We start from the raw sequence: 69,475 nt of genomic DNA, 5'->3' as shown, positions 1-69,475 counted from the left end.
TACTTGTCAGAGCCTGGCCCTGGCTGGCAGAGTTTTGGGGAGGCTCCAGGGACACTGTAACACCATCAGGAGCACAGGGCATTAAAGAGAGATCATTGCACACAGGCCCTGTCCTAGAGGACTTCTCCTCTGGTGGCCAAGATGGGGAAGTGCCACTTGAAGAGGTCTTGTCCTCTGATTGCTCATCTGTATTAGGCAACATTCCAAAGAGAACCATTAAGAAGGCAGTATTCCATCCTTGTTTTGTGCCCACACATATACAAGGAGCCTTTGAGCCTTTCCTGAAACTTGACAGCTGCTGAGTGTGTGTGTGTGTGTGTGTGTGTGTGTGTGTGTGTTTTAAGGTGTGTTTTGGGGCCTTGGCACCCTCCCTAGCTTGTCAGCTGCCCTTCTAGTAAGCTGGTCAGGGGTATTCTTCAGAAGCCTTTCATAATTGACCCTGTCTATATTCAACAATGCCCCTTTACCTGTACCACTTAACAGCCACTGAGTTAGATACTGCCTCAATTATGTTGAAACACTTCATGTACAAAGTCCAGGTCATGTCCAGGTGACATTTACTCGCTGCCTAGGAGAAATATGGTCCTGGCTTAGAGATGGGCCAGATGCCAGCATCAAGGTGCTCAGTCTTAACTAGGGGCAGAAGGATTCATATCCAAACTATCAAGAAGAGAATGCCAAGGCTAGATGGAACCTTAAGGAATGCTTGTGTTTAAAGAGTGGAGGGAGCTAAAGGAGCATTAGAGGAGACTTAAGAAATCAATGAAGCCAGAAGAGAACCAGGAGAGTATGTCATTATAAAAGCCAAGGACTTTCCAAAAGGATGCACAGTCACCAGCCAGGGTCCTCAGGGTGGGGGAGAAATAAGGCCAGGAAACAAACAAACAAAAAAGTCTTTGGGTTTGGCCATAGGGAACCATGGGGATTTTGACAATTCAGGGCTGTTGGATTAGAGTGTGAAGACCAAAAGGTGATTGGGGTTCAGAATTGGGAACTGATGAATAAGAGATGGTGAGTAGAGGCTACACTTTGTGGAAATGTGGCTGTGAATAGAACAGCAAGAAGTAAAATGGCAGTACAATTGTTTTCTTCTAAGGTAGGAGTCACTGAGTGTACTTGTAAGCTGAAGGGGAGAAGGCATCCGTAGAGATGGGGAGAGGATGTATGAGCATCAGAAACCAGAGAGGGTAAACAAAGAGGGCATGGGATTCAAAGGGTGACCGCTCCCCCTGAAGAGCAATGAGAGCATGTGGGGGAGGCCATTGAGACACAGAGCAAGACACTTGACAGGTTTGATGTTGGCTGGTGTCAGTGTCAGGAAAGGAGGCAGCAGGTCAGCCAAGAAAGGAGGATGGGCAGAAGACATGCTGTCAGATGTATAGATGTCCCTTGGGCTTTTGTCTTTGCTCTGCTTTGTTAGGTTTGGGGGGAGATCATTGGGAAATAGCAGCAATTTGTGAAGCATCAGTTAAACTGAATTAAAGAAGAGAGACTGAGAACAGCCTCTGGGAATGGGAGCAAATCCACAAGCAAGGTTTAAAAAGAGGTTGTAGCCACAAGGGCACAACGTGAGCCTCCAGGCAGCTCAGTCTTGGGATTGGAGGAGGGCCACGTGCCTGCTTCTCTCATACACTCATCAGGATCAGTTAAGGGCATTGGTTGGATTGAACTGAAATGCCAGCTGCTTGTATTTGTTTTAAAATCAATCAGAGATCTGACCTGTTCTCTCTGGATCTAGTCATACACCTCTAATTCACTAAATGGTAAACGGTTCCCAGTTATGAGGCTTTCTCCTTAGACGCAGATAAATGTTACAGTGCCCATCAGTAGGCTTTCCATTGATCAGTCTGCTCTTTGCCCAGGTGTCCTGATGGTTATAACTTTTGAAGAAGTAATTTTTAAACCCTTATCTTCTGTCTTGGAATCAATACTAAGTATTGATTCCTAGACAGAATAGTGGTAACGGCCAGGCAATGGGGATTAAGTGACTTGCCCAGGAAGTGGGCTTGCTAGAAAGTGTCTAAGACCAGATTTGAACCCAGGACCTCCCATCTCTGGGCCTGGCTCTCAATCCATTGAACTACCTAGCTGCCCCCAAAGAAGTATTTTTTGAAAGCCTACTAATCTGCCTAATTTTTGTTGGGGAGCAAGGAGGGAAAATTTAAGACAAGATGAAGTTTTGAATGTAAAAATCAGAAACTCGGAGCTTGAGCCTTTTGAGTTTGAGGGCAAAATGACTAAAGGGATGGAGAAAGCTAGTGGTATTGTGCCCAATAGATGGAACTGGGGATAAGACCTGGAAGTGGTGTTTTTGTAGCCATACAGTAATAAAGTAATAGGAGCCAGGGCTTGTAGTGCTGTGTGAAGGGAAAGCACGAACCTAAGAAACACTTTGAAGATAGAATTGACAGTATTTTTTTTAATGGTTGTATGTAGGAAATGAAAAGTTTTCCTGACTCTTCATAAAGTTGTTTTCTATGATTTCATCTGATGAGGAAAATAGTAATTGTTAGAATTGGGTGAGAAGTGAATCTGATGAATATTTCACCAATTGAATAATCTTCCTTTTCCCATTTATAGGTACGCTATCCAGAGCGGATCACAATCTTAAGAGGAAACCACGAGAGCCGACAAATTACCCAGGTGTATGGCTTTTACGATGAGTGTCTGAGGAAGTATGGCAATGCCAACGTGTGGAAATACTTCACTGATCTGTTTGATTATCTCCCACTCACAGCTTTAGTAGATGGACAGGTAAGTATTTACAGTGATTAAGGTGGAGTTTGTGTGTTAAGAGAAAACCACACTTTTGTCAGAGATCTATTTGTAGCATTCTGGAAAAGTCAGTGCCTGTAACAGTGAGGAAGGCACTGAGCATTTCCAGAGAGCTACTGTGTACCAAGGCCCTGACAAATGTCATCTCCTTTGATCCTCACAATGACCCAAGGAGGTATATGCTTTTATCCCCATTTTACAGATGAAGAAACTCAGGCCCAGAGGGGTTAAGTGACTTGCCTAGAGTTTTTCAGTTAGTAAATGTCTGAGACTGGATTTGAACTCAGATGTTCCTGACTCCAGGCCCAAGGTTCTATCCACTGCACCATTTAGTTGCCTGTAGGAACTAAAAAGCAAATATTATCCATCATCCTGAGGGTGAGTGATGGGATCTGAGACTTCATTAGTCCAGGACCACTCAGGCAAGGCAGGTTGGCCCTTCTCTGAAGGTTAGGATCTTAGAGAGCTGCCTGGAGGCCTCATTGGTAAAAGTGATCTGCCAGGGGGGTCACTGGCTCTGAGGTGGGACTTTAACCCTAGTCTGTCCTGGTCCAAGGTCTGCTCTCTACTGCTTCCTGCCACCTCTCTCCTTGGCACATTTTAACATCTGAACATTGATTGGTAAGATGCTCTGTGTGTATCATTGGCTTTCTGCCTTGGAACACTCTGTGAAGTAGGAAGCAGCACCCAATTTTACAGCTTAGGAAACTTCAGCTTAACTTGCCTAGGGCCATGCAGAGAGTAGGTATTAGAGAAGACTTAAACCTAAGTCATTCTGGGGCAGCTAGGTTGGCTCAGTGTATAGAGAGCCAGGCTTGGAGAATGGGGGATCCAGAGTTCAAATCTGGCTTCATATTCCCTAGCTATGTGACCCTGGACAAGCCACTTAACCCCCATTGCCTAGTCCTTACCGCTCTTCTGCCTTGGGACTAAAACAGCATTGATTCTAAGATGGAAGGTAAGGGTTTAAAAAAGTCATCATGAAGGCAGCTCATGTTGTGTTGTATGGCATTAGGAAAGAGTATTGATTAGCAGGACACATATATCCAACATGAGCACATCTGTTCCCTGGAAGGTCCTTCACTCCTCTGGAGACCCTGACTCCTGAGATTCCGGAGGGTGGGATGGGGGGCTAAAGGAAGAGGACATTTGGCAGAAAGGCAGCATGAGAGGAGGAGAGAACTGAGCCCACTCTCTAGTCCTTAATTGTCTCTAGTAGACACAGGTCCATTAATAGAAAGGGAAGCCTCAAGGCAGTACTGACTGGCCATTTCTTTTCTGGCATGTCTTTGGATTATTGAGAATGTGGGTGGAGCTATGCCTACCCTTTACTGCCATGTATGAACTCTCATCTGTGGAGCCCCATGCATACTAGCTAGGCAGCTTATACAAAGGATTCTGGGAAAGAGGTTCTTCTAGTAATAGTAATAACAGCTAGCATTTATATAGTAGTACTTAAAGGGCAGCCAGGTGGCACAGTAGATAAAATGTCAGACCTGGAATCAGGAAGACTCTAATTCATATCTGACCTCAGACACTTAATGGGCTGTGTGACCCTAGGCATTTCACTTCACCCTGTTTGTCTCAGTTTCCTCATCTGTAAAACAAGCAAACAAGCTGGAGAAGGAAATGGCAATGCCATGAAAACCCCAAATGGAGTCACAAAGAATCAGACATGACATCAGCAACAAGTTAAGTGTTTGCATAGCACTGTACATATATTGACTCATTTGATTCTCACAACCACCCTAGGAGGTAGATGCTCATATTAATCCCTTTTTTGTAGGTAAAGAATTAAGGCACAGAGATATGAGTTCACTGAAGCAAATCTTGAACAAATTTATCCATGGAATTAAGTAGTTAAATTGACTTATAATTATAAGTAAGCTCATTTTCTTGTAGATAAGATTAGTGGGAATCATACATTTTTGAATTGATTTAAACTTAAAAGGTAAAAAATGATGGTAAGAAGTGCATCGTTCAAATAATTTTGGTACTTTTCATCAGATTTTTTGGTGAAAAAAAAAGACTTAAAATAGATTGAATCCTCTACTTTTTTTAGATATTTTGCCTCCATGGTGGCCTTTCTCCATCCATTGATACACTGGATCATATTAGAGCCCTGGATCGTCTGCAAGAAGTTCCACATGAGGTACTGTTTGAGTTTTAAGGGGATGAGCAATGATCTAGATGGCTGGGTGTTCCATTCATGTCAAATTCTGTGCCATTAAATGAGGCTTGAATTTCCCTTTCACCAGACATTACACCCAGAGTATTTCATTAGTCCTGAGAACTCAGGTCATGGTGCTACTAGAGAGGCTCCGATATAAGATGAGAGTCATTCAGGCCCCACTTGTTAAGGTCAGCCTCAAAAAACTGATGGCAATTCTCTCTTCCTCTTCATTGGTGTCTTAGGCTTTGGCCTAGGCCAGATCTCTAAAGGGAGATCTTAGGAGGCAGGAGGATTGGCTTGATAACATTGTCTTGGAGGTGGTGAAGCTGTGTTAGGAGAGGAGTCCTATTGAGCTTCCCTGTGTCCATAAAGGATTGAATAAGAGGAACAAAGTGAAATTAAAGTAGAAAATTTCTAGTTATTTTTAGAGTAGTAACACATTTAAATGGATCACCAAAGGTTAGTAATACCTCTGCATTTCAAAGACCCTGAAGAAGATGGTGTTGTGAAGATCTGAAGGCAGGTGACCTCAGTCAGTCTCAGAAGACCCTTTCTTCTTCCACCATCATCTGTCATTAATAGCTGCTGGAGAGATCAGAATTAGTCACTTTTGGCTGCACTGTTTGGTTTGTAAAGGGGGGTTCATTTTGTGAGAGAGGGGAGTCCTTCAGGAAGTGACTAGGATGTTAAAAAAGGAACAGAAAAGTTGACACTTAAAACAGGTTAGAATTAATGAAGGGGCTTTGTTTTGGGAAAGAGGGGCTGTAGGAGAGTTCTGTAGCTCCACAGAAAGGGCTAAGTGCCCCCTACCAGCTCCCATTCAGACCCCTGTAGTCCTCAAGGATAATTCTACAGGGATTTGGAATACTTAGTAAGTATTTCTGATGACTAAATGAAGGTTTGAGTAGATTTTGTTAATTTATGACATTGTCAACAGAAAGAATTGAATGGTGTTCTGGGGAAATGTTTTCATTGAGAGAACTCTTGGCACTCTCCCTCACTTTAGTACTATACTCCTCCTTCCTTCCTGGTGCCTGGGTAACACATGACTGACCATCTCAGCTATGCCAATGAGATTATGGCCACTTATACTCTGTGGCATCATTGTTCTTCCTTGACAGGGTCCAATGTGTGACCTGTTATGGTCAGATCCCGATGATCGTGGTGGATGGGGCATTTCTCCACGAGGTGCTGGTTACACATTTGGACAGGACATTTCTGAAACATTTAACCATGCCAATGGCCTCACACTGGTTTCCCGTGCTCACCAACTTGTGATGGAGGTATGCAGATTTGTACCAGAATGCTTTCTTCCACTTTAGATGGATCATAGACACCATTGTGTTCTCTGGCACTAGGACAGTCCTCTGTGTTAGCCACAAGGGGAAATGATTATTCCTCATTTGAGAGAGTGGAGAAGGGACTTGCTAATATGCCCTAGTAAGATTGATTATGTAGAAGGATGTGTTGCTTTGAAATGTTGTATTTCAATATGTTTGCACTAGATAGAGTTAATACACTATTTTACATCTATTCTAAGTCAGAAATAAATATCAGCACATAAAACCACGTATCTGATTCAGCTCTTCCTTGGGTGAAGGGAGAACTCACCTTACTGGTTCTGGAAGGTAAGTGTGTTGAAGTCCATGAACTATCTACTTCATCATAAATCACATCTTTTTAAAAATATCATTTGGTTTGTTTTTTTTTTGACACAGTGGATGCTTCCCAACAAATTCCAGAGAGAACTAACTTGGCACTCTCTGGGCCTCACAGTCTTGAACTCATTTAGGCTGTGGTGTTCCCTGGGTGCCCTGTTCTTTTGGCTCCTGCATCTTCAGCCTTTTAGGGCTCCTCTATCTTTACCTCTTCTTTTCCCATGATCCTGCCAGTCATTGAACCTGTCCCAGCCTCAGTTTCCCCATCTGTAAAATGGAAATAATTGCAGCCTTCACATAGCCTTTGTAAGGTTCCATTCAGATGACGTCAGTGAAGCCCTTTGCAGACCTACAAAGGTCATTGACATCATTTTTTGTTGTGTCCTCTGCCTAGTAGAATGTCAACTCCTTGAGATTAGAGTAGCCAGTGTCAGCAGCAGGATTTGATCTCAGGCCTTGCTGACTCCAGGCCTCTCCTCTCTGACCCTCTGGCCATTTAGTACCCTCAGATAAGCCTTGTGAGATTTCCCCTCCATGATTGTATGCTGTGGGCAGTTCTCCTCCATATCTTTCCTTTCATTGCTGAGAGTAGCACCATATTGTGTGAGGATGGTCAAGGATGTTGAGACCTCCCTCTGGGTATCTTTTTGTCATCTCTGCCCTGACCATCTCATTGGTTCCTCTTCTCACACCCAGTCTATCTAGGTATGTTTTGTTCTACTCCTCCTTCCTTAGAAGTTCCTCATTGGTTGTCCCATGCACTGTGACCCTTTCCCTTGTACTCATTGTCTAGAGCAATCCCATTGCAAGTTGGAAAGACAAAGATGGGCTTTCTACAGAAGGGTGGAATTCCTGAAGGTAATCTAGCTAAGGCTGCTGTCCTAGAGTGGGCTCCTGTTTGTTTTCCCTCTATCCTGTGCTCATAGACACAGGGGTGGATGACTTGAAGGGAGATCCAGGTCCATAGATTTTATAATGAAGGTAATGGATGGCCAGCAGCCACTCAGTCTCTCTTTGGTATTGGAATTTGGAAGGTTGGGTTTCTTTAATTGTGAGCTCGGTGCTGCCCTCTAGGCCTGGCCATGGGCCATTGTTATTTCTCTATGAAAGCTAGATCCTACCAAGAATTCCCTAGGTTCACAGCTTTGACTCTCCTAAAATTTTAGTGCAGTCAGTAAAATAGGTATGTGGTTAGTTTTTGATGTTTTCTCTGCCACTTTTTGCATGAGAAAACCAGGAATTTTTTAATACCTTCTCCTCCTTCAGGTACTTGGTCTGCCAGTCCTCCATTGGCCATATGATTGTTTTCTGGCATGACTTTCCTCCAAATGGACGGGGTCCAGTCCAGTTGCTTCTCCCATTGCAGATTTTTTCCATTTTCTCTTGTTTGTTGTCTTGCCATTTCAATTCTTAAATGAATTTGCTTTGTTGGGTCTTTATCAGGCTTTCTTTGGGTTCATTTTACACAACACTCCTTTTGGCCTTAGGAGACAGCCCCTCCTTATCCTTCACAACAGTTTACAAGTGACTTCAGAGTCTGTTGCCTTTGGTCACCGTTTCTGTCTTCCTTAAAAATAAAGCATTTGCTAACTGGCAGTGGACTTACCTAAGTTATCTGATGCCACTTCTCATTTTACATTATTAATTACCTGATTAAATAGTTCAGCATTCAGTTGTTTTGGTTGTATGCCTTATTTCTCATACTTCCTTCTAGCTTTTTACTCATTCTCATCTTTGCTCTTACAAGTCAGGGTCATGTCCTATATAAAGTGAGTCTTTTCTTGATTGTTAAAAATTGAACTATCTTTCATTTGGCATGGAGAAGTTAAATATGTTCTTCCCAAGAAATTGCCTGGTATGTTGATAGAACACCTTTATCTTTAGGAATTAAAAATAGAACTCTTATTCAGGATTTAAGGTAAATTGGTTTGCTGTAAGATTTAAAGGAATTGTAGATCTTCCACTTTGAAATACTATTGTCTCATTTAGAACTTTTTATGTGAACCTTCTTTTCTTAATTGTGGGTTCTGGGTTAGCATCTTGAGGCTCCCTAGGCTATATTTCTAAATGCCAGGAGTGGGAGTCAAACCTAGAGCTTCATGGCTCCTGCACTACCTCTTATTACTCTGCTTCTTCTCTATTTTCTCTTGCTTGTGTCATTATGTTTATTAGCCTTTTAAAAAAATAACAGTAACTCAGATGCTTTTTTGAAAATGTTTCAGGGTTACAACTGGTGTCATGATCGGAACGTGGTTACCATTTTCAGTGCCCCCAATTACTGCTACCGTTGTGGGAACCAGGCTGCTATCATGGAACTCGATGACACTTTAAAATATTCCTTGTAAGTATCACACAATTTAGAAAGAAAATAAAAGTGGAGATGGCAGAATTAAGTCACATATTAAAACAGAAGTTAATATTTCCACATTTCTTTCATATGTGAAAGGAAAATTTTAAAAAATTACAATTATGTTTTAATCCAGTTCACTAAACATTTATTGAATCAATATAATTGAATATGAGTTTTTGGCCAATGTGATTGTTTTGGAAGATACTAGGGAACAGAATTAGTGATTGACAATTAGAAGAGGGGAAGTGTTATCTTGATTTTCAGCAGAAGGAAAAGAACAGAATCTGCAAACTCTAGGGTAGCATAACTAATGTGCATACTGGGAAATGCCAGATTCCATTTTTTTTCTTTAGTCAATTTCAAACATTATTCCTTGGTTACAAAAATCATTTTCTATTCCTCCCTCTCCTCCCTCCTGCCCCTCCCAAAGCCAACGCGCAATTCCACTGGGTATTGCATGTGTCCTTTTTCAGAACCCATTTCCATGTTGTTGGTATTTGCACTAGGATGTTCATTTAGAGTCTATATCTCCAATCATATCCCCTTGACCCATGTCATCAAGCAGTTGTTTTTCTTCTGTGTTTCTACTCTCACAGTTTTTCCTCTGAATGTAGATAGTGTTTTTTCTCCTGTATCCCTCCGGGTTGTTCAGGGACACTGCATTACCACTAATGGAGGAGTCCATTACGTTCGATTATACCACAGTGTATTAGTCTCTGTGTACAATGTTCTCCTGGTTCTGCTCCTCTCGCTCTGCATCACTTCCTGGAGGTTGTTCCAATCTCCATGGAATTCCTCCACTTTATTATTCCTTTGAGCACAATAGTATTCCATCACCAACATATACCACAATTTGTTCAGCCATTCCCCAATGGAAGGGCATCCTCTCATTTTCCAATTTTTGGCCACCACAAAGAGTGCAGCTATGAATATTCTTATACATGTCTTTTTCCTTATTATCTCTTTGGGGTACAAGCCCAGCAGTGCTATGGCTGGATCAAAGGGCAGACAGTCTTTTAGTGCCCTTTGGGCATAGTTCCAAATTGCCCTTCAGAATGGTTGGATTAGTTCACAACTCCACCAGCAATGAATTAATGTCCCAATTTTACCACATCCCCTCCAGCATTCATTACTTTCTACAACTGTGATGTTAGCCACAGATTCCATCTTTAAAGAAATGATCTGCGGCAGTTAGGTAGTTCCAAGAGAACCAGGCCTAGAGATTGGGTTCAGATATGACTTCAGACACTTCCTAGCTGTGTGACCCTGGGCAAGTCACTTAATCCCAATTGCCTGGTCTTTTCCTTTCTTCTGCCTTGGAACCAATACCCAGTATGGATTCTAAGGCAGTAGAAGTGATGGTTAGTGAATATCCAGTAGAATGGAACAGTCTTGATTTCATCAGCTTAAGGTTCACCAGACTGGGAACTAAGGAATTAAGGGAATGCTCTTAGAGAAAGATGACAGACGGGCTTGCAGAGGAAAAGACTCAGACTTGGCAAGTGGGAGGTTCTTGCCGTCTACATCTGATTGGTGATCTGATTCCCTTGGTTCTGTTTGGCCCCAGAGAGTAGAGGAAGGAGCAATGGGGGGAAGTTCCGAGGTCAATTAAGGCCAGCTTCCTAACTATTGGAGGTGTTCAGTGAAGCTGAAAATACAAAGAAGGTTCCCATTGGGTCTTGGAGATTCAATGGTTAAAATGGCCAAACACAGTGTAGCTCTTCTTCATTAGTCAACACCGAATGGGCAGATCTGGTGAGACTCATAACATCCAAGTAGACCCTAATGGAATTGCCCATCGATGAAAGAATTGTTTTGGGCTCTGTACTGTTTGGACCAAAGGGAAGCAGGGGCCCATTATTAGTGATGTATCTTAGCTCTCTTTTCTCTTGCCTCTTTTGTATTCAAGTGATTGTAAGGTTGTAAAAACATGAGCATCTTGCCTGGGCCCTAAGGAATGCATGCACCCAAGTACCTGACTGTGAACCTTGTTTCAGGTCGAGGCTTAGAGACCGGCCTGCTGGCTACTAGGTTGTCTCCTCTATCATCTTGTCTTTTCCATCTGTTCATTAGCCCATTGTTTTCTTTAGATTGGGTTTCTGCTAGTGATAGTGAAAGGGGAAAGGACCCCAGAAAGGAACATCCCTGGGTAACTTTTTGGGTTTCTCTTTGTACAGCCTGCAATTTGACCCTGCACCCCGTCGTGGAGAGCCCCATGTAACTCGGCGCACCCCAGACTACTTCCTATAAACAGCTTTGGGGAAAATCTATGAGAAATATCTGGAAGTATATCCGGCATCTTTTTTACTAAACGACAAGAATCGACATGTTTGTGTAACAAATTGGGGTCTGTGTCTGCATCAGTGCCCATCATGGACCAAACTGTGCCGCAGCTTGCTCAGCACTGAGCAAGCCCACCGAGGCTGAAAGCCACCCCCACCCCTGTCTTAGGTCGGTTGGTCAGTCAGTCAGTCAGTCTGCCTGCTGTATTTGGAGTCCCTGTTTTCTTCTGGACTGTTCAAACAGAAAAGGTAACTAATACCTCCATCTCCTTTTGCGCTTATTAATATGTAAATTTTAGTTTTAGTGTTTAACTGGCATGGATTAGAGAATTTGGAGTTTATTTTTAAAGAAAATGCACAAAGTAACTTTGACATAACTCATCACTCTTTATTTTATTAAAATGTATGATTAACTTAACTGGAGAAAGGCGAAGGAGATTCCCCTTGGGAGTACGTTGTCATAACATTAGAGAGATTTCCTTCATTTAAGCTAAATGACTGTTTGGTGTTGATCTCCCTCTTTTTCTGTATACCTGTCAGAAGTGCTTGCATCTTCTTGGCTGTATTGGAACCAATAAACTTGAGTTGTAAACCCGAGTGTCCTGGATTGCTATGGTATGCGTCGCTAGGAAATGTTTGTTGGGGAATAGTTAGCCCAGACCGAAACCAGAAGTGCTCTCATCTAAGATGCTAACTTCAGGGCAGTTTGGTGGTTAAGTGGCTAGAGTGCCAGGCCCAGAGATGGGAGGTCTTGGGTTCAAATGTGACCTATGACACTGTGTGACACTGGGCAAGTCACATAAGCCCCATTGCTTACCCTTTACTATTCTTCTGCCTTGGAACCAATACTCACTATTTATTACAAGAGAGAAGGAAAGAGTTTTAACAAATAAAATAAGGACTTCTTTTACTTGATCTATTATGTGGCAAATATAAAAAGGGACATACTCTCCAGCAGTTACCAGATCAAGACAAGAACAAGCCATTTCTGGGTTGGCTTTCCAGCTTAGGTGACCTATTTTTGGAGTGCTTACATTTAATGTGCAGCTGTCAGAGGTAGGTTGTGTAAGGATGAATAAATTAATTCTCCAGGACCACAGCCATGTGCAACAGTCAAGATGCAGCTTTCATTTTTAAACAAGTAAGGATCTCTGCTTTCTTAAGAAATCAGAGCCTGAGACTGGGGTCATTTGATTTCTCCTCTCTCATATTTACATAGCATTTGGTAGTGAATGGTAACTTGGGACAATTGAGGTGGAAAACCCAGGGTAGCATTTAGGTATGGATTTGAGTTGTTAGTTGAATATAAATGGATTTAAAATCAGCTTGAGCCCCATACCACCTCAGGCTTCTGCCTCCCCTGACTCTTCCACCGTCTGCTAGGAGAAATCCCATGGGAGTTGGGTCTCATCCTTCCACCTCTTGCAGTCCCTCCCTCTACCCATGTCCATGTTCCTAAGGTCTGCAATCTCTCCCTGTTCCTCCTTCTCCTTCCCTTCTCTTCCTTCCTCCAAGGCTTCTACAGCAGCTCCTTCTACAATGTTCTCTTGTCACCTGTCCCACATCCTCATCCCTGGGTAACTCCCACTGCTCTTCATCTTTCATTTGAGCTACTTTCCACCAGTGGCCACTAACCTTGCCTTTTTCCCTGGCTCCTCAACAGTGCTGCACCAGTCAGGGGCATGCCAGGGAAGCTCCTTGCTCTAATCCATCTCCCGCTTAGCCACCATGGTGATCTTCTTTGAGCTCAGATTCTACCATGTCACCCCCTACTCCATAAACTTCATTGGCTCCTATTGCTTCCAGAAGCAAATGGGAAACCCTCTCTTTCACAGCCTCCATGTGATCTCTGATGCTGACCTTGTTGCTGTGACTTGTACATGATGTTCCATAACCTGGCTCTTGATCTCTTTGATGGCTTTCCCCTGCCTGGAGTGCTCGTCCTTCCTCATTCTTCTGACTTCCTTCTAAGGAGCCACTTAAATCCCATCATCTTCTTTCTTTTGTTTTTTAATTTTAATTTTTAAATATTTTTCCATGTTTCCATGATTCATATTCTTTCCTCCCCCCTCCCAGAGCTGACAAGCAATTCCACTGAAAATTCCATCTTTTTGAGGCTTTTCCCGGCCCCATTTAATGGGAGTGCCCACCCTCAGAGAAGGGCCTTGATTTGTATCTTTTTTTTTTTACTTTTTAAACATTTTATTTGGTTATTTATAAAAATTATTCATTGGAAACGATGATTATCTTTTCCTCCCCCCACCCCCCTCCCACCACTTCTCCCATAGCTGGCGCACAATTCCACTGGGTTTCACATGTGTTCTTGGTTCGAACCCATTTCCATGTTATTGGTATTTGCACCAGAGTGTTCATTTAGAGTCTCTCCTCAGTCATATCCCCTCCACCCCTATAGTCAAGCAGTTGCTTTTCATTGGTGTTTTTACTCCCACAGTTTATTCTCTGCTTGTGGATAGTGTTTTTTAGATCCCTGCAGATTGTTCAGAGACATTGCATTGTCCCTAGTGGAGGAGTCCTTTACCTTTGATTGTACCACAGTGTATCAGTCTCTGTGTACAATGTTTTCCTGGTTCTGCTCCTTTCGCTCTGCATCACTTCCTAGAGGTTGTTCCAGTCTCCATGGAATTCCTCCACTTTATTATTCCTTTTTGCACAATAGTATTCCATCACCAACAGATACCACAATTTGTTCAGCCATTCCCCAATTAAAGGGCATCCCCTCATTTTCCAATTTTTTGCCACCAGAAAGAGCGCAGCTATGAATATTCTTGTACATGTCTTTTTCCTTATTATCTCTTTGGGGTACAAACCCAGCAGTGCTATGGCTGGGTCAAAGGGCAGACAGCCTTTTAGTGCCCTTTGGGCATAGTTCCAAATTGCCCTCCAGAATGGTTGGGTCAATTCACAACTCCACCAGCAATGAATTAATGTCCCAACTTTGCCACATCCCCTCCAGCATTCATTACTTTCCTTTGCTGTCATGTTAGCCAATCTGCTAGGTGTGAGGTGGTACCTCAGAGTTGTTTTGATTTGCATCTCTCTGATTATAAGAGATGTAGAACACTTCTTCATGTGCTTATTAATAGTTTTGATTTCTTTATCTGAGAACTGCCTATCCATGTCCCTTGCCCATTTATCAATTGGGGAATGGCTTGATTTTTTGTACAATTGATTTAGCTCTTTGTAAATTTGAGTAATTAAACCTTTGTCAGAGGTTTCTATGAAGATTTTTTCCCAGTTTGTTGCTTTCCTTCTGATTTTAGTTATATTGGTTTTGTTTGTACAAAAGCTTTTTAATTTGATGTAGTAGAAATTATTTATTTTACATTTTGTGATTCTTTCTATGTCTTGCTTGGTTTTAAAGTCTTTCCCTTCCCAAAGGTCTGACATGTATACTATTCTGTGTTTACCTCATTTACTTATGGTTTCCTTCTTTATGTTTAAGTCATTCACCCATTTTGAATTTATCTTGGTGTAGGGTGTGAGGTGTTGATCTAATCCTAATCTCTCCCACACTGTCTTCCAGTTTTCCCAGCAGTTTTTATCAAATAGTGGATTTTTGACCCAAAAGCTGGGATCTTTGGGTTTATCGTATACTGTCTTGCTGAGGTCACTTACCCCAAGTCTATTCCACTGATCCTTTCTGTCTCGATTTGTATCTTTTATGCCATCATTGTTGATGCTTGTCTTTCCCTTAGACTGGGAGCTGCCCTAGGGCAGGGCCTGTCTTTGGCCTTTCTCTGTATCCCTAACCCCCACATTGTAAGAGCTTACTGGCTGCCTGCCTGACTTCCCTCCCCAACCCTCTCCACCAAACCCCCAATACCTACAGCAGTGTGCAATGAGCCAAGATGTGGATGGACTTAAATAAAGACTCTAAGGGGGCAGCTTGGTGGCACAGTGGATAGCCAGGCCCAGAGACAGAAGGTCCTGGGTTCAAATATGGCTTCAGATACTTCTTAGCTATATGTCACTTAACCCCCATTGCCTTACCACTAGCACTTACTGCTCTTCTGCCTTGGAACTAATACATAGTACTGATTCCAAGATGGAAGGTAAGGGTTTTAAAAAAAATGACTCCAGCTTTTCATTACTCCTCAATATGGCCTCCTTTCCTATAGTTAATGGTCCTCTGAGACTTGGCATTGAGTTCACGAGATTTTCAAAAGACCCCACCCTTGTATCACCCCGGAATGATAAGCAGTTGTAGCCTGTTGGTTTTCAGTGGAGCAGAAGCCATATTCCTTTCCATCTCAAGGAAGAATTTCTTAATTTTTCAGGTCATGTTGCAGTATTCTGTCTCCATTTGGAAATTTATGTCCTAGAATGGTTGTGTTCCTCAGGACATCAATATATTTATCAGTTCATCATTCCCCTAATGAGGATAAGACTTCCAGAGTCACTGGAAGTAAAAAAGGAATCCCCAGAATATCTTTTCCCTCCTTCCCTATTATTGTCGAGGGCAGCCCCATCTTCTCAATGTTCAGGCTCCCATCCTGGGAGTCGTCCTGGACCTCTCACGGCACTTAGACCTGTCGATTTCACCTTTGCAGCATCTCCTGTCCTCTCCTGCCACCTCTCCACTGAGGCTGCCGAGCCTGGTGCCAGGCCTCCTCCCCTGTGTCTGGGCTATTGCAGTAGCACTTCCCACTCCAGTCTGTCCTCCCTTCAGCCACCAAAGGGATTTTCCTAAAGCTCAGGATCAACTGAGTCACCCCTTCTATAAACTCAGATAGCTCCCTATTGTCTCCAGACTCAAATACAAAATATTCTATTTGGCATTCAGAGCTCTTTGTCACCTGGGCCCCTTCTTACTTTTCTAGTCTTCCTACATCCTATTTTCCATTCTGTAGTCTTTGATCCAGTGACCCCAGCTTCCTGGCCATCCTGTGAATAAAACCCTACATTTCTTGTTCTTGCCATTCTCTCAGGCTGTCTGGCATGTGCTCCCTCCTCCTTGACCTTGAGCCCTGGCTTCTTTTTTTTTTTTTAATTTTATAGTATTTTATTTGATCATTTCCATGCATTTTTCATTAAAGACAAAGATCATTTTCTTTTCCTCCCTCCCACCCCCCGTGGCTGACGTGTGATTCCACTGGTATCATATGTGTTCTTGACTTGAACCCATTGCCATGTTGTTAGTATTTGCATCAGAGTGTTCGCTCAGAGTCTCCCCATAGCCATTGTAGTCAGGCAGTTGCTTTTCCTCGGTGTTTCTACTCCCTCAGTTTGTCCTCTGCTTATGGATAGTGTTTTTTTCTCCTTGATCCCTGCAGATTGTGCAGGGACATTACACTGCCACTAATGGAGAAGTCCATTACGTTCGATTATACCACAGTGTGTTTGTCTCTGTGTACAATGTTCTCCTGGTTCTGCTCCTCTCACTCTGCATCACTTCCTGGAGGTCGTTCCAGTCTCCATGGAACTCCTCCACTTTATTATTCCTTTTTGCACAATAATATTCCATCACCAACATATACCACAATTTGTTCAGCCATTCCCCAATTGATGGGCATCCCCTCGTTTTCCAATTTTTGGCCACCACAAAGAGCGCAGCTATGAATATTTTTGTACAAGTCTTTTTGTCCATTATCTCTTTGGGGTACAAGCCCAGCAGTGCTATGGCTGGATCAAAGGGTAGACATTCTTTTATCGCCCTTTGTTTGAGCCCTGGCTTCTTTTAAGACCCAACTCAAACCCCACCTTCTACAGGAAGCCCTCCCCAGCTTCTCCTAATTGCAGGGCTGTCCCTTTGTTCTTCATTTCCTACTGGTCCTGTCTGTAACTGGGTTTACCTGGGTTACTTTGCATGTTGTCTTGTAAGAAGGAAAATTATTAAAACTGGCTGTAGATTAAATAATTTTTATTTAATCTGAAGGAAATAAGGGGAGAGAGAGAGAAAGAGAGAGAGAGAGAGAGAGAGAGAGAGAGAGAGAGAGAGAGAGAGAGAGAGAGAGAGAGAGAGAGAGAGAGAGAGAGAGAGAGAGAGAGTGCAGCTATTTTCCTTGTTAATTCATTTAGTTTGGTATTCTGTGGCTGCCATTTAGAGCCCCTAGCCATCCTCACAGTGAAATCCAGCCAGCACCCAACATGGAAGAGAATAGGCTACATGCTTTCTGGTTCACCATTGATATACCCTTCTGGTTTCGCCCTCCATACTGACATTGCACACTGAAAACTAAAGTAAATTTCTAGCCCTTTCTAAGCATCATCTCCCTCCACCTGCCCATGTGGCATCTTTCCCCCTTCTCCTGTGTGCATGGCTCCTGCACTGAGATTGAACAATATGCTGTAGAAGAAGCATTGGTCCTCTGGAACCAAGAGATGGTTGAAGAGTCTTAATGAAAAGGATTAACACCATTTCCCATATCTCAAGCAGGTAAAGCTTTTGATTGTGTATATCAGTTGGTCAGCATCACCATGTTTCCTGGTGGGGTGTGCACCGAGTGCATCTTGGCATTTATCAACATTCTGGTTTCTTGGGTGTGCCTTGTAGTGTCATGACTACAGGTAGACACTGAATAGTTATGACTTGGCCAAGGCAAGACCACTGCGGATCAGAGGGAGAGAAGGAATGTACCCCAGTCTTTTGGGACCCCCTCCATTGGGTGAAGTCATTCACTTGAGGGCTCTTGTGCCACTGCAATACAACTAGATTATCCAGACCTGGCTAAGGTAATGGAATTCTTTCTCCTGGTACAGCCCTATTTCCATCATCTAGAATTACAGATGATTTCCGCAGCTTTCTCTTTCCTCATACTTATAATAAAATAGAGATGGGGAGGGCACTGTGTACAAATAGGATCTCATCTTATCCCCATAACAACTTTGCAAGGGAGGTGCTGGTTATTATCCCTATCTTACAGTTGAGGAAACAGGAAGCAGAGAGAAGTAGCTTGTCCAGCGTCACATGGTTAGTAAATGTAGGAGGTCAAATTCAAACTCAGTGCATCATCAGCTGCCTCAGAATAATTTGGGGCAGGAAGATGCTGCACTGGGGGTTTTAGGAAGATGGGATTGACTCTCCCCTTGCCTATTTTTAAATTTAATCAACCAAAAGCAAAGATACCCCTAGGGGAGGTTCACAAACCACTTACTAAAGTTAGATACACCTCCAGAAGTGACTGACTGCCCCTGTACAATGTTAAGTAAATTTAAAGACTGTAATTGGTCCCCATAAAGTGGAGGAAGGGGAGGGATGGGAAGTGACATCAAAAAGGGTCTTTAAAAAGGGCCTAAATTTCCTGTCAGGAAGTCTTTGTGAGGTCTTTGAGCTCTCAAAGGAACCTGGACTGGGACTGCAACGTGGAACTATAGGTGGGTGAGTGAAAAGGTGACTCCTTTCCTGGCTTCTGGAGAGATTAGTTTCAGGAGAGGCCCCACCTTCTTGGAGGAGGTTAAGTGGGTGGAACCCTGGTTTTATTCACCACAGGGCCCTCTGGCTGAGGGCTAACTAGGTTGAGCTAAGGACTAGAGTAAATATTTAATGTTAAGTTAGATATCTTACTCTACCCTTTTACACATTTCTCTACTTTCACTCTTTCCCTCTTTTTTGTAAAGTTGCTAAAAAGTCATTTTGACTTGAGAGGCATTAATCTTTTTTAAATCAGCGACCACATTCTCTTATATTTAGTCTAACTATAAATTTAATCCCTACAGCAGGATGGAGTCTGGCACAGCCTTCGTGTAGAAGGTGGGGCTGGAGTAGAGTCTTGATGGAATCCTGGGTTCTGCACAGGGGAGACAGAAGATGGAACATCATATGGAATAAATATTTTGGCTAAAGTGTGTATGTAAAGGAGAGATGGAGAAGGGCAGGAAGATAGACAGGGCTCTGGCCAACCTTGTGGCAGGGGAAGGCTGGGAAGTCCAAACAGAAAAGCCACAGGGAGCCTCAGCAATTGTTCTGAATACAAAAATATGACATCATGTGGCAGGTTAGGAAGATCTCATTTGTAGCCCTTTGGAGGATGAATTGGAGAAGTGAGAGGCCATCAGTGAGGAGGGCCTGCATCAAGGTGAGGAAGGGGCTTCAGAGGAGGAGGAGACAGGGCCAAGGCAGAGCCCAGGCATCGACATTAAGCCAAGTAGAATTAAACTCTTTGGGATGTTGTCACCCAGTGAGAAGATTCAGAAAGGAGGTAGGTTGAGAGTGAGCCTTTGTCCACATTAGCACTTGGAGATCCTGATAGGGAGCATGAACCCACAAAGGAGAGAGTGAGTAGTCAGACAAGGAAGCCCAAAGAATGAATGGGCAATGTCAGAGGCTGCAGGGAGGTCAGTGAGGAGGAGGACTGAAAAAAGGCCATTGGACTTGGCTATTGTAAGATCTTTGGTGAGAGGCAGCACAGTTGGTGATGGAAAGCTGGCTTTGAGGTAGGAAGACGGGTTCTAAAGTCCTGCCTTTCACACCTCCCAGCTGTATGACAGTCCTGGGAGAACCTGCCATCTAAGTAGACTGGGGAGGAGAAGCAGGCAAGGGCAGCAAGCTTAAACATTCACATCGGTTCTGTAAGAACCTTAGAAACTTAGAACCTAAGGGGATCCAAAGCCCTCACCACACTGGGCCCGTCCCGTCCTGTCTTCACATCTCCCTTTTAAACTTGAGTAGGGCAGGCCTAGAGTGTCAAGCGAAGCCCCCAAGGAACTATTAGGATCAGTCCATAAACTGCTCAAGCTTGAAGGACCTCAAGAATAATGGGGTCTTCTGAGGACACAGATGAGACAGGAAGCAGACACCATAAAGAAATAGTCTGAGCAGAGGTGGCACAGCCGTCTTTTCTTGCTTTGGTGTGTCCTCCTGCCCTCACTGGATTATAAGATCTTGGAGGGCAGGGGCTGCCTTGGGGCTTGGTGGGTCCTGGCTCAGAGTGCTTAATAAACTTTTTTTAATGAAAATTTTACAAATATATATAAAAATAATGTTTTAAAGTTTTAAAGTCCTTTGCAGAGATTTCTTTGGATACTTATGACCACCATGGGAGGTAGGTGCTATTATTCTGAGGCAGGCAGATTAATGACTTAAGGTGACATTGTAAAGACGTGTTTGAAGTTGGATTTGACTCCAGGTACAGTGTTGCTTCACAATGCCACCTTTCAGAGCCAAGAATTAGAACATAGAAGCCCCCCCCCCCCCCATTGTGGGGAGTGACACATAATAGATTATTACAGCGAGGTAAGAAATGAGCAGTGTGATGAGTACAGAGAAGCATGGGAAGATCTCTGTGACCTGATGCAGAGAGCCAGCTGGGCCAAGAAAACAACTACTTCACCAAAGAATGAAGTGAAGAGTGAGTGGAACAGCACTAGAAAGATCCAGTAGGGGCAAACATGGAGAGGGAAAAAAAAAAAACACAGCCCTAAATGGAGGTGGGGGCCCACAGGCACGTTTCCAGACCCCTTCAATGGAGCTATCCGTTGGGCTTCCTTTTTCTTCTCTAAAATAATACTCTGTCAGATGGGATGGCTCTTGGAGAGGGGAAGGGGACAAGGGGAAGAATATGTGGGATGTTATGGTGATGTAAGAAACGAAAGACCAATTAAAACTTGAAAATATTTTAAATGTTAGATTGGAAAAGTAAACTACCCCCAGGATTGGCAGTTGAGAGCAGCCCCCAAGCCCCAAGAGTCCCCATGCCAGATGAAGACCCCATTTCACTTGGGCTCATCGTCAAGCTTTTCCTGACAGAAGCTAAATTTGCCCGTGAAACCTCTATCCATCATCAGCCCCTTGTGGGCTTAGGCAGAACAAGTAGGACCCCTCTTTGGCATGAAATCCCCTCAGAGATCCCAGCCTTCTTGCCATCCATCCATCACCCCTTCTACAGGCAAACCAGGTCCAGCTCCACCAGTCTCCTCCTGGCATGGACCCAAGGCCCTACTCTGTCCCAAAGGGGCCTTTAGGATGTCCTCTGGCTCAACAGCACCTTTCCGAATGGAGTCTTGATGTGGGCCCCAAGGAGGAGACTGAAATAGGGCCAGGGGCTGGAAATGAGTTGACTTGAAATGCTCCCTAACAAGGAGAGCTGCCTTAGGACAGAGTGATGCTTCCTAGTCCCTGCAGGGGCTCTGGGGGGGGAACCTTCCAGAGGGGGCTGCACTCCCCCCACTCCCCAATGCCAAGGGGAAGTGGTGACCCTAAGAGCTCCTGGGGCTGATCTCCGGGCCAGCTGCTCTACAGTGCTGTGACCGGAGAAGGCAGACGACCTGGGCCAATTACATGCCAGGCAGAAAGCTCCGTGGGATGGCAAGGATAGCGCTGTGTCATGGATGCCTGTGCTTTCTCTGGGAAGGCTCCCCTCCCAGGCTCCCCCAATCTTGCCCATAAATGTCCCCACACTGAGCCCCTCAGGGCCTGATGCTGCACCAGCTCAGCCCCCCCACGGCGTGGGCCCCTCTAAGTAGCACACAAGCCCAGGAGCAGCGCCTTCCAGTAAGGAGTCACCTGTTCTGGGAAGGGGAAGGATGGGCCTGGAGCTGAAGAGCACAGAATCGTTCCAGAGGGCGCCACTTTGGCAGATCTCTTTATTGTTGGCGGGCAGCAGCCCAGGTCAGCGTGCCTGCCTGCAAAAGGCTCAGTTAGCAGGACTGCTGCGGGAAGCCCTCGTGCTTCCCGGGGAGGAGCAGGGCTCTTTCTCTTCCACGTTCAGCACGGTGCCTGTGACAAGGCCGCTGTCTTCTAGGGTCTGCTCTGCTGCCACTTCCAAAGGTCTTCTGGGAAAGGAAGTGCAGAGGGTGTAGTTGGAGCTGTGATAGCCAGCTTTCGTCATCCAGTCCAACAATACCTAGAAGGCAAAGAAGCCGCGGCCTGGCAAGTGGGTCCCTGGCGAGGCCTTGGCCCCAGCAGCATTCCCTTCGCAGAGAACCCCCACCCCGGGCTTCCAAAAAGGAAAACGGCAGAGGCTCCAGAGGGCTTGAGCTGGTCAACACTGGCTCCATCACCAGACTGCCTGCCTGAGAGGGAGGCCCTGGCCCCAAGGGGAAGAAGCCCGTTGTTGTTTCACTCCCTCGTTTTACAGAGAAGACGGGCTAAAGCCTAAATCGGTTACCTGCGAATCTGTCCCACAAGGCACCAGTACAAGCTGAGAATACCGAGACCAGGGAGGATCACTAGACCACAGAGGGCTGCCTGCTGCTCTGGGGTGATGGGGTGGCAGGCCCCAGGCTGGTTGCAGAGGGGGCTGCCGGTGCTCAGCCCGGGGGAGCCCTCTCCCTGCCGGAAGCTGACACCAAACCCCCCTAGAAAGCCCGCCAGGACTTACCTGGGAGCGGCACCACTTGTAAAACCTGCGCTGGAGCAGCTGCCCATCGGGACAGCGGAGAGCCACGGCCACCACCTGGAGCAGAGACCCGGGTCACCGGGCAGCCTCCCCCTCCTGCCCCACCTGCAGCTGGCCTTCCTCCAAGCTCCCGACCGTGCGCTTGAAATCATGCAAAATGGAGCTCGTATTTAGTTATCGGGGAGCTAAAGCCTCCCATAGGGGAGGCTCTGAGGTCCCGGCGGGGTTCTGGCAGCCTCTGGATCACCCGGGAGGCCCAGGAAAGGCTCAGTGAATGGAAGCCGAGATGGCCGGAAGTAACCCCAGGGCAGGTTCTGTGCCATCAGCAGTGGGCTCGGAGCCCCAAGACTCCAGCGGCACGGCATTAACGCCAGTCCCCCTCCTCTGCTGGGTGAGAAGCCCTGGCTGTGCAGCCTTTGGGCTGCCCGGCTACAAGACGGAGGCTCCCCGAGGAGGCCCTCCAACACAGCCCCGCCAGGGGGGCCGAGCTGGGCACAGCAGGCGAGGGTCTGTGGCTGTGTGAATGTCCGTCTGGGGTAAGCCGGGAGCCCCAAACAGCCCCCGGGCCCAGCAAGGAAGGTTCTGGCCTCCAGAGCCCTTGCAGCTCAGGGTGGGACGAACATGGCACAGCACACGAGGCGGGTCCATCGCCTGCTTCATCGCTGCCCCAACGCAAGGAGCCACCCCACCAGCACCCGTCAGGCGTCCCGAAGGGCACCGTGCATAAACGTTTAACATGCTTGAGCCGTTCCTTCATTCCTCACGGAGAGGGCAGCCCGTGAAAGGGGAAAGAGACCAGGAATTCTGGCAAGTGGCAATGAGGTGGGCCAGCGCTCCCGGCAATGCAAATGCCGAGAGGTGGGAGATGGAGGGTTGTGCCTGAGAAACAGGGAGGCCACTGGTGTGCTCTGCACAAAGGTGAGGCCAGAGAGGCAGGGGAGGTTCAGGCTGCAGAGGATGGGCAGGAGAGGGGGCCAAGGGAAGGAAGACCTGTGAGGTGGTCAGCTGACCTGCCTGAGCAGGAGGGGTGGTAATGTGTGACTTCGGGCACTGGTGTGCCTGGGGTTCAGAAGGGGGTGCCACGCCTGACTCCTGTGCCAGCAGTGCTGCCCATCCAGTGGGATGGGGGGTGACCCCCCCACCTCACCAGCTCTCTCCCAGGCTGCTGCCTGCCCCTCTCCCGTCCGGCCTCCATTTGGCCATCAGAGGGATTTCCCTGGGCTCCCCTTGCCCGGGGGGCCCCCTCGCAGAGGACACGGGCTGCCCCAGGCCCTGGACCCCCCCACGGAGGGCCACGAACCGTGCTCCCTCATGACGCGGGGGCTCAGCGACCAGCAGAGCCAAGGTGCTTCCTCCTCCGTCTCTGTGTCTAAGGACGCCTAGCCCTGAGGGACCGGCCTCTAAGCAGACGGCTGCGTGTCCGGGCGCCCAGCCCGCGCCCCCACACCCGCTTCAGAAAAGGAAACACGAGGCTTACTTGGGCTGCTGTTTCGGGAGGTTCTTCAGGTAAAAGGAGGACCTGAGGGAGGAACAAAGGCTGCATTATAAAATGGAAAGTGGGGAGGTCCATTCAGAAAGAATCCCAGGGTTGTGGCCGGGAACACTGGGGCGGCGGGGCCTGTGCCCGGGACTCACAAAGGCCTCAGGCCCCTGTGCAGAGCCAGGACAACCCCCGGGCGGGGGACGCCTCGGCCTCAATCCTCGTGAAGGAAGAGGGGCCCACTCCCACGGAGCATGGCAAGCGCGCCCATCGGGCTACACCGGGGCAGCCGCCAACACCCCTGGAGGAGGAGGGCTTCCATCCGGGAACAAGGGCTACAGCGGGAATGGAAGGGAGGAGAGACCTGGGGGCTCCTCCCTCCAATCCAGAAAGGCTCCCCAGGCCCAGCGATGGAAAAAAGGGAAAGCTGAAGTCTGCTATCTTATGCCCTGAAGTGCCATCTGGACCGAGAAGGCACCGGAGGGGAGAGCCCTTGGGAACAAGGCGCATTTAGCCACCCTTGGAGCAGCACGGAATCGCTCGCCTGGGGGGCTTCCTTCCTGCTGGCCCGGAGCCCAGAGAGAACCCTACAGGAAAACCTTAACCATTGTGGCGCCTTCCTTGGAGGCAGGCAGAAGCCCGCAGTCCTGGGGCGGAGGTGGAGGATGGCCCTCCCAAAGTCTAGAAGAGAAAGGGAGACGTGGGGTCGTGGGAAGAGCTCACCAAGGCTAGAAAAGGCGGTGGCAAGGCCAGGGGGCAGAGCCAGGATGCCCCAGACTCACAAGAGCCATGCCTGACCTCATGATCTCACACCCGGGAGAAGGACATGGTCGCGGCTAGATCTTCCCTCCAGGCTCCTGGGCTCACGTAAAACCAGTCGCCACTTAAGGAAATGAACTCACCCTCGCCCCGGAAGGTCAAAGACTAAAGCTGAAGCTCAACTCCTCTGGCCACATAATGAGCAGCAGAAAAAAGACCGCTGGAAAAGCCCCTGAAGGGGAGAGAGATGGAAGGCCAAAGGGGCAGGGATGGCAGAGGAGGAGACTGACAAAGTGTCCTGCCTACCTTCCTCCAGACCGGGCCCCCTGCCTGCCTGGGATCCTGCCCTGTGACCCCTGACAGCCTGACCAGCAGCAGAGTGGAGCTGCTCCATGCAGCATGGAGAGCCAACTGAAGAGTCTTGGGAGGAGCAGCCATTTCCACGGGTTGGAGGCACTTCTCCCTGGTGGTCTGAAAACCATCCTGACTGGGGCTCTTTGGAGGCAACCTCGCCTCTGTCTTTGCCTGGTCCTTCCTAGTGTCTGTGGGGGGTGGGGTGGGAGGTACCAGCTCCTCCTGGTCCAGAAGGCGGGCTAGGGGCTCCCCTTTGTTGGGAGGGAGGCTGCCCAGGACTCTCTCCTAGGAGGTTCTCATGGGCATTTCCATTTAGGCTCAGCAGCCTTCTGCTAAGCCTGGCAAACAAAGGGGTTCGATGCTTCCAGCTCTCAGCCACAATGAGGCTACCTTCTTTGCTCTGAGCTGCTCAGGAGAGACTGAAACATGGCCCCCCTGCCCAGGCAGCTTCCGTCTCCTGGAGGCTTCCTTGTTCGGGGTGTCCCCAGACGCTCTATTTTCACTGTCAAGTCCTGGTTCTTCACGACCCTGGTCAGGGAAACAGAATAATTGAGAGCTCTCTCTCTAGACTTTTCCATCCAACAGAAGCACTCTCTTCCTTTTCTACTCACGTCCCCAGCTTTAGGCATTCCATAAGCACTTTAAAATGTTTTATTTTCTTTCCCCTATTACATATCAAAACAATTTTTGAAATGTTCATTTTAAAAAGTTTTTAGTTCCACAAGCCCTCCCTTCCTCATTCTCTCCCTGCCCTCCCCTCTACCTGAGACAGTGAGTACCTGATAAAGATTTTACGTGTGCCATCATGTAGAACATTTTTCTATATTAGTCCTTTTGTGAAAGATCTCAATGGAAAAAAGAAGGAAATGAATGTTTCAGTCAGTATTCCGACTCCATCAGTTCTTTCTTGGGGCAGCTGGTATTTTTCATCTGGAGTCTCTGGGATGGCCTTGGACCACTGCACTGCTGAGAATGATCACTGTACAAAATTGCTATTACTGTGTACAGCGTTCTTTTGGTTCTGCTTAGTTCACTTCGCATCAGTTCATGCCATAAGCATTCAATATTTTTTTCATTCATTCATTCATTCATTCATTCATTCATCCATCCACTTACTCCCTCTTCAATATAAAATGTAAATGAGACCACCCCTTGAGAGGAGAGTGTAGTCCTGGGGGTGGAAAGCTGGGACTCCCTTCCACTCTCCTAAGAACCGGGAGGGAGGCCAGAGATGCAGGAGGTTAATTCATGTCTCTAAGAGGGCCTTCAGAAGGTGACAGCCCCGCTCCATTTTAGAGCTAAGGTCAGACTTTGTCACCTTCAAACAAAAGCCTTGTTCAATATGTCCCTTCTTTACCTTTAGGCTGTCCAACCATCACTTTTAAATACAAGAATCCGTGCCCAAGAAAGACTCTAGGGCTTATTTTGGGGTCCTTTTAGGTAGGGTTGAGCAGAAAGCGCAGGAATCATTTCATTAAGCAGAGCTTCCTTACTTCCACCTCGATGGAACTCGTTTAAATGTTGAAATTCTTTTTTACGGATGCATTTCCCCCTTAAGTCTAAAAGTTCCCTGGCACAAGGTGAGAGAGAGGAAGGGGCCAGGATCCTCAGTTTCTCCAGATGGAGAACAAAGGGGCTGCGCCTGTCATGGTCATCTGGTCCTTCTGGGGCTCTTCGGTCAGGTGAGACAAGGCTCCCAGAGCTCAACATCCTCTAGGGCTCATGTGACCCCAGGATGGTCAGCCTCGGTTCCAGATAATCATCACCTGTCCATTTTGCCAAAGCAGCCTTGCATTTTACCCAGAGAGCTATGAATTCAGAGTAAACTGAGTATGTGTGTAAAAGAAATCTTGCTCAAGGGTTAGGGAAGTCTCAACACTCATAGCACTCCAGGTTGTTAGCAGCTGGGCCAAAGGAAAGGGGGTTGAAATTTTGGCAGTCCCTTTGACTTGCCAGTCAGAATGATCTTGACTACTCCATCCACAAGCAGCATGACTGAAGGGCACTCTATAGACCTGCTCTAGGTGTAAGGGGGAAGAGTTCAAGCTTCTTACTCTTGAATTCTAGACTTCTATGCAAAGAGGACCCATGCGGGCCATTTCAGAAGTGGTTGGAGCAAGAAGTGACCTAGAACCACCAAATGGAATCACCCGATCCACAGAAGAGAGGAAAGCCCTTCCCACTGCTCCCTGGATCATATTCAAACTGGCAGCTCAAGGGCCACCTGATCTTGACCAAGCCTTTGGACCACCCGCCATCACTCTTCTGATATGGCAACTGGGCGGAAAAGAACAGAAAGTCTCTCTTTTTGTTCTCTCCCAGAATCCCACCTCTTCTCCCCCAAAAGAAAAGGAACAAACAACAGTCACTGTAAAGAGAGAACAAGATTATAACAGTGAGAAGGACTCACTCAAAGAACAACCATTCACCCAGGAAGAGTACAATGGGAGTACGCCAAGCAGAACCTTCTCTCACCCCAAGCTTGTAGCCATCAGTTGACTTCCAGGTTTCACCCATCATCTGAAAGAAGCATTCTTCCCGCTCTCTTAGCTTCTTTTCCTGACGAGGTTTCAAGACATTCTTTAGGTATTCACTACTCTGTTCATAAAAAGCCAAAACAAGGATGGTGAAGCTTTTCTGGTGCTCCTGGAGGCCCAGGGAGCCCCCAATCTTCACTCAGACCCACAGTCCCCATTCAGATGGAGCTTAGGGCTTCCCCCTCCCACTTCACCTGTCCCCCAAGGGCAAAGAAAACCCTCCACTAACACTAGAGTATACTGGTTGGTGCCCCAGCCAGTCTGAATACCCGCTTAGCCCGTGGGAATGACAGAAATACATTCCCGGGCTTCACTACAAATGAATGTTCTTTGTTCACTTCTGAAACATCCCAATTCTCCCCATGGCCCATGAGCAAAACCTGGGCCAAGGCCAAAGCAGAGCGTGGAAGAGGAACAAATAGGCCCCCAAAACTGTTAAGAAGAAAGAAAACGGACCTATATCAGGCCCTTACTACGGTGCTAAAGGTCAGAGACACAGCAAAGAGAAAGCCATTCTAATGGGGGAACCTAACAAACAAAAGGAAGCTGAAAAGAAAGTGGGGAGTGAGGTACCTGCCCAGGGGTCCACTTCTGAAGTCTGGAAGCCAGGCATAAGAGCAGGAGGGGAATGAGGGCTAAGGTCTAAAAGGAGTATCCAGAGAGGACACTCAATAGAAGGGGGTTTTCAGCAAAAGGAACAAAGGAAAGAAGTTAAGTTGGTTTTATTCCATTTTCGCCCCTCTTTTCAAATGAAAATGTATTCCCCATCGAAGGGAGTTCAGTGGTGCCCCAACACAGATGCCCGTCCTCCATTGGCTCTGTGGAAAGGCAAGGCCCAGTGGTTGTCCTTAAGGACTATCTTTTGTGGAAGCGTGGTGATCTGGTGAATGAACCACTTGGGGAAGGGCTGCCTTGGGCAGACGACCCATTTCCTGGCTCTGTCTCGGGCAGGGACTCTCTGAGCAAGCCGGACTCGCTCCACAAAGGGCACTCGCTCTGCAAGGGTGCAGCCCTGACCTAAAGCAGCCCGCAAAGCCCCAGGCACAACTTACCTGGCTACACAGAGCCTCTTGCTGCTCTTCTCTGGCCTGTTTTTGCCTTCTTTTGTTCTCTTCTTCTGTTACTAAGATAACACAGGAGAGCGTTCTTATTCTCTAATTACCTAGACAGAAATCCAGTTCAAGGAGGACATCCCCAGTGTTCTAAGGGCAGGGAGCCTTCCATGCCTTCTCTAGGGCATGACATTAGCACCTTCCCTGCCCCGAGGTCCGAAGAACAACCAGTAGAAATACAGGGATCCTGAAAGGGATGCGCTCACTGAGGACTACAGCTGGTGGTGGAGCAGACAAGAGTGCTCTGTCTGGATCAGACTGCTACTACTAGCTATATACCTTAATTCTGTTTACCTCAGTTTCCTCATCTGTAAAACAAGCTCCTCCCTCCCAAGGTGGCTGTGAGGCTCAAGTGAGATGATATTTGTAAAGTGCTTCACATTGGAACAATCAAACGTGATAGACTTTACTACTAACGACAATGCAGGTACAACCGAGAAAAATAGTTAAAATTAAAAAAAAAGGAAAATAAAGAGCTTTGCAAACTTTAAAGTGCTCTAGAAACGTGAGCTATTATTGCTATTATCAAAGGCTACCTGAGTAAATGGGAGGATCCAGTCTTGGGATATCCTACATCTAACGTGGGACGAAACCTTGGTTCTAATTTTAGCAGATGGAGAAACCAAGGCCCGGGGGGTATCACTGATCCCTAATCAGGGCTCCTCCGTGTCCGAGGGGGTAGCTGAGTTCAGCCTCTTGCCACCCTGCCCTGCTGTAAGACTGGGGGATGCTAGAGAGATCGGGGCTTCCTTAAATTGGGGCCGGAGGCCCAGCATGACCGTATGGGCAGGCCTGGCCTGGGATTCCCAGGCAGCTTCCTCCTCCAAGCCCTCATTCAGGGACTGTAGAGACTGGGAACCGAGGCAGCGCCCAAGTAAACAGACGTCTCTTTCAGCTCCTGAGTCTGGAGGGCTGGGATCACGGGGTTTGGGAGGAAAGAGAACTTGGAGATGCTGAGTGCAGCCCTCTCGTGTCACAGAAGAGCAGGAGGCCAGGAGAAGAGACATAACTCACGCAATTAAGGACCCTGATTTAAACCAGTCAAGGCCCTTTGTAGACATATGTTTTGAGCGATCCAGAGGAGCTCACCAGGGAAGGGAAGACTGGGGGCAAGAGGAAAGGCGTTGAGTTTAGTGCAACCCGGCAGCAACTAAGGGAGACAGTGCATGGATGGGACTGGGGGAACAGCCTTCGTGCTCCCTTTCCATCTGCGCCTCGCACAGCCTGCTGATGCCAATCGATTTCCCCAATGGGCTTGCATCCTGGGACGAGAAGGTGTGCCACGAGGGACTGTGGCTTCCTGGGAGGCATCCGCATCACGGTGTCCTGCACGGCAGGGTTGGATATCCTAGTCTATCCCCTCCGCTACTGATGCTCTGGCCCTGCAGCTCTAAAGGAACAAGCAGGCAGCAGAAGAGCCATAGCGTGGCTCATGCATGGAGATAAAGGCTGAGGCAGAGCCGTATACTGAGTTTTACAGTGTTTACCGATGCCATTGCACAACTATGATTCACAGGACGGGGAAATCTGACGTCCAGCTCGGGAGAACCACTCCGGAGCCGGAGCACGCTGGATTACCTTTCCTGCCCTAAGCTAACGGCGGAGAGGAGTACTTGGAGACAGTTTAGTTTGCCTTGCTTTTATTTCTTTAAATTTCTTCCTTTTTATTCTGACTCTAGACACCAAGTAAAAATGGAATTTTCATATGCACAGCAGATAGAAAAAGATGCACCATGAAACTGAGCCCCAGCCTGGGTGCCAACAATCTGCTTGGGCTGGACGACATCTCAATCACCCGTGACTGGCATAAAAAGTAGCATGTCTAGTCCCTAAAAAGCTGGGCATGCTAAGCGCCTTCCCCAGAGCCCTGAGGCCAGTACCGTGTGGGTGCTGAGTAGTTGCCAATGGAATGGATTGGCGCCACGCCTCTGGCTTCCCACATGCTGCCACGACTGACCTGACAAAAAGCTATGTTCTTGATAGGGTGTGACGTAGGAAAAAGACCACTGGGCCCCGAGTCAGAGGTCCGGGGTTCAAGTTTTCCCTCCACTAGGCTGGGCATTGGCACAGCAGTAGGAAGGAACACAACAAAGGAAGTGCGGTGGGCTGAAGGATCCTCCAGTGCTTGCAAGCAGCCAGACACAATCAAAAGAACAAGGAAACAGTAACTAGGATGGGGCCACTTCTCAGATAAGCCTATGGATTACTTAGATTCACAATTATGAGACCTCTTCACACTGGGGAAGAAGAGAGAAAATGAGACCCAGGCTCCCATTTTCCAGTGGGTTGCTCAGACACCCTTGGGGTTATGCCAAGGGCCCCCACTTTGGAAAGCACCACTTACTCCACTGCAAGTTCCATGACCGTGTCCCCTATGCCCCTGTCCAGGTCCTAGAACAGACCCTGTGGGCCCTCTAGTGGAGACCTCCTGCCACTCTGGCTCACTGGAATCATTAAGGACTACGCTGAACCCAAACCAAGCAGCTCTTTCTTCATCCAGCATGCTCTGTTCTACATCCCCAAGTTTTCCTCAAGAAGAGAATGGGATTCTTCACCAAGGAGTGCTTTAGAGAAGGAAAGTCAGAAACCCAGGCAGGCAAGAGAGCTCAAAAGTGGCTGACTAAACTGATGACAGATGGGAAAGGGGGAACTATACCGTGGACATCCAGGGTTTTATGTATAATCCTCTTTTCTGTTTTATTTACACAGAAATGCCCATTTTGTCGAGTGTTTGAGCACAAATAAAATAAATGGAAATAAACAGACCTGAGGTTAGGAAACTATCCATTGCATTCCTTGCACTAGCTAGTTAGCATTCTTCCAACCTAGTTCAAAAGTGATCCTCCTTGGCCTGAGAAAATTGAAGGAAAATAAAGTGTGGGCAGCAGCTAAACTAGTCTTCACCCCGGGGTCTGTGCTCACTGTCTTGTCCCTAAGTTAAGCCTCCTCGCTCTGCCAACACAGCTAAAAGGACTGCATCAGCTCATTCTGTCTTGGTGTTCCTGACCCCATTATTTCAGGACCATGCCATGTTCTTATAGTCATCATCTGGTACCTGCCCTTGCCTCAATCTTCTATTTCTTTTTAAAATCTAAGCTAGTAACAAGTCTTACTAGAAAGGAGGAGAATTAATCAATGTTTGAGGATTTGAATGTTTTGCAAAAACAATAGTCTTGTTATTTTTTCTCCTTTTTTATGAACTGAACATCATCAAACATTTCAATATTCAAACAACAAAAAAAGAAGTTTAAAAAAGGGTGGCAGTTAGGTACTCTTCCTTTTGCAACATCATTGTCACCACCCACCAACACCCTGTCCCAGACAGAGGCCTCTCTTTGTAACCAATAAGTGGAATCCAACAAAACAAATTCCTACATTGGTTCAGCCATTTCCCATTGGCCAGGTTCCCTCTGTTCTTAGCTACAAAAAAAAGGCTACTAAAAAGACCTAAAATGAGCCAATGTGGTCTCCACTACTGTAGGGCTAACCTGCCCCAGAGCCTTTTAGTCCAAGGGATCCTAGCCCTCTGACATCTTCAATAGGAAAATCTAAGGACATGTAGACTATGTCAGCTTTCCTCTACCTCCAACTTGGGAAAGGACTGGCCACTCCCTTCTCACCTCAACATCCATTTTCTTCCTGAGAGTAAGAATGGGGGGGGAAGGGGGAAAAAGAAGATAGCAGAGAGAGAAGGTGTGGGAGACAGGAGAGGACAGAAGGACAGAGAAAGAGGGAGAGAGAGAAGTGGTTTGGATAACTGAAGTGTCTCTTCACAATAAACTAGACTCATACTCAGTTTCCTGAACTCATCTAGTTCCTCGTTCTGTCCACGTAGTGAGCAAATCTTGCCTGTGTCGGAACCATCCTGGTCTCCCTGCTCTGGATCCCGAATCTCCTTCCATGAGCAGCAGCGTCCCTTCTCCCCATACAAGGTGGCAACGCTGACCAAGCCTACTGCTTTGGACAAAGCCACACAGAGCCGGCACAGGCAGTGCAGGTCCCTGGTCTCCATGATCCTGATGAGGCCTGCCCACCTGCATTACAGGCTCTAGCCTAAACTTTGGGCATTTGTATGCAGACACTTGGTGCCACGTTTAGCCTTGGTTTGTATGCAATGGGCCTCCAGGGCTCAGCACCACTCTCCTCCTCTGTTTTCGTTATGTTGCTTTGGGGGGGCAGAGACTCTCTAGCACTGGGTGCAGTAGCTGGCACGTCGTAGGCGTTCAATACATGCTTGCTGGCTTCTCTTGACTTCCTCCGGTATCAGACTCCCTCAGACCCCTAGCTGAGCCCTTCTGATGAGTCCGAGCAGACCCCCAGTAAATATATTCTCACCCTCCTCAGCTAAGTGTGGGGCTCAGAAGCCCCGATTCCCTTCTTTTCTGCATTCTTGGCTTCCACGGGTGCAGTCTAAAACAGCTTCACATTAGAACACACATATCGGGAAGGAGCATCACCCGACACAAACCCAGCAGTCTTTTACAGAATGATAACACGGGGGTCCAGGTTTTGCTTTCGTCTACACAGGAAATGAACAGGCCTGGATACACACCCAGTTCATCAAGTCAGAGCAGCAGAGGTCTCTGGGGAGCAATGGAGCATGGAGAACACAAATGACCACCTCGAGGTCCCCAGACATGGGCGACAGTGAACAAATCCACCCTGTGCCCGTGGGGCCCCCAAAGCTCTCTTTTCAGTTCTCTTCTTTCTTCTCTTCATAGGCTCTTATTTCATGACCTCATTGGTTTCTGTGACTGAGAGTCAGGAAGACTTGAATTCAAATCCCACCTCAGACATTTACTAGCTGTGGGACACTGGGAAAGTCACTTAACCTGACAGGTTGCCTCAGTTTCCTCGTTTATCAAATGGAGCTTATAATAGCCTCTCCTTCCGAGGGTTGCTGTGTGAATTAAATAATAACTGCAAAGTGCTTTGTCCAGTGCTTGCCACATTGGACGTTCCATATCAGTGTTGGTGATTGATATCCCATGAGCTGCTGCAGGACGTGGCTTGGACCAGAAGGCCTCTAGCTCCCTTCCGTCTCTGAAATCTGGCTGGGGGAGTCTCTGCTGCCCACCTCAGATGCAGGGAGCAACTCTAGGAGCCAGCCATCCCCCATGGACACACAGAGAATCAGGGGAGTCTGGAGGCCGAGGGATGCACAGGCAAAAGAGAAGCATGAAGCTGGCCTCATCACAATAGGCTGTGACTCATCCATAATATATTCTCAAAATGGGTCCTATAGAAAACAGCAATGCTTTCCTTTCACTGGGTTCCTGCTGTGTTACCACCAGTTTCCGCTGGCCACACTTCCTAATCCCAGCAGGACGTCAGAGGTTAGAACGGGAAGGGATAATCGGGTCCCACTCACACATTTCTCAAGATGAAGAAACTGAGGCCCGGGGAGTTCCAGCAATTATAGGCCACAGTCACAGAGCAGCGAACCACTGTATAAGCTCATAGCAGGACAAGACAGAGAAGTAGAAATGCTAAAGGAATTCTTAGGGGCCATCAGCTTACCTGTCAAACACACTTTGGATGGCGCTTGAGATGTTAGCCATGGGGTAGTTACTGAAATAATTAAAGTCAGGATAGCGAGAAACAGCAAACCCCTGCCAAAGAACAAGAAGATGTCCTTCCATCCTAGTGGGAAAAAATAAGCATTGATCATCAGACTTCCAAAGATTCAGCCTGGTTCTAACTAGAGGCAATCGCACATCAGGGGATTATTTGCAGGACAAAGAAAGCAGTAAAACTGGAATTTCTTTTTCTGAATTGCCTTCATCCACATACCTCCTCTGCAAACAATAGGGTCTCTGGTCATCTATCCCTCCCACCCAGAAGCAATGCCATCTTACCTTTGCCCCTTAGAATGCCTTGTTTCCTCCCAAATTCTGCATAACTGTCACCTTCTCCATGAGGGCTTTCCTGTAACTGGCCCAGCTGCCATTTTCTTTTGTGGAGGGGAGTCATATGTACATGTTCTCCCTCAAAAGAATGTACACTCTGAGGGCAGGGGCTGTGGGAGGAACCAGCATCTTCTTGGCTTATGAATAGAGCAATGACTAAAGAATGGATTTAATGTATGAAATACACCAGTGGACCTCTTAGGGCAAGAGGAAGCCCCCTGCAGTTTCCTGAGCAAGAGAGAAAGAGACAGTTACTTAGAGACAGCACATTGGTGAATGAGTGGCAGCTGGATTGGAAATGGGAGAGAAAGAAGGCAGAGAGTCCATTTCAGAGGTGATGGCAGCCATAAGAATGGAGAGAAGGGGTCAGATGATGAGATCTACTCTGGAAATAAAATCAGCAAAACTGTCTGGATATGAGGGATGAGAGGAAGTCAAGAATGACTTCCAGTTGGTAAAGCTGGATGACTGGAAGGAGAAAGGCATTTTCAAAAGAAAGATTCTGGTATGAGACAAGATGAGGTGAAATGCCTGCAGGCCACCCATTTGGGGATTTTCAATAATAGCTGGAGATGTGGAACTGGGGTTCAAGAGAGAAATGTTAGATTTTCTGATCCAGGATTCATCTCCATATGAAAGTGGGACCCAAAGGCACCAAGGGGGCAAATGTAGAGACAAAGGAGGGCCTGGAAAAGAGTCCTGAATAAGCAAACCCAAGGCACAGGGAGGGCAGAGTAGGAACAGAGTTCTAGAAAGAAGGATCAGCCAGACAGGTGGAAGGAGAAGCAGGAAAAAGCACTGCCACAGAAACCCAGGGAAGAGAAATGCTTTAGAAGGACAACAACAGTATCTAATGCTGTAGGGAGGTCTAGGGGGCTGAGAACTGAAAAAAGGGCCATAGGAACTGGCCATTAGCAGATTACTGATCACTGGCAGTTTCTGTTGAGTGGTAAGGTCAAGGCTAGATAGAAAATGAAGATGGGGTGATAAAATAGAGGAGATATGGGGTAGATGCATGGGAAAACCATAGCTTTTTCTAGGAGATTGACTGTGAAAGGAATGAGAACAAAGGAGAGTAGCTGGGGGGTGAGGGATCTGTAAACCTCAAAATTCCTTAGACTTATAAATGTTGGAAATTTCACCATTGGGATATTTCATACTTGGAAAATTTCTTACTGATAGTCTATTGGAATGGGAACCCCATTGGCATGGGAGGTTCCTTCTCTTCCCTTCTTAAGATTACTTTAGGACAGAAACCTTTTGCTGAACAATGGAAAGGACTTTGACCTATGCTTAAGCATAGAACAGGAATTTCTTTGAGTCATGATTGATTTTAGAATTGATACAATGGAGCTACTTGGAATCAATCTCCACCCTATTCAGTCCTAACAGGATTGAGTAAGGGCTGCAGCCTAGATCAAAATTTAATTATTCCAATCTCTACCCTACTCAGGTTAACAGGATTTAGAAAGGGCTGTAGCAAAGGAGCAAAGATTTAATTATTTGAAAATATGACCTTCAACAGACATGTGCAAAGCCTCTGGGCGGTCCTGGGTTAAGCTAGAGCCTCCATTGGCACAGGGAAATTGATGGACAGTGATTGGTAGATGTGAGAACTGAGGGGAGGCAACTTGGAGGGTTTCCTTAAGGATAGGGGGGTCTGAAGATGAGAGGTGGTTGAGAAGTTGGTCGGAGTGGTGGCAGTGTACTCTGAGAAGCTTGCTCTGAAGGAAGCTGAAGGTGGGGGCCTCTGAGACTGTTTCTCCATTTTGGTCACGTGAGTAATAGGGATCTCTTTTCTTTGCCTCAGCTATCTAAGGGCTTGGGCCTTTTGGCCCAGCCTAAACAGAAGGGGTATTTAAGCCCTATTCCCTTCTCTCCCTTTTTCTCTCTCTCTATCTCTAATTTCTTTCTTCCTCCTATTGTAATTAAACTCCATAAAAGATTGACTGCAAACTTGAGTTTTCATTTAGGAATTACATAGCTGAATTCCTTGGCGACCTTAAATTAATATATATCAGTCTTTTAAAGTGATTCCCTTGTCACAGATCCCAGGTTGAAAACTGCTCCTAACTCATGTCTAGCTAAGAATTTTTCCTATATCCACAGTTATGAAAGCAGGTGTCGTTGCTTTAATAATATGACTGAAATCTCCAATTTGTTGCTCCCTGTGTGATCTATTTCAGTGAACAAGTGTCAAGTTCTACTTTGATGACTGATCACTTAGTTGTGATGGCCCTGGGACATTCATGGCAACATCACAGAAAAGCACAAGATCCAGTAGGTCTTAGCAAACTGGAAGCACCATCAGAGCTAAGATTTTGCTGGAGGCCATAAGATGATCAATTTTTTGGCCACCAGTAAATCTCAAAGATTATCTACTAAATGAAAGAGGAATGGCAATCTCTTTCTGCAGGGAGAACTGTCCTATCAATGGAATTAAGAGCTCTGGGGATCAGAGCCCAACAGATGGAGCAGACATGGTGCCAGGAAGGTCCTGATTGGGACTCCTGCTAGGGGTGTGATTCTTACTTTCTTGGACTGATTCTCAAAATGCCTGGGAGGACTGCTTCTACAAGCCCATTATGTCAAGGAAGAGAAAAAAGGCAACCTCTTTCCAAAGTCACCAAGCCCCATCCCATCAAGGTTATGGAAACAAACATGATCCAGAGAAAGTGGCAAGGGGAGTAACTGGAGGGGATCCAGTGTATTCCACTAGTGGTGATGATATTGGATTCCAGTATTTAGGTAGCAATCCCAAGGGTTGAGTCAAATAGATGCAAGCAAAGAGTCACTAAGTTAGGTTTTGGAAAAACAGAGAATTAGAAATATTTCCACCTTGGAAATGAAAGGGTGGATTTTGGTCTCATTCTGGAAAGGGAAAAAAAAACAAACAGATCAGAGTTTTGGTTTTCACCTTGGTTCCCTGTGCCTCAGAGGCTACTCGATGTTTAGGCTATGTGAAGTCCAGACATATTTCTCTCATGGAAAGTGTCAAGATTTCTCAGTAAATCCTCTGTGCTTCGGCAGGACAAAATGAATGCCTATGAAATCTAGATAAGTTTTAAAACAGGAAGGCATCATTGTTCTCCTTAGTTCCAAATTATTTCCTGATGGGTTCTGGATGTGACATGCCATTTAACCTGATGCTGCATTTCTAAAGCACTTCCTGATTTAATTACTTTTTACCTAATAACATTCATTTACCATTCTGGAGTCTTTTTCTTGCTTATTTATTTTCTCCACTGACATTTCTTCCTGTGTCTACCAGTTTTCCTTATTGGACTTTTACTTTTTCCAGCCTATTTGTTACAGGTCTCATCACCTCTTTCCTATAGGAAGCCTATGTCGATAAGCACTGGTAATAGTCATTAACATTCCTTAGCCTAGGTGCTGATGGACAGGGGTCTAATTCATCTTAGGGCTCTGTCTCCTCAGATTCAGGAATTCTTAAGTTGGAGCCTATCAATTTCATTTTCTAATATTTTGGTATTGTATTTAATACAACTGCTTTCCTTCCTATATAGACTTAAAAATATTATTCTGAGAAGGGTCCATAGGCTTCACCAGACTCTCAAGGGAATCTCAACCCAAAAAAAGATGAGAAATTCTTGATCTAGATCAGAGGTGTCAAATTTGTGGGGAGTGGAGCTCCAAACAGATCAAAATGTTATTGGAAAACCATATGAAGAACAATCCAAATCACTGGTAATGAGAAATGCAAGCCAAACCTCAAGGCTGCACCACACCTTCTGAAAAATGACATAGCCCCTAAACTATCCAATAAAAGGCCGTGTGGGAGGCAGGGTGGAAGGATTGGTGTACCCATGCACAGCTGGTGCAGCTGTGAAATGCAATTTGGGATGATTCCCTAGAAGCCCTTGACAAGAACCAAGTCCCCATGGTCAGGGAAGGGCAAAAACGTAGATTCCCATCGATAGGGAATGGCTAAACAAACTGGCGCATGATCGTCCAGGAGGGTTACAGTGTGGGAGATGAATAAAGAAGACCGTGGGAAAAAAGTCCGCAGATTTCCTGGAAGGTAAGCCAACAGAGTCAGGCAGAACGCAGCCTCCTTCCCAGAATGCCTTGTATGCAGCACGCCCTCTCGCCCGTGTGGCAAGGCATGCTGGGAATCGTAGTCCTCTCGAGGACAGTCGGTGGACGCTCAGGGGCCTGGAGGGAGAAGGAGGAAGGGACGCCGGAGGAGACAGGGAGAGGGCCTTACCTGGATTAAGGCCCACGCTCCGTAGCTGCTGGCAAAAGAGGAGCGCGGCTGGGAAGGTCAACAGCAGCCAAATAGCGCGGGCCTCCATGGCGCCTGAGGCCGCTCCCGAGGCGCAAGCGCGGCTCCGCCCCTCGTGCCCGTCCTCCATACCGCCCCACCGCAGGCCACTACCATCTGGAGGACGGGCGGGGGACCCCGTAGAGGAGGCGTCTGGAAATGACATCTTTCAGCCACAGGCTAGTGGGGAGTCTGGAAACGAGTGGACGTTTGTGTTGTAAGGTTGCGTTACCTTATTGGAGCTTTAATCAATCTTCGAAAAGATTTAACTTACCCCCAAAATACTTCAGCTGTGGTAGCGCCCCAAGCGGGAAAGACGCGAGGACGTGAGGTGAAGAGAGGGAGGAGGGAGAATGAAGAAGGGAAGGAGGACTAGGGGGAGGAGAGGGCAAGGACGAGCAGAGCAGTGTCTCCTGGGGTCTAGTCTTGAGTGGCCAGTCCATTCTGGGTGACCCAAAGGTCACGGGGCGCCCTTCCCCCAGCTATGGGGGAAACTGGCCCCCAAGCACTCCCTTTCTGGCAGGCTTTATTTCATAGGGCACCCCTCATGCTCCTGTTCCCAAATGGCATGCCCTCTCTGGTGTCCAAATGACACAGAGGGACGTTTTGTTTTTCTCTTCGTTCTGTGCCTTGTTTACAGCAGGTGCTTCAGAAATGTTTTCAATGATTGGATGGGGTGATGCATGGTGGATTTCAAAACCTTATCGTTGCCATGGGTGACCTGTCTGCAAAAAAAGGTATACAAAATCTTTCAGGACATTCAGAAAAGTGGGATGGAAAACCAAGGGATTGGCAGAGCGCTGGGCCCTGCCAGGGAAGCACAAGGCCCCTAGGACATCAGTGCAATGGGAAGGGCACACGCTATCAGTCAGGACCGCAGGATTCTGCCTCCTGCTTCTGGCTGACCTTAGACAAGTCACTTAACCTCTTTGGGAGTCCCTGGAGATGGTGCTCTGTATTATTATACTCCTGCCTTCAGGGTTGTGAGGAAAGGACTTGGTAAACCTTAAAGAAAGGCCCATGGAAAGATTGTGATTATTACTTATGGGAAGACATCTTTTAGTGTAGCACATGAGGAGAAGGCCTGCAGACTGTGGTATCCCAACTCCTGCCCTTGGGGATGGATCCTGGACCTGGTTGATTTTGTAATGCCATCAGCTGAAGTCCCTGAAAATGTGCCTCCTGGAGATCAACTGAGAGCCTTTTTAGTGTGTCCTCCCTCCTGAATAGCCTTTAGAAAAGGATATTTCAGGATAGTGGTGCAATATGAATAGCTGGTCAGTCAGTGATGGTTTTTTGTCTTGTGGCTTTCCTACCAGTGCCATGGTTTTACTAGCAGCTCTACTGTCCCCATCCTCACCATTTCGGCCAGGGTTCTCATGACTGCTGTGTATATTCTAACTGGCATGGCCTGATCGGCAAGTATAGTCTGAATGTGTGCCGCCTTTGCTTCTGACAATATGCTAAAGACATTGGCTTCTTCAAGCTGGACTAAATTTTATTTCTGAACCTTGCTTCAATGATTTCCCTGACCATCAATAGTGACCATTTTACTGGACAACTATTTGAGCCACCTAAAGATGGATCCTGTTCATACTCTGCTAATCTGTACATATAACTAAAAAAAGTCACCCTCAAAAAAAAAATTAAAGACAGTGATGACCTGCTCTCACAAGTCTGGAGAGAGAAGTGGGGAAAGCAGGCTTGGGCTTGGCAGTGATGAACATTCATTTGCTCACATTCTACCCTTTAAAGGTTTTAGCCCTACTAAATTTAGTGGAACTATCATCATTTCTGAGTAAATGAAGTCCAAATCAGTTTTACCATAAATACTGACCTACACACAACATTTAATAGAGCTCATTACTCTGTGCCAGGCATGAAAAAAGGGAATCCCTGCCCTCCAGTAGCTTCCATTCCAAGGAGAGAGACAATGGGCACACACATAGGATAGAGGATTCTTAGACTGAAAGTAATGTGAGACCCAGCATGGGACAGGAATAAGATCTGGCCGGCTTCCCGTGCTACCTCCTTTAGTTTCTGGGGATGAGGAGAATGAATGACTGGGCTAATGGGCCATAAAGCCCCCTCCCCCCAAAACAGGGAACAATGGATCTTAGTCAGGGACAAATCCCTTCCCATTCCCAGACCTCAGTTTCCTCTTGTGTAAAATCTGGGGTTTGGAGGTGATGAGATGTAGGATCCAGAACTGGCAAGGACGTCTTGCCCAGCCCCTCCTTGGAAACTGGAGGTGCCGGGCTGCTCTGCTGGCCAATCTGGTATGGGGGGGGACAGAGGGCTCCACTCTTGGGCACTCTGGACACTGCTGCTGGAAGGCACTTCCTGGCGGTGGGACCCTGCCTGCCCAGGGTCCTTACCTCCCCAAGGGCCCTATGCACCTGGGCTGTGGGAGGGCTCGCTGGAGTTGGAAGCACGGTTAGTCCAGTCAATAATTCACAGCTGAGCACCCCCACCCCGGGCCCCTAGGGGGCTTGAAGGGCAGGTGCCTCCGGCTTGTGTCCGCCTGGCAGCGTCGGGACGGACAGAGGGATGGGCCTCGCTCCCCCGGCTTCAGCTGACCGCCCGGCAGTCCAGCTGTCTGGCCTCAGTTTCCCTTGCAGGGGGAGGGCGAGACCGGGCGGGGAGGAAAAGGGAAGGAGGGCTGCTGAGTCACGCTGAGGCTGCAGCTCCCCGCAGGACTTCCGCGTACCGGCCCCGCCCCGTCTGCCCACTGCCCCGCGCCCTCCGGGATCCTGCCCCGAGCCTCCGAGGGCGTAAAGCGGGCTCACTGGTGGGCGGACGCTGACGACGGCAACGTGGGCCTCTTTGTGGTGGCGGGCGTGGTGCAGCGGCTCGGCCCGAGGCTGCTGCGCGCTGCCCTGAAGCTCGGGCGGCGCTGGCCGGCTGCCGGATTCATGGAGCCCAAGTCCTGTCCCCTCTCGGGCCCAGGCGGCGAGCCCGCCGCTACCTATGACTTCCTGGTCATTGGCGGCGGCTCGGGCGGCCTGGCCAGCGCCCGGCGGGCGGCCGAGCTTGGCGCCAGGGCCGCGGTGGTGGAGAGCCACAAGCTGGGCGGCACCTGCGTGAGTACGGGGGACCCCACCGGCCCCCTGCCGCCCCGGGAGCGGCGCCTGGGGGGCTCTTCTGTGCGGCCTGTGGGGTGGCCCTCACCTGTGCGGCGGGGGCGGGGGAGGCGGGGAACCTCACCTGTGCGACCTTGCGGGGGAGCCCTGGGGAGGGAGGAGGATCCTCTCCTGTGCGGCCCTGAGCTCAGCCTGTGTTTGGGCGACCTTCACTTGCCCGGAGCGTACCTCATTGCCCCTCTTCATGCTGCCCTGGGACAGAGCCCCCCATCTTCTAGTTCCGGGGCTGTTGGCTCCCCTGAGCTTCCCGGAGCTTCCTGCTGCCCTTTGACATGGCCCCTAGAAGGCCCGTCCTGGGGAGGCAGGGGTGGGGTGGGGGGCTGGGCCTCCCCCTGCCTGGGCACACAGGGCCCTTTGTGCAGAAGGGGAGCCTCTGCTCTGGGCTCTGAGCATCCTTAGCTCATCTCCTGCAGTGCACTTGTCCCCATTTCATGGAGGGCAACCTGAGGCTCAGGGAATGAGATGAGTCGGGCAGATCAGGTTGGCAGAGCTGAGTAAACTGAGCTGGAAGAAGTGCAGGGTTCTCTATTAGTGGGAGGGGAGGCTGCACAGTCTGAGAAAAAGAGTGGAAACGGAGGCTCTAGTCCAGGAAGCATCTTGCTCAGGGCTACACAAGGGGTTAGGGCTTCTGACTCCAAAGCCAAGGTCATTTCCACAGGGCTGCCCTGTCCCCATCTCAGCCTCTACCCTGGAAGGAAGGGAGGTGGGTGATGCCCTATTGATTGCTCCCATTTTACAGAGGAGTAAACAGAGGCAGAGCCCTGAAGTCTAGCTCATGGTCCCAAGTGGTGGGCACAGAATTGGACTGACCAGCATTTTAAAGATTTGAAGGTAGGAAGGAATCTCCGGAATCATCTCTAGTGCCATGGAGAGTAGCTCTGGCCCCTTGTTCCACCCCCATGCCCCCCAGAGCAAATACCGACTGGCCCTTTATCACTTTCCCCTCCTAGCCTGCCTGCCCACCTGCCTGCTGTTGCTCACACTAGAGCCTCCCTCCATCTCTCCCTCTGGCATTCTCTGACCATCCCATGCCTGGAAGACTCTCCCTCCTCCACTCCACTTGGGGCCTCCCTGGCTTCCCCTCAGTCCTACAAGCATCCCTCTGGTGCTCCCCTCCCATCTCTGATTTCCGTTGTCTGGAGCGTGTTGGGTCTGTTCGTTGGCTTGCTGTAGATGTCTGATTAGATTGTAAGTTTGAGGGCAGACCCTGGCTTGTACCGCCATAGCACAGAGCAGCTGGCACTCGATCAATTGCCTAAATCCAGGTCTAGGCCACCGTGGGATCTGAGGCCCAATTTTTCTCACTAAATTCCCAAGAATTATTTTCTCTCCATCCCACCGCCCCTCCTCGGGAAATAAAAGGAAAGCTGTTCCCACAAAGCACATTCCCATGGTTGCCAGGCTGCTGTCCTTGAAGGCTGACTGTCCTGGAATTCCCCAGGTACTGTTGGGGGAGTCCTCTCCTCTGGAAGCACCCTTTGTGGTCCCAGCAAGCTTCAGCCCAAGGCAGAGCAGCACCGTTAGACCCGGGGCTCCTTCCAGCACTCTGCCCTGCTCAGAGCAGGCACTAAATAATGCTCAAAGAAAGCCCACAGGCAGACACCAGAAGAGATGCTGGCTCTCCCCAGAACTTCGGCCTCCTTTTAAAAGCTGCCCCTGGAGCATCGGGAGAAGCCAGGTTCCTCCCTAAGCCATGGCCTCCTGGCAGTTGCAACAGGGAACTACAGCTCTTAACTGCCACCTGGGGCCCTCTTCCCAGCCCCATCTGGAGTGGGAGACTGAACCACTTTGGGACAGATCTCTGAAATAGGTTCATGGAGGCCAGCCTCATCTTACAGCTGTAGATGAGGGACTGTGGTGGGAAGAGTGCTGGACGTCAGCCCTGCCTGCCGTTTGCCCTTCCATCTGACCATGGGCAAGCCCCTGCCCCTCCCTGGGCCTCACTTTCCTCCTCTGTACAGTGAGAGGGGTCAGACAAGATCACCTCTGGGGTTCCTTCTAGCCCTAGCGAGATCTGTGAGCCTAGGTGTGTGCCGGGGTGGTTCCTGAATCTTCTAGGGCCTCCGTTTCCTCCTCTGTAAAATGAGAGGGGTTGGATGAGGTCACCTCTGGGGTTCCTTCTAGCCCTGGCGAGATCTGTGAGCCTCCCTGTGACTGGGGGCAAGTGGAGAAGTCCAGGCTAGGCGATGGGCAGACTTGGGTTGGAACTGGGAACAGGGACATAGAATGTTGGGCAGCAGGGAGGGAGGCAGGATGGGTGCGGAGCAGAGAGTGCTACGGGGGTAAGTAGAGTGAGGGCCTGAACCTGGGAGAGGGGTTGGGGGGAAACACGGCCTGAGGGCCGTCATGGCCAGGAGGACTTCGCCTTGGCCTGCCTCACCACCCGGGGGCAGAACCAGGAGTTGTCGGGAGGCCAGGACTTTGTAACCAAGAGCTGCCCCAAGTGGGATGGCCTCTGGGATGGGCTGAGTTCCCTCCGTAGAGGCCGCATGTCGGGTGTTTCTACAGTGGCGCGTCCTTCCTGTAGGGGTTAGGTTGGTGCCTACATAGGTCCTTCCAACCCAAGTAGGAGAGCTTCCATAGTGACATAATGGGTTTATCTTCTTAAAAAAGAAGGGCAGTGTCTGAGGAGAGACTCTAAATGAACACTAATGCAAATACCAACAATATGGAAATGGGTTCGCATCAAGGACACATGTGATACCCAGTGGAATCGCGTGTCGGCTATGGGGGGGGGGGGATGATCTTTGTCTCCAATGAATAATGTTTTGAAATGACCAAATCAAATATTGTTAAAAAAAAAAAAAAGAAGGGCAGCTGGGTGGCTCAGTAGATTGAGAGCCAGGCCTAGAGACAGGAGGACCTGGGTTCAAATCTTGCCTCAGACATTTCATAACTATATGACCCTGGACAAGTCACTTAACCCCCATTGCCTAGCCTTGGTCTTCTGCCTTGGAACCAATACACAGCATTGAGTCTAAGATGGAAGGTGAGGATTTAAAAAAATACTTTGAGTATTTATGAAAGTCTTGAATACTTTGTTTTTGGGTCTAGGAAGCTCACTTGGGTAGCTGAACCAAGGATGGGCCGGGGAGATGGTGCTCAAAGTAGGAAGAGCAGCTGAGAGTCTTGAAATAATCTGGGGAAGGGGAGGCAGGTAACGAGGGCCTGAATAAGGTGTGACTAGGTGGGGAGACCAGGGGAGAGCCGGTGGTCAGGGAGGCCTGACAAGCCCAGACTGCTCAGATATGGGGGCTGAGGAGGAAAGGTTTTGTGCCAGGGTCAGGCGACGATGGTGGCGCCCTCACCAGAAGTAAGTTCAGGAGAGGGCTTTGAAGACAAGGTAATAAAATCAGATCCTGAGATTGAGAAAAATCCTTCCTTGTCTATTCTGGTGACTCACTCCTTCCACCCTAGATGAAAAATGAGGTTGTGGGGCTCTTACTTTCTTGGGTCACTGCCCCAGAGCTTGGGTGATCTGGGAGAGAAGGGGTGGCCATCCAGGGGGTGGGGGTGGACCTTTCCCTGCACTACCACCTAGCTTCTGTGGCATGAAGTGGTGGGAGAGAGTTTGGGGAAGAGCCTGCCATCGTCTCAGCTAGATGAAGGGTGAATGAGATGGCAGAGGAGACAAGCCCCTGATTGCCTGGAGCAGGGAGGGTACGATAGGCCCCCTCTTTCTGTCCTGTGGCTGCTACAGAGAAGCTTCCTGTTTCATGAACCGGCCTGAGGGTGCAGGACTGGAGAAGGATCAGTGGGATGCTAAGGGAGGGCCCCCTCATCTCTGCCTGCTGGAGGCCCAGTGCCATTGAAGTTCTTTTTGTTGTACATGAAGTATTTCTCAATCAGTTTCATAAAATGGGAAAGCTGAGCTGGGACTTTGCTCTCACACCAGATTATTGCCTTCTTTGTCTTTTTCTGGGAGTGACAGCCATCAAACAGGAGTGTCCTGGGTGGGGAGACCCTCTCTTGGGGCTGAGGGCGCTGGGGAACAAGATCTGGTTCCCTGACCTGAAATTGTTCCTTTTCCTTTTCCAGGTGAATGTTGGATGTGTGCCCAAAAAGGTATTCTTCTTCAACTTCTTCCTTTGTCTGCAAATTGGGGTGGGGTGGGGTCTGCTTTTAGGAGGGCTGATATCCCTCAGAAACTTATAGACTCTTAAGCCTGGATCAAGCAGGGGCAGGCATGGGGCAATGGGACTCACAAGACCTGAGTTCAAATCTTATTTTCTGCTTTTGTGACCCTGAGCAAGTCTCATGACCTCCTTGGGCCTCTGTTTCCCCACCTGTCTAATGTTGATCTGAGGCCTCTTCTAGCTCTAGGATCCTGTGTGTGACCTAGCCACTCCCCCTCCTTGGGCCTCAGTGTCCATCAAATGAGGAAGGTGGGCTCGATGGCCTCTGAGGCTAGGCTCAGATGCATCCCTGGGTCTCTAAGGTTCTTTTACCACCACCTCCTCTCCCAGGGTGTACCAAATTTTTGACTCCCCTAAGGCCTTTTTCTAAGAGTTTTTTCAAGTGAAAAAACCAGCTTCTCAGTTTGCCCTGGTGAATGGCTGTCACCGTGTGGCCAACAAGCCCCTTCTCTCCAGTCTCCTGGTTTGCAGTGGCCCCAGGCTCAGCTTTCAGGTTGCCCCTGAGCTGCAGTCAGCCCTGGCAAGCTGGCCCCAAACTCAAGAGAGCTGGGTCTATGGACCAGAACACAGAATGGCTCAAATTCTCCTCTCAGGCCTCCCTTCTCTCACCTGCTTGTCCTGACCCACTCAGAGATCTCTTCTAGCATGAACACTAGAATTCTCCAGACTTAACTCTTCCACAGCCAGGGAGCAGGAAGGCCCAGTCTGTTGTGCCTCGGAGCCTTCTGCCTCGGGGCCTGCCTGGCCAGGACCCCACCCCAAAATCTCTGTGTCCTGCACAGCCTCCCATGACTGAATTGTTCACCCCTTTACTGTGATGGATCTGACTTAAAGACCCGTGGCGGACAGAATGTACCCAGTCCAGAGATAACAGGCATCACCCCAAGGCTGCCTTCTCTTCCCCCAGGGACGCATTCTCCTCATTCCCTCCCCTTGGATTGCCCATAAGGGAGGAAGCCTTGGCATGGAGCTCTAGCCTTGCCCTCTTGTTCACTCATGGGGACGCCCCACTCTGGATGAGTGCCACGAGGGTGGCAGGGTGCAGCTCAAAGTTGATTTTAGGACAGCCTTGGGAGTTGGCAGCTTCCTGCTGTTAGGGTGCTGGAGGATGTGGACTCTCCCTAGGGACTTTACTCTGAGCAACATTGTAAGGATGTTTTCCCTGAACAGTTAATCCCACTCCTGGGGTGTGGATTGAAAAAAAACCAAGCCCAGAACCTCTCAAGAGAGGGAGTGGCCTCCCTTCCTCTAGACCTTTTGTCTCATTTTATAGGAGAGTAAACTGAGGTCAGAGAGGGGAAAGGACTTGCCTCAGGTCACCCTGATAGTCAGGGACAGCCAGGATTTGAATCTAAGACCACTGATCCTAATTCCAGAAGACCCTGAGATTTGGGAGTTTGGTTTCCTGGCCCCTAAATCTAATAACTGCTGAGTGTCCTGGAATAAAAAAGACACCAATTGAATAAATCTTGGTAAGAGCCCTTGATTACTAGAGTACATCCTTGGGAGTTTGAGCCCCAGAGCTTCATGAAGGCCGGTTTTGTGGAATATAAAATTTGTATCCACTAACCACTTTCACAGGCTTCTGCACATAGTAGGGATGGATTGAATGACTGAAGCAGTGGTTGGAAGCTTGGTGAGGCTGGGACCACATCTGGGTCTAGCAGAGTTTAGAGAGGCTGTTTGTCTGAGGGCCGAAGCCCAGCAAGAATCCTTTGGTGCCCACAGTTTTATCCAGCTGGGGGTCTGAGCTGTGGGTGGAGCACCCACAAGTGAGCATGGCGTCAAAAAAGCAGGACAGATCTGGAAGGAATTACAGAGGCTGCTGCATTCTGCCCCCTCATTTTACAAACAAGGAAACTGAGGCCCTGGGCCAAGGTTATACTGGCTACAAATTTGAAAGGCAGGATTTGAACCCAAGTCTTTCTAGCTCTTGTGCTGCTGAGAAATGCCAGGACCATTTATTTGAATTAGTTTAGCTGTTGTGCTAATTGGAGCCTTTATTGGCACATTTCATTCCTGAGGCCTTGGTGTCCAGTGGATAGAGAGCTGGGGTTTGGAGGTAGAGGCCCTGTGGGCCCCCCAGGCCTTAGTTTCCCCTTCTGTACACTGAGAGGATGACACCAGATGATGTCTTTGGTCCCATCTGCCCCAGATTGATGGTCATTGGAGCCCTTGACCATCAGGCCCCCTTGAGCATTTGGCAAACATTCATCGTGGTGCTGAAACCAACCCCAGCACCTGCCCCAAAGAGCTGGGGAAGCTCCTCAATGAAGTGGGCTGGTACTCTCTCAAAGTGATCCCCCAGTCTTCTCTGGCCTCTCTCCCAGGTCATGTGGAACACAGCGGTCCACTCAGAATTCATTCATGATCAAGAGGATTATGGATTCCAGAGCTGTGATGCCAAGTTCAATTGGCGGTGAGTGTGGCAGCCCAGAGGGAGAGACCTAGTCAGGCTAGCTTAGACAGGATGGAGGGCTGGACAGTCGTGACTATGGCAAAGGTTTGGAAGAGAAGCAGGGAGTATGAACATCCAGAGTTCTCTTTCTAGCATTAACTCAGCCCTGGGGCTGCTTACAGGAGAGGCAAGGGGAAAGGGTATAGTGTTTGCCCTCTGGCAGCATACACACTAAGGGGCAAAGGAAGGAGCATACCAGCAGTTCTGTTTCTAGAGCACCTGGGATGAGAGGAGAGGCCAGAGCCAAATTGGAGGAGGAGAGGTGGCTTCCAGTTGCTTTTAGGAGCAGAGACCATGGTTGGCATCATCTCCCATGGTGTAGAAGGGCATGGACAAGGAAGTCAGGGTTATTTTCTCATGTCCTCTTAGTTCCAGGGGGCTCTCCTTGCTTGGATGGATGGGGAAAGCTGTTTTCCCTGCCTCTGGATCCATAGAAGCAATTGCTCTCATGAACCATGGGGTCATTTTGGTTATTGACTAAAGAGATTGAAATCTCATTCCAGGGTGATCAAGGAGAAGCGGGATGCCTATGTCAGTCGCCTGAACACCTTCTATCAAAATAACCTCACCAAGGTATGTCTGCTGGGATCTCTGGATCTTGGGGTTCAAAGCTTTTCTTTTAACATTTATTTATTCATATTTTAGACACTAGGTCTGCCTATCTTGCCTAGCCTGGAAGTGCCTACAGGGGCTACTTATGGGCCCAATTCAATACCAATCAGCACTTGTCTTGCTCTGTTTTTGACTTGGGTTGGTCACTCTTCCTTAGGGAACCTGGGGCCAACCCAGCCCCCACTCCCAGGGGCCTGTCACATAGGGGAGACCGAGACCTCTGCCCACCTAGCTTACTGCAGCCCAGACCTCCAGCATCAGCTTTTCCTGGAGCTGGGATGATAGGAATGCACCACACCCAGGTTCAAGGTTTTCATTGTAAAGGCTGCTCCCAGGCAACTGTTCCCTCCCAAGCTTGCCTTATCATGCATGGAGACATACAGGTCCCTGCTCCAGCACTCAAGCAATCCCTAGGTTTCTGCCAATCTCCAGTCTTCAAAGGTTTTCAGCTTTCCTCAGTCTCCCTCCTCATCCCCCCAGGACAAGTCCAGCCCACATTCCCTTCCGCCTCTTCAACTGAAGCAGCCTAACTCTGAACTCAGAATCATCTTTGTCACTGAAATATTGGAGTTTGACAATTATGTTCCTCAGTCACCCACGTCCAGGATTCATCTCGGTGGGCATTCTATAAAAGCTGAAAGTCTGGACATTATCACTGGATTTCAGCAAGAAGGGGAGTTTCTTAGATGTTTTTTTGAGATGTGTGGTGCCTCGGTCAGGGTCCAGCCTCACTCGCAACTCCAGGGGTTCCCGACTGGTGGCAAACAGTCAGTCAAAATAAATAACAAATGGAAGACAGCTTAATCATTACGACCATAGGACTGCTTCGCATCTGACAGCTGCTCTGTCATACCCAGGCTGGGATTTTATTTTTATACCCATTTTCTTGGCATGTTCAAAGAGAGATAATTGGAAAAGTGAGACATTAACTTTTAACAAATCACTTGATTAACATTCTATATTTTTGTATTATGATTACAGACAGAATACAAGATAAATAATTTCATCACACGTGGCTTACTAGGGAGTTAGAGTTACTGATTTGTGTAGTTGAGTCACTGAGGCATATTGAAGCTTAGTGTACCTGTACTGTACCTGTAGGTATTGTATGGGCCTCTAGGATTGATTTGTGTGCTGGCTTTCTCACACTTTGTGTGAGAAAGTTTTGGGCGTGGCCTGTAGCTGCTATTTTGCTGGGAATTATGCACCTAAGTAAAAGTTAACCCATCATAGTCTTTTTGGGATTGGGCTTCAGGGTCTGATCTTTTGGTGATGTTTTAGAGAATTAGGGCACAGGTGTTTTGCCCTTGCATTATTTCTTTTGAGACTAGGGGGCATAATAATCATGTCAATTCATAGGGAAGGGGAATTGATGAAGGATGTCATGTAAAGGGGGATAGAGTGGACAGTCACATCTCGCCAAGGACCACTTTGTGGTCTCCCCAGCTACCACGTGTGACTTTGTCACGGCATTGTGGTCTGATGGCTCCCAGCAGTGTGGCATTCAGATTCTTCCTTCACTTGGAAATGTTCCTCAGTTATCCCTCTCAGCTCCATTCTCTTTGCTTTATCTTCCTTTATGGGCTTCTTGAAGTGCAGTTGTGTTGACTTGTGACTTGGGTTATTCATTCTGCTTTTTCATCTTCTCTCTTGACAGTTCTACTGTTCAGTATCTCTCCCACTCAGGAAACTTCTTCACCAGTTATTCTAGGCTTCCGTTTCATTTTAATTGATGCCAGCTGGCCATTTTTTAGGGTAAAGAGTTCTTGCAGTGGATTCCATCTGATTTCTGAAGTCTAGGGCAGTTATTTCATTATTTTCACTTTGGATGGTTCTCTTCTGATTATTTTGTACCCTAATATTTATTCATCACATTGAAGGTTTTGGGGTTGTTGTGGGGTTTTTTTGGCTTACTCATTAATCATTTTTTCCCTCTTCTGCAAGGCAGTCTTTCATATAAGGAATTGATTTTGCTTTCTTTGGTAGATGTCTTGTTATTTTTGTGGTGAAAGGGCTCTCCCTTAGAACCAGCCATTCATTTTACCATTTGCTGGAAGTGTCTTCTCTGATTTTTATGGAATACTTTTTCTATGTCTGCAAAATCTGGTCCACCACGTCAGTGGAATATTAATTTATATTTATATATATTTACCATTTACATTGTTAAATGCCCATTATCAAGACATTCAGGGACAAATTGAGGAATAAATGCATGAGCATGCACCCTTAACTCCTGTAGCCCTGCAGATCACCTTGGTCTAATGACTTCAGAGACCTAGGCTAGGCAGTCTTGTCCCTGCTCAAGGAGTTTCTATTGTAATGGGAAGGACAGCCCACACAGTGGTGTTCCAGGGGTGGTAAGTGGAGCAGGAGAACAAGAGACAGTGCTCAGGAATTGCTGTCACCCTCAAGGAGCTTTTCCTTAGATCCCTAGAGGGTAATCCGGGCCTCTTCTCTTTTTTTTTCAGTCTGAAATAGAAATCATTCGGGGTCACGCAGCCTTCACAAGTGACCCTGAGCCCACCGTGGAAGTGAATGGGAAGAAGTACCGAGCTCCCCACATCCTGATCGCTACTGGGGGGGTCCCAGCCCTGCCCAGTGAAGACCAAATCCCTGGTGAGTGTTGGGAGGCTGTGCTGCTCCTGGGCCAGCCTCGGCTTTCACATCTAGCCCCAGTGGTTTCTTTAGCTACCTCCATTGAGCTGGGGAGGCCAGACAGCTCACCCTGACCCTGCTGTGTCCCTCCCAGACTGGGTCTTCACAAGGGGGCCAAGGGAAGGGGTGTACCTGAGCAGCAAACATCCAGGTAGGGTACTGAAGAGGGGAAGAAGACTAGAAGGAAACCTGCTTCATTTGGGAGTACCATCTGGCACCAATGGGCAGTTGTCACAGATAGCAAAGAGGATTCCAGAGGTCTGGGGGTGAATTCCCTCCCTGACTGCTTTGTGGCCCAAATAGCTAACTCTTGCCAAGGGGATGATAATGCTTAGGACTTGTCCTTGTTGCAGAGGGCACTGGGTGCTCAGGAGGTGCTACCAGGAGCCCTTTACCAGACTAGTGAGTCGTCTGGAGCTTGATTTTAGCAGAAATAAAATTCCCAATGGGACCCTGCAGTCTGGCACTCTGGAGCATTGCTTCAAGTGGCTAAGGCCAGACAGGCCCTTTGAGGCACTGTCATAAAGAGAAACAATTCTTATGGAAAAGAAAGGGGATGAGGCACCAGAGCAGATAGATCCGGGTGCCCAAGGGGCTCTGAGGCTGGCTGAGATTTTAGAGAGCCATGTTCAGAAGCTGGAAGTGAGGATGATGATGGGAACATGGTGCAGTCAGTACGAGGGTTGGGAGGAGCCAGGTTACTTTTGAACACCAGCTCTGGGGACATGTGGAAGCACCAGATCTTGGCCAGTGCAGGCAGGGTGGTGATTCAGTAGCCCCTGGGGTTGCTTAGAGTCCCTGCCAGGAGTGGTGCTCGTGAGCCCGGAAAGGACATGCAAGGTATGCTTAAGCAAACATCCTGTTTCCAGTCTACACTGACTTGGTTGATCTGGCCAAGACATGCTCTGTCCCAGGACACTGAACAAGTAGCATGGGGTATGGGGTTAGGGAAGGGGAAAGAGGCTGGGGGCAGAAGAAAGTGCTCTGGATATGGATCCTAAACAGGGCAGGGGTGACCCCTCATTTGAGGATAGGGTGGTAGGAATTTACCTGCAGCCTCTGGCTTATCCAGATGCTGCTTAGATGTTGTGCCCCGTCAGTGGATGGCTCCTGTTTCTGTTGGTCTGCTTGGGCTCCAAAGTGCATTTCTAACAGTTGATCTGTGTGGCGATGACAACAATAATCACAAGGACATAGAAGTCCTTACAGTTTGCTGTTCTACAGACTCCTTACAGGATCTTTTGTCCCCATTTCACAGATGGGGAAATTGAGGCTCAGGGCAGTATGGCGAATTCCCACACAGCTCTAAAGGGGTAGATTCATAGGCTTATTCTGGAAGGGTGTTTAGAGGTCATCTCATCCTATCCCCTCATTATACACCTCATTATACAGAGGACGAGGGGAGGCCCAGAGAGAGTTAAGGGACTTGGCTCAGGTTGTATGGAAGGAAGTAATGGAGCTGGGATTTGAATCCCCACACTTCTAATGCCTTGTTGTAGTTCTCTGTGCAGCCTCTTGCCACAATAGAGAAGTATCTTGGCCTTATTTCTCCTTAAATCCTCCCTCTTCAAGGGGTGATTTATTATCTTCAGAGGAACAGCAGTTCATAATGTTCTTTAATAAAAATGTTTAAAAAAAACCCTTACTTTCCATCTTAGAATCAATATGAAGTTAATAATAAAGTTAATTAACTTCTAATTTAAAAGAAGAATATGAAGTATTAGTTCTAAGGCAGAAAGGCGGTAAGGGCTAGGCAATGGGGGTTAAGTGACTTGCCCAGGGTCACTCAGCCTGGAAGTGTCACCTACATACTCCAATAAAAGCATTTTTTAAAAAGCATTACTGCTGCCTTCTGCTGTTGACACCTTCCCAAATATCCCTCTACTTAGTCTCTGCTGTGGAACACTCTTATATAACAGAGACATAACAGGAGAAAGTCTGAGTGACTTAGCCAGTGACAGGTGTGTAGCATCCCCTCCTCCAGACCAGCCTGCCTCTCTGCTTACCATCTCTTGGGGCCAAGCACAGCCTTTTGCATTCCTCAGAGCTTTTTAGGAGTGGAGCCAAGATGGCAACTTAGTAGCAGTGAAAGCCTAAACTGCTCTGAGAATCCTTGCAAACCAATATTAAAAAGAGCCTCAAAATGACAGAAGTTAAGAACCAATAGCGGGACAGAGCGAGGGGGCGGCTCTGGCGAGGGGGCGGTTCTCCTGCTGAATACAACTTCAGTCATAGGCAGAGAGGGAGGTTATTTTCACAAGATAAAGGAACTGGAGACAAAACCACATACAGAGGAGTGCTGGGCAACCACCCCTCCCCTCCCTCCAACTCCTGTGCCTGGTTCAATGACTGGTCATAAGTAAACTTCGGGATCCCAGGATCCTGCCTACACCAACACTAGAGCACCTCAGACCCATTCCCCCCCCATCAAAGGAGGCAGAATCAGCAAGTAGCTTCCAGAATTCCCAATCCACAAGCAAAAAAAGGCTGGAAAAATTAACAGCAAAAGAAACATTTAATCCATGAAAATTTTTAGATTCAAAGAGCAAAGCACAGAAACAACAGGGGATGGTAAGATCCAAGCAACCACATGCAAAACTTTAAAAAAAAAAGAATGGGAATTGGTCTCAAGCTCTGGAAGAACTTAAAAAGGAATTTAAAAATCAAAGATAGGACGAAGAAAAATGGGGGGAAAAATGAAAGTAATACAAAAAGAAAAAGCTTAAAAAGCAAAATTGGTCAACAGGAAAAAGAAGCACAAAAATCCAATGAAGAAAAGAATTCCATAAAAAACAATTTACTTATTTGAAAATGAGACAAAAAAAATCCAAAGAAGAAAAGAGTGCTGAGAAAAGTAGAATGGACAAATTGGAAAAGGAGGATCAAAAGGTCATGGAAGAAATTCAGTCTTTAAAAATTAGAATTGGGCAAATAGAAGCTAATTACTTCAAGAGACATCAGGAAACAATAAAATAAAATCAAAAGAATGAAAAAAATGGAAGAAAATATGAAATATCTTGTTGAACAAAACAACTGGCCTGGAAAATAGATCTAGGAGAGACAATTTGAGAATTATTGGACTACCTGAAAGTCATGACCAAAAAAAAGTCTAGACATCATACTACAGGAAATTATCCAAGTGTAAGGATATCTGCCCTGGTATTCTTGAACAAGAAGGTAAAATAGACATTGAAAGAATCCACAGATCACCTCCTGCAATAAATTTCTAAATGACAACTCCCAGGAATGTGATAGCCTCATTCAAGAACTTCCAGGCCAAGGAGAAAATACTGCAAGTGGCCAGAAAGAAACAATCCAGATATCATAGCGCTCCAGGCCAGATCACATGGGATCTGGCAGCCCAAATTCAAAATTCAGGAGAAGCATGAAAAAGTAAATAAAAAAGAGAAAAAATTTAAGGTCAACTTGTTTTCTTTCTGTATGGAAAGATGATATGTGTAACTCTTAAAAATTGTTATTAATATAGTAGTTCAAAGAAGTATAAATAGACAGGGTGTGGTTATAATCTGTATAGGATGATATGTAAGAAAAATCGGGATGAAAAAGGATTTTACTAAGAGAAATGGGAAGAGAAGTAAAATGGAGTAAATTATATCACAGGTTTGGGGTAGGGTAAAAATTATTACAGTGGAGGGGTGGATGAGGGTGGTAACAGGTAATACTGGAATTCCTCAGAGTCCTTCCTTTCACCTGTGGAGTTTTTATCATCTTCTTTATTTTCTAGGTGCCAGTTTGGGAATGACTAGTGACGGCTTCTTCCAACTGGAAGATTTGCCAAGGTAAGCCCGAATGAGATTCCAACCTTGGGTGCTCATGGGGGTGGGGAATGGAGCAAGCTGTTCTCTCACCCTGCTCCCTCAAGAGCTAGAAGTTGGTAATGTGATGTATTCTACCCATTTTATAGTTGAAGAAACTGAGGTTCGGTAGTTATCTCATTGTCCCAAGCCACCTGGGATATGTGCTTGGTAGTACCTAAGCCCCAGAATCCTGATTGACTCTCAGAATGAGCCATCGCAAGGCTAAGGAGAAGATAGAGGTGCTTGGTTTTGATTTTTCTGTATTAGGGGAAAGGGTAACATCACAGGTCTGGTCAGACATGTGAGAGGTGTCTCGAGGCTTCTCCGGCCCTTCCAGCTCTGCCAAAGTAGAATGACCTTTGGACCAGAAAGGCCTGAACAAGAATGTTGAGGAGGAAGCCAAGACCTGGATAAGCAGGGCAATGGCAGGGCAGCTGTCTGGGATGAGTTAGAGTCCACTGGCCTTGCACAGAGCTACTTTCCGGGACTTGGAAAGGCCAGCAGATGGTCCTGCTCAGACAATGTCAGAGATACTGCACAGATGGTGGTGCCACAGGGTGTGCCTGCCTGGGCATGAAGATGGGCAGATATCCCCCAAAGGGAAAAGAACAAATCTGAAAACGGTGGGCTGGGGAGCTCCTCTTTGACTCTTGGGAAAATTCTCTAATGGCAAGTGGAAGAGAAGGTTAGGGAACCTGTAGAAAAGCTGCCGAGAGCCAGCTCAGAGTCTTTGAACACAAGCCTCACCAGCCCACCTTGTTTCCTTGTGTTGGGGCTCCCTGGCCAGCAACTCAGGGGAACTCCATCTACACAGCTGTGTCAGAGCTTTGCAGAGCACAGCAGGGACCCTCGTGCTGTTCTCACACAGGGAGGTAGACAGGGAATGGGCTGAGAGTCCCGGATCTCAATAAATAGTCTATCAATAAATAGAAATAAAATTGAACAGGGATGGAAGAGGATTGGGACAGGAGGTCTCCCAGCAGGTTGCAAGTGGGGGAAGAGGGAAAGGATGGGAGATTGGGTGGTCTGAGAGGGGAATTCCAGCATTCAGGGCCCTGGGGGGTGGAAGCGAGGGAGCCTGGGCTCCCCCTGACTGCTGGCTGGTGGCTGCTGAGAGGGTTCCTGGGGAAAAGGTTAGAGGGCTGGGCTACCTTCCCAAGGAGTTCCCTTCTTTTGAGTAGAAGCAGAAAGGGAGGGAGATCCTAGAATGGAGTGTCCAGCAGTGGCTGCAGTTCCTGTGGCTCAGAGGGGCAAAGAGAGGAGCCGGGCCATGCTGGAGGGCCCAGGGCAGGCACAAGGGCAGGACACAGGGATTGGGGAGTCCCAGGAAGGCCATGGAGAACCTTCCCAGATCCCTTCTCTCTGAAGATTGCCGACTGAGTCTGCCTCGGGTTGTGATAAGAGGATGGAGGCATCTTTCTGTTGTCCTTTGGAATGGGATTCATTCCTTGTGTCACACTTCTGGGGATTCCATTTGGGGAATGGATGTGAATTCACTGACACTATAGACTACTCATGGCTCTTCACCTTTTTTATTAAAATTTCTCCTGTGCTCTCAAATAGGATGAAGGTTGGGGGATTGGGCCCTAGCTTGGGAGTGGTCTGAAGGGCTGGAGGCCTGAAACCTCTCCCTGCCCCGGATTGCCCTTGTGGTCCTTCTAGTCTCCTCTCCTGCAAACCTAGAAATGGGCGCTCCAAGGGCAGGAGCCGCTTCCTCTTGTCTTTGCGTCTGCCCCAGCTGGTGCCCAGCCAGAATTCCATAAATCCTGGAGAGGCCCGCTTGCATTTCCAGCCCTCCTGCCCCATGGAAACTTGACTCAGATTGTTTTGAAGCGTACATGGGTATGGCGTGTATTCACTCCCCCGTCAGCTTACAGGCTGGCTTGTCTTGTCTACACTGACCCCGACGCTTCCCATCAGGCGCAGTGTGATCGTGGGTGCTGGCTACATTGCTGTGGAGATCGCTGGCATTCTGTCGGCCCTGGGCTCCCAGACATCTCTCATGATTCGACAGGACAAGGTAAGGAATTTTAACAATAAAATGATCATAATAATATCAAGTAATGGTGCAACCAGGTTTCTAACTCCTGGGTTAACTCATTCGAGGTTCCCAGGACTCCCTCCACCCTCATTCTCTGTGTTTGCTGGGCTAGTGTCAGAATGGGGGGGGTGGCTTCCCTGGGGGCATGAGCCTCCTTTCCCCCCTCCCCCCAGGAGGGCTTTGGGCCTGGTTGGGAGGCCGCTTGCTGGTGGGGACGGAGAAGGGGCAGTTCAGGTGGGACTCAGCAGCCCCTCTGCTCTGTGACACGTTAGGCACCACAACCTTCCTCACTCCTTCACTCCTCTGCCCCAAGCTCTGTACTGTGGGCGGGCTGGCCCACACAGATGCCTTTGGACCTGCTTCATCCCCACTGCTTCCAGCAGAGCAGTGTGGTGTGACAGAGGCTGGCCCATGAGAAAAGTTCCAGGCTGAAGAGTGTGTGGAACCGATCACCTCAGCGGGGGAGGGGGCCCAGGCGTTTGGAATTAGGAGGAGGAGGAGAAGACTCTGGCTGGTAGAAGTCCCCACGTCTGTTCCCTTCCCCTTGCCTTGTTTTCTCTGCATTTAATCCTGGCATATCTCAGTTATAGTGACCCAAACTTAATCTATTATCGATGACTAGAGCATGTATAGTTTTCTTTTGGAAGATCAGGTTGATACCAGCTTTGATGTTCTTTAAGATGTTAGTCACTGCCACAAACACCATATCAATTTGGGGCGTGATTTGCCAGAGGTAATTCACATCTAGATAATTCATTGGTATCTATGTCCATCCATTACCATATTGGTTAATGTCCCCAGAACATTGTCTATCATCCCTGCCACTGTATTATAAAGTATACGGTAGCCCCAATAAATGGCAATTATTCCTACCACAGCTGACCACAGTATTGTAACATGTTTCCCATTAGATCTTTTCTAGGCTCTAACTTCCAGGCTCTAACAGTTAAAAATGGTTGTTATCCCCATAAGCTTTGTTTCTGACCAGGATCCTAAGATGGCTAGATCCTCTAAGCTGACAGCCCTAGTACAGCCTCCCTTTCACAATGGCTTTACTTCCTCAATGTTCCAACTGACCCAGAATGGCAGTTGGTGACCGGCTTCTACTTTCCCCACCAGGACTCAAGTGTCTTTGATCCTGTGTGGAAACACCTAGGCAGAGCCAGTGATAATGGCTGCTAGCCGCAGGAGTTACAACTGACAATTAATGACATTTGGTGACAGTTTGTCACTAAAGTTTTTTTTTAAATCAAGTTCTTTTAAGTCTGGGGTGCCATTTGTAATCAAGGGGTTAAGGTCTTTCAGTATAGAGAGAGAAAGAGTGGAGACCCCCCTTCTCAAAGTGGGGTTCAGGGGAGACAGCAGATGTAATGAGTTGGCTCAGAGAGAGGAGAGGGGATTTAAAGATTTTTCTCCCTTCTGCCTCCCCTGCTTAGTTATGGCTGCTCTCCCAAATTTGCTCTTGTCCCTCTTGTTCCCCCCTCCATTACTCAGACCAAAGGGTCTCCACTTGATCTGTTCACTCACACTTGATTCTCAGCTTGGGGAAAAGATAGCTATTTAATGTCAACTTAACTCAATCAGAATAATACAAAGGAAAACCTGGCAGGGAAAGAATGGGAGAGGAAAGTGGGAAAAGGGGGCCCCTGTCTCTATATAAACCTTTCCCCTTCCTCCTTCAGTTTGGGGGGAACTCAGGTCTTGGCAGCCTGAGCCCCCTGAGAGAAAGTCAGGTTGACTCCCTGGGTTTGGCCCCTTGGCCACAGTTCAGACTCGGGGCACCAGGAGCCGAGGTAAAGTCTGACAGAGATTCAAAATGCCTTTTCTCAGGTTTCTCTTCTCTGGGTCCCTTCAATTGGGAAGTGTTGGGGGGAAAGATTTCCAGTCCCAAGCAGGAAAAAGTGGGTAACCCTCAGGAGAAAGTCTTTTTCAACCTTCTCTCTTTGGCTTCTCCCAACTGAGAGACCAACTCCTCTACCAGCCAGTCTTCTCCTCCCAATTCCAAACGCCTGGGCCCCCTCCCCCGCTGAGGTGATCGGTTCCACACACTCTTCAGCCTGGAACTTTTCTCATGGGCCAGCCTCTGTCACAGTGGCCATGGGCCTCGCTATGCCCAGTGGGTGGCACAGGGTGGCACGGACTGCTTTCAGAACTGTGTCATTAAGCACATGACAGAATACAGAGGATCACAAGGCAGGCCCATTCTGGTGAAATGCAGTTAGCAAAGCATTTTTATAATACATATATATTATAAACTATTTTATGTTATGAAGTTATATATTATATTATTTATGTTAAATATATTTCTATTAAGTTATTATGATGTTATGCATATTTTTTTTAAAAGATGGGGACTTGGGTCAGTGACTTTAAGGACCTTCCTAGCTTCCGACTCATGATCCTTGAGCCCAAGGTGGACCCAGACCTCCAGACTCCCTGTCCCACACTGCATGGACCCCCAGGGATTCCCCTGAGCTTCACTGGTTCCTCTTTGCCCTCCCTCTCTTCTGCTGGCAGGTACTTCGATCTTTTGATGCATTGATTAGTTCCAATTGCACCGAAGAGCTGGAGCATGCCGGTGTTGAGGTCCTGAGGTACTCCCAGGTATGGGCAGAGACAAGGGTAACCCATGGGATAGATGGGTCCCAGGCTCCCCAGACCAACCCCTCAGATGCTCTGTCGGGCCTGGGGCATGTTGTATAGGGCTGACTCAGGAGCAGACCCATCCCTGCCTCAGACCCGGGAAGCTTGCCTTTCTGCCTGCCCCAGGAGGATGGGCCTCTGTGCTCCCCGCTGGCCCCTGGGTGGTGTTTTCTGGGTCCCATGCAGGCGAGGGCAGCTTCTTGGTGCCTCGGGGTCCATTGTCCTGAACACACAGCCTGACATGTCTGTGAACTGGGCCCCAAGAGGGCTGGTTAGTGCAGGAGAAACGGACCGGGGTGGGTGGGCCTCTGTAGTGGGGCGCTTCCCAGGCTATAGGCAGCTCAAGGTGGCACTGAGGCTAGGGGATGGCCCCCGGAGTTGGGAAGCCATGGGATCGAATCCAGCCTCACACTGGATCTGAGCTAGGTGACTGCAGGCTTAGCCTCTAAGTTATTTTCTGCTCTGTAAAATGAGGTTAGACTCGAAGGCCTCTAACAGTCCTTCTGGCCCTGAAGCCAGGATCCCAGGGCCCAGAGGTACAGGACTTCTCAGCTCCCCAGGGATCCCATGGAGCTAAAGCTGCCCAATCACTACCAGCCTCACTGGCTCCCTGGAGCTCCCTGTGAAGCTGAAATCATATGCACTGTGCTTGGGGACCACACCAAGACAAAGCTGGCCCCAGAGGGCTCCTATTAGAATGGGGGATAGGGCATCTCTATGGGTCAATACGAAGGGAGAGAAGGAGCTAGCTCCCTGGGGCTTGAGAGGAGGCAACAATCAGGGAAGGCTTCTTGAAGGAGGTGGCATCTTAGTGTGGCCTTGAGGGAAGACAACGCAGTAAGAATGTATCCTGGTTGCTGGGCCTGTGCAGCAAGGCTGAAGAGGCTGTGGATGAGTGTTGGGGAGCCCCCCAGGGCACTGAGCCAGTCAGGGATGGGGTGAGAGCTTAGCACAGGCCTCCTGCCCCACCAGCCCAGACTCTGTGGAAGTCTAAAAAAGATATAAAGGGGAGCCCCAGACCCAGAGTGGATGGAGCACTTTCCACTTAGGGATTCCCCTGAGGACCCAGCCCTGATCTCCAGCTGTTCTAATGCCCGCTTAGTGAGACTGAAGCAGAATCCCCTTCTCTCACCCCGCCAGTTGCACACAGGCCTTGGAGACAATCGATAGACACAACATCCGCATCTCTTATTATAAGAGGGGATACAAACGGGGGTCCCAGCTCCAAGGGATCTGACTAGTCCCCTACAATGCTCTCCGTCCTTCCCAAGAGGGAGCCTTCTGGTCTTCCCACTAACTCACAGCTGCCTCTTTCTATCTGGCTTCCCCAGAAGCTGACTGAGCTACCAGTCTGTGACCGGCCGGAGCGGATTAGATTTCTTTCAGAAGCTGCCTCTGAAAAGGCTTGTGACTGTTAGGTTGAGGTCAGTGAGCTCCGACAAGGCCGCCTTTCCTCCATCCTTCCAGACAGGAAGAGACCAACCTCCTACGGGAAGTCCCTGCTCTAGCAGCTGTCACTTCCCAACTGTTCCTCCTCTGCCTTCTGCCTGCTAAAACCCTCCCCTGGAGCTCCTAGGATGCGCCTTAAAGACAGCCTCTGCCTCTCTCAAATCTCATCCTATCTCTGCCCTCCCATTACAGCCGTCACCGACCTCTTCATCTTCCCCTCCCTCTGTCCTCTCTCTGTGGCCAGGTCAAGGAAGTGAAGAAGACCTCCTCGGGCTTGGAACTGACCGTGGTGACAGCCAGGCCCAGTGGGAAACCCACCTTCTGCACGGTCTCTGACGTGGACTGCCTGCTGTGGGCCATCGGCCGCACCCCAAACATCCAGGGCCTGAACCTGAACAAGCTGGTACGGCTCTTCTGGCCCCCTCTCTGCCTCCCAGAGCGCCCGCTCAGCCTCCTTCCCCTTCCTCCCTCCCGGCGACAGTGGGGCTGGATGCATGCGCTCTCTCCACTCTGTAGCTATGGGAGCCCCAGCAGTGCAGCCACGCAGTGCTTGGCCTCCCTCCAGCCTTCTCCTCCTGTGGGAAAGGCCTCCAGATAGTGCTGCTTTCCCCCGCCAATCGGGGTCCAGGTCTGGCCATCCTCCCTCAGTCCACTCTGATGACTATTATGGTGTCGTGAGGGGTGCTGTGACTTAGTAGCTCAGAGGTCAAGTCCCACTTCTGAGCCAGGCCAGCCGGGAGATTCCCTCTCTAAGGCCGTGCTCTGAGGCTGCACAGACAGGACCAGAGCCTTCTGTAAGAGGGGGGCTGCCGCACCACGTGTGCCTGCACCACTCTGGGGCCAAAAGAGACCAAAACAGACTGTGCCCGGAGCCATGGACACAGCTCCGGGAGAGGGTGCGCAGCGAGCACGGCCAAGCAGGGAAAGCCTGGTGACCCAGTGTTTCGGGGGGACTCGGGCCTGGCGCTTTCCTAAGATAGCCCACCTCTCAGCCCTCCTGAGAGGCAGAGTCCTTTGGGATCCCTGTGTACAGTGAGTGTCCCGGCCTCAGAGTCGGCTCCCTGAGTGCATCCTTTGTGGGTCGTGGTGGCAGGTGCTGGGCGAGATCCTCCCTCACCTCGGGAATGGTTGGCCCTGCGTCTGCTGGCCACTCGCCATGGTGCCTTCTGCCATTGCAGGGCATTCAGACCGATGACAAAGGGCACATCGTGGTCGATGAGTTCCAGAACACCAACAGGAAGGGCATCTACGCTGTTGGGGATGTGTGTGGAAAAGCCCTTCTGACTCCAGGTAGCCTTCCTCCTCCTCTTCCTTCCCTCTCCCCTCCCTCTTGGTCCCCCACCCAGCCCAGGCCCCAGCTGGCTCCAGCCCTGCCATGGCCTCCGGTGGCAGGGGCACTGAGCCTCTTCGGGACTGTTGGTCACAGGGGAAGGACGCCCTGAGAGAGACTCAGTGGGCTGGCTCAGGTTCCTCCTCTGTAAAGCAACAGGCCAGCCTCAGTGTGGTCTTCTGTCCAGATGTTGTCCACTTAGTCACCGGCCTGGCTATGGCCTGTGTTGGTCCTGTCAGGACTGGTCACGCTTGGGGACTGGGCTTGCCCAGGCACATTTCCTAGAAATGTTTTGTTTTTCTTTTCAGTTTGGCAGTGGGCAGGGGGGATGGAGGATGCGGGAGGAAAAGGGATTGAGGAATTTTTCAAACTGTCGCACAGAGAACCTCAAGCCTCAAGACACCTTCAGAAGTGCCTATTTTAGGGAAGACCTCAGCCTGCCTGGGAGGGAGGTGCTGCTAGTCTTCTCATTTCACTGGAGAGAAAACTGAGGCAAACAGGTGCACTTCCTTGGTATAGGGTTCCTAGTTGCAAAGTGTCTGAGGCTGGATTTGAACTTGGGTCTTCTTGATTCCTGACTGGGCCCTCTGTGTACTGTGGTACCACCTAGATGCTGATGGTAGATGATGAAAAAGATATCTCAGCTTAAAGAAAACAGGTTGAAAACCTCCTACTAAGGTGGATGATGGATGGGGAATGTGCTTTGAGCTCAAGTGTGAGGGGCCGACCCCCAGATGCCCAGGCTGCCGTGCAGGGTTCACGACTAGTCCTGGCCTGCTGTCAGCTTTTGTGGCTTTCCTTGGAACCTGCTGACATTTCTGTCATCTGCCCACGGAGTCTGAGAAGATGACTTGAGATTTTCTGAATGAGAAAGACTTGGTTTTCAAGTGGTTGTTTGGGAGAGAGAGTGATGTTAAAGGAATTTTTTGATCAATAGTTTGTTTTTTCTTCATTAACTGGTGCCTGGCAAATACATTGGGAGATTTCCCCAGCTACCCAAAGAGTAGAGCCTTCATTTTACAGTCATTGGTCTGCTGGCCCAGAGGGAAATGGACAGCAAATGCAGGTCCTTGGTGCAGGCATGGAGCTCTGTGGGCTACATGAATTCATTTTTTAATATGATGAATTTGGAAATGCGTGCAAATCTTGAGATTTTTCTTCCCAGCTGCCTTGGTCTTCTGGCCATGCTTTAGAGCTGCTTTAAGATGGGGTCATCATCTCTTCTCTACTTCATCTCCCACCCTGTGAGTCCAACGTCCCCCCTCTTCTCACCCAGGCACACTTTACTCTCCTGTCCATCCCCTGCCCTTTCCTGAGGGATCATCAGGTTCTGGTCTTACAACCCCAATAGTAAGGGTCCCTAAATTCCCCATAATGTGCTCTTCAGAACATTTTGATTTTTTTGTTTTGGCAAAGACTTCCAAGACACAGTCCTATAGTTTGGAAATGTTGCCAGCCTTGATTATGACTAAGAGGGAAGGAAACCTGGACCTGGATTGTGGATTGATTGACTGCTGGTGCACACGTGGCGCGATAGGACTTCATAGGTTCATAGTGTCCACCTCAGCAGACAGCTGCCATAGTTGGCCCTGTAGGAATAGACCCCTGCAGGGCCCTCCCAACCTGTGTATCTGTGGCGGTGAGCACAGATTCCCTCCACTGCCTGGGGGATGAGTTAACTGAGGAGTTAAACCTCAAGAATATATCCTGCCCTAATGCCCATTTGTATTTCCAGTTGCAATCGCTGCTGGAAGGAAACTTGCCCACAGACTTTTTGAATGCAAATTGGACTCCAAACTAGACTATGAAAACATCCCAACTGTTGTCTTCAGCCACCCACCAATTGGCACAGTGGGACTCACGGAAGGTAGGAGCCTGTGAATCTTAAAAACTACTCAGACTATACTTTAGAAGATTTTATTTAGCTATTCCCTTATTGTAACAATGGAGATACTTGGTCTAACAAGAATCAGCAATGTATTGGGAACTTTTAAAATTACTCCACCCTAATTAGACATACTTTAGGGGAAGATAATGTTGTAAACTCCTGATTGAACAATGAAGGTACTTAACTCATAACTTATAGTGAAGCTAGAACCTTAAGCTAGGTCTATTTTTAGATCTAATACAAAAAGGTTTAAGTACCTATAAAGGTTAAATTAATCACAAAAAGGTCAAGTAACTAACAAAAGGTGAACTTAACAAAGAAGTGTGAAGTACTCAGAAGATATAATCTAACCAGAGAAGGTGAGAACTAAAGAGTGGTGAGAACTAAGAATGGGCAGTCCTGGAAAAAAGCGTCTACTGTGATTGGTAGACGTGAAAATTTAGGGGAGGTGACATAAGAGAAAATTTCTTTAAAAGGAAGGGTAAAAAGTCAGTTCAGACAATTCAGTTCAGAGTGGAGATTCTGAACTGAGTTCAGGAGATTGAGTTCAGTGCAGGACTGGAACCCAGCTTGAAGATGGTCTCCTGGTGAGTGGTAAGACTGACTCTCTTACCCTTAGGCTCAGGGTGGCCAAGGTCTTTAACTACTGCCTGGCTCAGAGCAATTTAAATTTCTCTCTCCCTCTCTCCCTCTCTCTTCCTTCTATCTATATTAATTAAAATCACCATAATTTCCAGACTGACGTGGGAATTTTATTTCATGACCATTTAAATCTAGATTTCAAGTCAAAACACTAAAATTATCTTTACAAGCCTGGGTTGCCATATTGTGGGTCTTCCTTGCTTCAATTGTCTCTTGGGGTACAAGGAGTGGTGTTTGGGCTGCAAAACAAGGCTTACCTTCGGGCTGTGCTTGAGTCTTCTCCCTCTCTTGTGCCCCAGAAGTGCCAGCCCTGCTACCCATCAGGCTTTCTGAAAGGAAGCACAGGCTGGTGAATTTGTTGATGGAAGCTGTTGTTAATGTGCATTTCAGATGAAGCCATTTCTAAATATGGGAAAGAAAATGTGAAGATCTACCTGACTTCCTTTACCCCTATGTACCACGCGGTGACAAGAAGGAAAACCAAGTGTGTGATGAAGCTAGTATGTGCCCAAAAGGAAGAGAAGGTAAGCCATGCCTCTCCATAGGAAAAAGCCAGAGTGGCCTCCCAGGCTTTTGTTTGGAGTGGGAAGAAACTAGGGTTTCCTGAGGGAAAAAGGTTGGAGCCAATTGCCAGGTGGTCTCTGGCTATTTTATTTCCTGCTTGTTAATTATCTTTTAGTTTCATTTTTCTCAAGACTGTTACTTGCAAAAAGTATTATGATAGTAATAATAACTGCTAACAATTATATTTGCAAAGTACCTTACAAGTGTTATCTCACCATTAGAGATCATACTCTGAAATATCCTTTTTAAAAATTACATTTTATTTTCCCATTAGTGAAATTTACATTTGCTTTCTTTTCTGTCTCCCAGGGTGGGGGTGGGGTGGAGGGGAGGAGGGAGCCACGATCCTTGTAGCAAGTCAGCACAGCAAAACAAATTCCCATATTGTGTCCAGAAATGTGTATTTCATTTGGCATGTGAGATCTCTTTTCCCAGGGAGCTTTGTTAGAAATGTGGATGAGAGGGATGGTACCTCCTGAAGTCACTCCTGCTGGTAGTAGGGGGTGTCTGGGGATAGACAGCACGTGGGAAGAGCTGAATTCAGGGCCAGTAGACCTCTGCTTCTTCCTCACCAGGAGCCTGGAGGGGAGTCATTTCCTTCTGGAAAGTTTCCATTTCTCCCTCTGTCCAGTGAAGGGGTGGGGGAATGGACAGATCTCTGAGGTGCCCTCAGGCTTGAGGGTTTTACTGTCTCAGTTACTGGTTTGTGTTGAGGGGCGGGCAGGTTTTTTCATGGCTAAGCTTTTATACTCTCTTGTGAGCAGATGTTTAATGAGCTCTGCCACCATAAACAAGTCACAGGCCAGAGTCACAGAGTATCATAGCTGAAAGTCACCTCTAAGCCACCCTGTGCCCAAACAAGAACACCCTAGATCAGCCTCCCAAAATGGAGTCAGCCTGCCTCTGCTTGAAGTCTCCCATGGACGGAGACTCCCCTGCTTTCCAGAAGAGCCATTCATATCCCCTTTAGAAGAGGTGGGATTCCTTGGAAATGTTTTCTCAAGGTTAAATCTGGATCTTTGATCTCCCCCTCTTACTCAGCCCTGGAGCCTCAGTTCCCCCATCATTTGAATAAAGGACTTTATAAGTTGCTGTTTTTTAAGCCCTCACCCTCCGTCTTAGAATTGATAGGAAGTATTGGTTCCAAGGTCCAGAACAGCAGTAAGGGCTAGGCAATTAGTTACACAGTTGGGGTCATACAGCTGGGAAGTGTTTGAGGCCAGATTTGAACCAGGCCTGGCTCTCTTTCCACTGAGCCATCTGGCGGCCCCAACTTTGTAAGTCTTTATGTTGGGCCCTCTAGGGGCTGTCTCATGGTAGATGATGCCCACTCCAGCTGCTCCCTAAACTCCAGTGATTTCTGCCTTCTCCAGGTGGTGGGTATCCACATGCAAGGAATTGGGTGTGATGAGATGCTTCAAGGCTTTGCAGTGGCTGTGAAAATGGGGGCCACAAAGGCTGACTTTGACAACACCGTGGCCATCCACCCAACCTCTGCTGAAGAGCTGGTCACACTCCGCTGAAAGAGGAAGAATCTTGGGGACCACTGCCAGAGGCCAGACACCTCTTTTCTTGTACCTATTTTGTAGACTGTTAATTTTAGTCAAGTTCTGTTATGGTCAAAACACTTTTCAGTAAATAGTAGATACAATTTCTGTAACTGGATGTTTGTGTTTGTTCTTCCATCCCCTCTCACTGTCCCAGTTTTTCACGCTTTGATACCCTTCTTCTCTCAATCTCATCATAGTTGGGAAATCAGCTCAATATGAAATCCTTCCAAAGTCTTCACTCTTATGGAAGCACAGAGGGTTTATTACTTGGGAGATAATTTTGTCTGATATCTTCCCTCAGTTTACAGAAGAGCAAAATGAGACCCAGAGACAATAAATCCATCTAAGGTCACACTAGCTATGTAAGTGACAGCAAGAATTGGGTTTCAAGCCCAAGTCCTCTGAATTTAAGTCTAGTCCCTTGTTACTACTGAAAGGCCTCAGGACCGTTTTTCATTTCTTTTAACATTTGGGTTAAAAATGTGCACATATTGAGAGAGAGAGATGCCTTAGTGGTTAGAGTGCTGGGCCTGGAATCTGGAAGTCATCTTCCTAAATTAAAATCTAAGCTAAGATATTTATTAGCTGTGTGACCCTGGACAAGTCACATTACCCCATTTGCCTCAGTTTCTTCATCTGTCAAATGGGCTAGAGAAGGAAATGTCAAACTACTCCAGTATCTTTGCCAAGAAAACCCCAAATGGGGTCACAAAGAGTTGAACACAAATGACTCGGCAATGACGACCGTAATCCCTTTCAGCTTTAAAATAACAAATGTGCTCACATGAAATCTTTTCCAGAGTAATTGTGATCATAGCTTTCCTAGAAGTGAATATTGGAAGTTTATTTACAGTGGTCAAACTGTCCCTCCTCTTTACTTTGCCTTTTTTTGTGTTTGCTTTTTTGAAAAACCATTACCTTCTGTCAGTTCTAAGGCAGAAGACTGGTAAGGGCTAGGCAGTTGGGGATAAGTGACTTGCCCAGGGTCACACAGCAAAGAAGCATATGAGGTTATACATGAATGCTGGTCCTCCCAACTCCAATCCTGGTGCTCTGTCCACTGCCCCTACTCTACTTTTTAAAAGGATGAGAACTGATTTGTGTGGGAGCAAAGGTACCATTTTCCAGAGATGCCCAGGGCTGGCTTCCTTGGGGAGGCTGGGAGGTTTTCCTGCATTAGGGTCCATAAGGCCACTTCCAAGGTTCTTCTGACCCCATGCTCTCTCCTACTGACAGCTTTCCTTGTTCCTGTTACTTTTGCTGGCATTTCTATCTTCTACCCTACATAACAGAGAGATAGCTAAGCCAAGCCAGCTGGCCCTCTGGCCTTCCTCTCTGGTATGTACATGAGATTAAACCTTAGAGCTGATATGGAATATGGCTCTTTCTCCCTCCCAGAGGAGGAGAGAGGGTCAGGAGGGCAAAACCTTGCCCATGCTTTCACACCTACTTGGCCTGAAGGATAATTTTAACTTCATGCTTTCTCTTTGCAATAGCAGGGTTTTGCTGGGTGACTTCTGACCTGGTTCATGATGTTCATTCATAGATTTGAGAAATTAACCATGTCCTATGGGC

At 48.1% G+C, this 69,475-nt stretch overlaps 3 protein-coding genes across 6 annotated transcripts in view; 2 read left to right on the top strand and 1 right to left on the bottom strand.

The window, feature by feature from the left end:
* Positions 1-11,830, top strand: part of PPP2CB (protein phosphatase 2 catalytic subunit beta) — a 44,723-nt gene extending 32,893 nt beyond the window's left edge. The window contains exons 3-7 of the mRNA XM_001363754.5: positions 2,581-2,754; positions 4,838-4,927; positions 6,070-6,231; positions 8,829-8,947; positions 11,134-11,830. Of these exons, the coding sequence (XP_001363791.1) occupies positions 2,581-2,754; positions 4,838-4,927; positions 6,070-6,231; positions 8,829-8,947; positions 11,134-11,206 (618 nt within the window). The 3' untranslated portion in view covers positions 11,207-11,830. The remainder of the gene's footprint in view (positions 1-2,580; positions 2,755-4,837; positions 4,928-6,069; positions 6,232-8,828; positions 8,948-11,133) is intronic.
* A 9,936-nt stretch (positions 11,831-21,766) lies between these two features.
* On the bottom strand, positions 21,767-39,137 carry UBXN8 (UBX domain protein 8). 3 transcript variants are annotated; one of them, XM_016422930.2, is made up of 8 exons: positions 38,915-39,137; positions 34,298-34,420; positions 28,718-28,788; positions 27,604-27,726; positions 25,519-25,656; positions 24,013-24,054; positions 22,518-22,592; positions 21,767-22,040 (listed from the first exon to the last, which is right to left on the bottom strand). In XM_016422930.2, exons 1-8 carry the CDS (start codon positions 39,135-39,137, stop codon positions 21,831-21,833), a joined length of 1,005 nt encoding a protein of 334 aa, XP_016278416.2. In that variant the 3' UTR covers positions 21,767-21,830. The 3 variants fall into 3 exon arrangements, with proteins under 3 accessions (XP_016278416.2, XP_056659692.1, XP_056659693.1); XM_056803714.1 differs by having other exon boundaries at positions 21,767-21,969; XM_056803715.1 differs by lacking the exon at positions 22,518-22,592.
* Positions 39,138-39,614: 477 nt separating this feature from the next.
* On the top strand, positions 39,615-68,010 carry GSR (glutathione-disulfide reductase). 2 transcript variants are annotated; one of them, XM_007495575.3, is made up of 13 exons: positions 39,615-39,708; positions 46,153-46,179; positions 48,581-48,669; positions 49,212-49,281; positions 51,789-51,936; positions 55,721-55,775; positions 57,714-57,813; positions 60,352-60,438; positions 62,171-62,329; positions 63,105-63,216; positions 64,992-65,123; positions 66,177-66,310; positions 67,724-68,010. In XM_007495575.3, the coding sequence occupies exons 1-13, from the start codon at positions 39,655-39,657 to the stop codon at positions 67,871-67,873; spliced, it is 1,317 nt and encodes a 438-aa protein (XP_007495637.1). In that variant the 5' UTR covers positions 39,615-39,654; the 3' UTR covers positions 67,874-68,010. The 2 variants fall into 2 exon arrangements, with proteins under 2 accessions (XP_007495637.1, XP_007495636.1); XM_007495574.3 differs by lacking the exon at positions 39,615-39,708 and adding an exon at positions 41,286-42,054.
* The last annotated feature ends 1,465 nt before the right edge of the window (positions 68,011-69,475 follow it).

Source organism: Monodelphis domestica, chromosome 6, assembly GCF_027887165.1.
Source record: "Monodelphis domestica isolate mMonDom1 chromosome 6, mMonDom1.pri, whole genome shotgun sequence".
Classification (NCBI taxonomy): Eukaryota; Metazoa; Chordata; class Mammalia; order Didelphimorphia; family Didelphidae; genus Monodelphis; species Monodelphis domestica.
The sequence above is the reverse complement of the archived record's forward strand: the minus strand, read 5'-3'. Positions and strand labels throughout refer to the sequence as shown.

Excerpts from the sequence above, each read along its gene's own strand:
- UBXN8 (XM_016422930.2), bottom strand. The coding sequence starts at position 39,137 with ATGTCATTTCCAGACGCCTCCTCTACGGGGTCCCCCGCCCGTCCTCCA. Across the intron at positions 27,727-28,717 it reads AAGAGGCTCTGTGTAGCCAG|AGTAGTGAATACCTAAAGAA; the intron begins GTAAGTTGTGCC and ends TTTTATGAACAG. Across the intron at positions 24,055-25,518 it reads AGCAGCTCAGAGCAAAGAAG|GTCCTCCTTTTACCTGAAGA; the intron begins GTAGCCTCATTG and ends TTCCTCCCTCAG.
- GSR (XM_007495574.3), top strand. The coding sequence starts at position 41,887 with ATGGAGCCCAAGTCCTGTCCCCTCTCGGGCCCAGGCGGCGAGCCCGCC. Across the intron at positions 65,124-66,176 it reads CACAGTGGGACTCACGGAAG|ATGAAGCCATTTCTAAATAT; the intron begins GTAGGAGCCTGT and ends TGTGCATTTCAG. Across the intron at positions 66,311-67,723 it reads GTGCCCAAAAGGAAGAGAAG|GTGGTGGGTATCCACATGCA; the intron begins GTAAGCCATGCC and ends TGCCTTCTCCAG.